General features: G+C 44.6%; 4 protein-coding genes across 5 annotated transcripts in view; 3 read left to right on the forward strand and 1 right to left on the reverse strand.

Annotated features, from left to right (window-relative positions):
* Positions 1-1,158: 1,158 nt before the first annotated feature.
* LOC131730511 (twisted gastrulation protein homolog 1-like) lies at positions 1,159-1,770 on the forward strand (the record flags this gene model as incomplete). Its single annotated transcript, XM_059020561.1, is given in 1 exon segment — positions 1,159-1,770. A coding segment is annotated over 1 exon segment (214 nt), but the record flags the coding sequence as incomplete, so codon positions are not given.
* Positions 1,771-5,329: 3,559 nt separating this feature from the next.
* Positions 5,330-21,169, forward strand: LOC131730510 (homeobox and leucine zipper protein Homez-like). The gene is made up of 2 exons (XM_059020560.1): positions 5,330-5,539; positions 14,822-21,169. The coding sequence occupies exon 2, from the start codon at positions 15,254-15,256 to the stop codon at positions 17,405-17,407; it is 2,154 nt and encodes a 717-aa protein (XP_058876543.1). The 5' UTR covers positions 5,330-5,539; positions 14,822-15,253; the 3' UTR covers positions 17,408-21,169.
* An 11,330-nt stretch (positions 21,170-32,499) lies between these two features.
* LOC131730507 (large neutral amino acids transporter small subunit 2-like) lies at positions 32,500-58,186 on the forward strand. The gene is made up of 11 exons (XM_059020558.1): positions 32,500-33,708; positions 37,799-38,003; positions 39,505-39,656; positions 50,370-50,495; positions 50,988-51,141; positions 52,919-53,042; positions 53,964-54,067; positions 54,712-54,808; positions 55,249-55,398; positions 56,206-56,383; positions 57,189-58,186. Exons 1-11 carry the CDS (start codon positions 33,564-33,566, stop codon positions 57,359-57,361), a joined length of 1,608 nt encoding a protein of 535 aa, XP_058876541.1. The 5' UTR covers positions 32,500-33,563; the 3' UTR covers positions 57,362-58,186.
* An 11,046-nt stretch (positions 58,187-69,232) lies between these two features.
* The window catches only part of LOC131730508 (dehydrogenase/reductase SDR family member 1-like), an 11,808-nt gene continuing 9,216 nt past the window's right edge, over positions 69,233-71,824 (reverse strand). Inside the window, exons 7-9 of one of the 2 annotated variants that reach the window (XM_059020559.1) lie at positions 71,525-71,594; positions 71,271-71,351; positions 69,233-70,629 (exon numbers count right to left, since the gene is read on the reverse strand). In XM_059020559.1, the coding sequence (XP_058876542.1) occupies positions 70,493-70,629; positions 71,271-71,351; positions 71,525-71,594 (288 nt within the window). In that variant the 3' untranslated portion in view covers positions 69,233-70,492. Of the gene's footprint in view, positions 70,630-71,158; positions 71,352-71,524; positions 71,595-71,824 lie in introns of both variants that reach the window. The other variant, XR_009324076.1, reaches the window with a different exon arrangement.

Below are 71,824 nucleotides of genomic sequence, written 5' to 3' on the forward strand. Positions count from 1 at the left end.
TGTAAAGCACAGAGAGGTCTGGTAAAGCATAGGGAAGCATTGTAAAGCACAGAGAGGTCTGGTAAAGCATAGGGAAGCATTGTAAAGCACAGAGAGGTGTGGTAAAGCATAGGGAAGCATTGTAAAGCACAGAGAGGTCTGGTAAAGCATAGGGAAGCATTGTAAAGCACAGAGAGGTCTGGTAAAGCATAGGGAAGCATTGTAAAGCACAGAGAGGTCTGGTAAAGCATAGGGAAGCATTGTAAAGCACAGAGAGGTGTGGTAAAGCATAGGGAAGCATTGTAAAGCACAGAGAGGTCTGGTAAAGCACAGGGAAGCATTGTAAAGCACAGAGAGGTGTGGTAAAGCATAGGGAAGCATTGTAAAGCACAGAGAGGTGTGATAAAGCATAGGGAAGCATTGTAAAGCACAGAGAGGTCTGGTAAAGCATAGGGAAGCATTGTAAAGCACAGAGAGGTCTGGTAAAGCATAGGGAGGCATTGTAAAGCACAGAGAGGTCTGGTAAAGCATAGGGAAGCATTGTAAAGCACAGAGAGGTGTGGTAAAGCATAGGGAAGCATTGTAAAGCACAGAGAGGTCTGGTAAAGCATAGGGAAGCATTGTGAAGCACAGAGAGGTCTGGTAAAGCATAGGGAAGCATTGTAAAGCACAGAGAGGTCTGGGAAAGCATAGGGAAGCATTGTAAAGCACAGAGAGGTGTGGTAAAGCATAGGGAAGCATTGTAAAGCACAGAGAGGTCTGGTAAAGCATAGGGAAGCATTGTAAAGCACAGAGAGGTCTGGGAAAGCATAGGGAAGCATTGTAAAGCACAGAGAGGTCTGGTAAAGCATAGGGAGGCATTGTAAAGCACAGGGAGGTGTGGTAAAGCATATTAATAAACAAACCAGTAATAAGGGCAGCAGTGTGGAGTAGTGGTTAGGGGCTCTGGACTCTTGACCGGAGGGTCGTGGGTTCAATCCCAGGTGGGGGGGGGGCACTGCTGCTGTACCCTTGAGCAAGGTACTTTACCTAGATTGCTCCAGTAAAAACCCAACTGTACAAATGGGTAATTGTATGTAAAAAATAACGTGATATCTTGTAACAATTGTAAGTCGCCCTGGATAAGGGCGTCTGCTAAGAAATTAATAATAATAACTGCTTCTTTCTCTTTGTCTCTCCAGATCCTGTGGCCCTGGCTCCCACTAACGCGAGCGCAGAGTGCTCCGTGCTGTTTTTCCACGACTGTCTGTCGCTGCGTGGCTGCCTGCGTGGCTGCGAGTCCGTGGGAGCCCCACGGTCCCGGTGGTTTCACAGCGGCTGCTGCCAGTGTATCGGACCAGACTGCCTGGCATACGGAGTGCCCCATCCAGCCTGCAAGAGCTGCCAGGACTGAACTGACGGGGATGGGAATCAGACTCCCGTTCCACAGCAGTGTGATCCGTTCCTGGTTTCACTAGGAGTTTAATAATCAGACACACCTGAGCTTGTTAGCTAGACACACTAAACTAGTTAGGAATGATGTGTCTGTGTTTAAAACGTGACTGCGAAACTTTGACGGAATAGATATTTTTTTATGATGTATTATTCACAATTTTGATTTTGCTCCTTTTGGTACACAGCAGTTTTACATTTTCAAGTTATGTGTGATTATATATATAATTTAATCACATGCTATCCCTATGGTACTTTTAAAAAAAATTCAATAAAAATCTGCTAAAATGTGTGTTTGTTTTTACATCTGTATCTGTACTTATTATTGTCCTGTTTTATATTAAAGTTACTTTCAGTGTTTGTTGTTGTGATATTGAAGTTTTTTAAATCAGGTATTTATGTTCTAATGCACACTTCTACACACACAAAAAAAGTGTTATTTGTGTTGGCTATGGAGGGCTGTTTCTCATCCCATAGACCCCAATGTCAAAGCCAGGCTGTTTCTCATCCCATAGACCCCAATGTTAAAGCCAGGCTGTTTCTCCTCATAGACCCCAATGTTAAAGCCAGGCTGTTTCTCATCCCATAGACCCCAATGTTAAAGTCAGGCTGTTTCTCATCCCATAAACCCCAATGTTAAAGCCAGGCTGTTTCTCATCCCATAGACCCCAATGTTAAAGCCAGGCTGTTTCTCATCCCATAGACCCCAATGTCAAAGCCAGGCTGTTTCTCATCCCATAGACCCCAATGTTAAAGCCAGGCTGTTTCTCCTCATAGACCCCAATGTTAAAGCCAGGCTGTTTCTCATCCCATAGACCCCAATGTTAAAGTCAGGCTGTTTCTCATCCCATAAACCCCAATGTTAAAGCCAGGCTGTTTCTCATCCCATAGACCCCAATGTTAAAGCCAGGCTGTTTCTCATCCCATAGACCCCAATGTCAAAGCCAGGCTGTTTCTCATCCCATAGACCCCAATGTTAAAGCCAGGCTGTTTCTCCTCATAGACCCCAATGTTAAAGCCAGGCTGTTTCTCATCCCATAGACCCCAATGTTAAAGCCAGGCTGTTTCTCCTCATAGACCCCAATGTTAAAGCCAGGCTGTTTCTCATCCCATAGACCCCAATGTTAAAGCCAGGCTGTTTCTCATCCCATAGACCCCGATGTTAAAGCCAGGCTGTTTCTCATCCCATAGACCCCAATGTTAAAGCCAGGCTGTTTCTCATCCCATAGACCCCAATGTTAAAGCCAGGCTGTTTCTCATCCCATAGACCCCAATGTTAAAGCCAGGCTGTTTCTCATCCCATAGACCCCAATGTTAAAGCCAGGCTGTTTCTCATCCCATAGACCCCAATGTTAAAGCCAGGCTGTTTCTCATCCCATAGACCCCAATGTTAAAGCCAGGCTGTTTCTCATCCCATAGACCCCAATGTTAAAGCCAGGCTGTTTCTCATCCCATAGACCCCAATGTTAAAGCCAGGCTGTTTCTCATCCCATAGACCCCAATGTTAAAGCCAGGCTGTTTCTCATCCCATAGACCCCAATGTTAAAGCCAGGCTGTTTCTCTCCATAGACCCCAATGTTAAAGCCTGGCTGTTTCTCATCCCATAGACCCCAATGTTAAAGCCAGACTGTTTCTCATCCCATAGACCCCAATGTTAAAGCCAGGCTGTTTCTCTCCATAGACCCCAATGTTAAAGCCAGGCTGTTTCTCATCCCATAGACCCCAATGTTAAAGCCAGGCTGTTTCTCATCCCATAGACCCCAATGTTAAAGCCAGGCTGTTTCTCATCCCATAGACCCCAATGTTAAAACCAGGCTGTTTCTCATCCCATAGACCCCAATGTTAAAGCCAGGCTGTTTCTCATCCCATAGACCCCAATGTTAAAGCCAGGCTGTTTCTCATCCCATAGACCCCAATGTTAAAGCCAGGCTGTTTCTCATCCCATAGACCCCAATGTTAAAGCCAGGCTGTTTCTCATCCCATAGACCCCAATGTTAAAGCCAGGCTGTTTCTCATCCCATAGACCCCAATGTTAAAGCCAGGCTGTTTCTCATCCCATAGACCCCAATGTTAAAGCCAGGCTGTTTCTCATCCCATAGACCCCAATGTTAAAACCAGGCTGTTTCTCATCCCATAGACCCCAATGTTAAAGCCAGGCTGTTTCTCATCTCATAGACCCCAATGTTAAAGCCAGGCTGTTTCTCATCTCATAGACCCCAATGTTAAAGCCAGGCTGTTTCTCATCCCATAGACCCCAATGTTAAAGCCAGGCTGTTTCTCATCCCATAGACCCCAATGTTAAAGCCAGGCTGTTTCTCATCCCATAGACCCCAATGTTAAAGCCAGGCTGTTTCTCATCCCATAGACCCCAATGTTAAAGCCAGGCTGTTTCTCATCTCATAGACCCCAATGTTACAGGAATGCTATGAAGGGCATATTGTCAGCTATCAAAAAAGTTGAGTGCTAAAAAATCTATTATTGGCAATCAATAAGTATTTTGCATTATCAGTTTTTGTATCAATAAAAACAAAAACTCTTGACTCTATAGAGAATGGTGCTCCCATCATGCCTGAAAGGTACTGTTGGTACCGGGGCATGCTGGGAACTGTAGTTTTAATTCTGTTACCAGTGTAAACTGCAATTAAACATGTCTGTGCAGGAGCAACAGGAATGGTCATTGTATAAAGAACTACACCTCCCATGATCCCTCGCTGTGACGTGCAGAGGCATGCGGGGAGTTGTAGTTTTTATTCTGACTGAAAAGTTTCACTTATGCCTATAGTCTTAAGAACATAAGAAAGTTTCCAAACGAGAGGAGGCCCCATTCGGCCCATCTTGCTCGTTTGGTTGTTAGTAGCTTATTGATCCCAGAATCTCATCAAGCAGCTTCTTGAAGGATCCCAGGGTGTCAGCTTCAACAACATTACTGGGGAGTTGGTTCCAGACCCTCACAATTCTCTGTGTAAAAAAGTGCCTCCTATTTTCTGTTCTGAATGCCCCTTTATCTAATCTCCATTTGTGACCCCTGGTCCTTGTTTCTTTTTTCAGGTCCCAGCTGGGTCGACATTGTCAATACCTTTTAGGATTTTGAATGCTTGAATCAGATCACCGCGTAGTCTTCTTTGTTCAAGACTGAACAGATTCAATTCTTTTAGCCTGTCTGCATACGACATGCCTTTTAAACCCGGGATAATTCTGGTTGCTCTTCTTTGCACTCTTTCTAGAGCAGCAATATCCTTTTTGTAACGAGGTGACCAGAACTGAACACAATATTCTAGGTGAGGTCTTACTAATGCATTGTAAAGTTTTAACATTACTTCCCTTGATTTAAATTCAACACTTCTCACAATATATCCGAGCATCTTGTTGGCTTTTTTTTATAGCTTCCCCACATTGTCATTTCTGAGTCAACATAAATTCCTAAGTCTTTTTCATAGATTCCTTCTTCAATTTCAGTATCTCCCGTATGATATTTATAAAGTATATTGTTGTATATAGTATAATCCTCTACAATAAGCCCTTCTCAAAATGGCCAGGAGAGACACCTTTTGCTAGTCTCCCTGCTATAAATCAATGTTTTGCACTGCTCAAGATGGCGGCGAACGCGTCACCAGTCAAAGCTCCAATTCAAAAACGAAAATCGCAGAGAATTTCCCTCAACATGCCGCACGCAAGATGGCTCCAACATTATCCCTGTGAAATCCCTGTGAAATCAGGGATACTGTTGTCCACGCCCCTGGCCCCTTTCATTTTAACCGTTCAGTAATTAAACCCCGCCCTTTGCAATGAAACTCAACGAGCACGCAAACCACGCCCCTTCTCTTTTATCGACGCCGAAACCCCGCCCATCCGAGGAGGAGAACACGCCCCTTCTCTTTTATCAACGCCGAAACTCCGCCCCTTTTGAGTGGGAGAACACGCCCCCTCCTCGCCAGGGCCCGTTTCCTTCTCCGCGCTCCTTAGATCCCAAAAGCCGAATCACTTCCAAACGCTAGGAAAATTTCACACACACGCAGACAAGGAACAACAAAGACTATCCCACCCCCCCTATCCTCCGTCCCAAAATAAAACTAAACACCGACCGATTAACTTCGAGGAGAGAGAGAGAGCCGCTGCCGCTTTTAAACAGGTGAGATACATCTAATTACGAGAAGAAAATATATGTATTTTTATTTTTAAATAACAATTGCTGTAGAAAAGTGCGTCGTTTGTTAGGGAGTTGTGAGGAGGAGAGGAGAGAGACGGAGAAACGAGGGGGTGCTTGTTAAATTGAACTATCTGTTCTTACATTTCTCGTATATAAATAAAGTTATTATTATTATTATTATTATTATTATTATTATTAAAGTAATATCCAAACAACGTCACGTCGTTTCGTACATCTTCCACCGTTATTAATAACGTTTAAAGCAGTTTTTTTTAAAAATTAAGTCGTGTCTGGTCGTATACCAGTTTACGCGAGTGTCGTGTTCATATTATTATTATTATTATTATTAATAATAGTACTGATAACTCATTATACATAATCCAGTCGTAGTTATGGTTCTTTAAACATGGCTGCTGTACACAGACTTAACTTCTCAAATGTATTCAAGTGCGTTTGTTGTGTACGGCGCTGGATTAGTGCGTGTGCGTGTGTCGTGTTATTTTTTCAGTCGTTATAAAATCAATGTCGCCCGATGCCGAGCTGACTCGTATACGTATATTTTTCCACTGTGGGGGGGATATTAATGGCGATCCTGGAGAGCCCAGGCTACGCATTTTGACTCGTTGTTTCGTGTTGATGTCGGGAATTGCAAGCCAAAAGGCGTGGGGGGGTCAGCCGCTGTTGAAAGGGGGGGGGGGGGGGGTTCTCTCCGTTTTGTTTGATATATCTTGTGATATTATAGGTAATTGCTCCAGAACTTAAAAAAAACCAGAAGCAGCAGACCAGCGTTTCTGCTAATGCCTTCATCAGTGTAATATGTGTGTGTGAGAGAGAGAGATATTGGGAGAGTCTGTTTCTTTTCCTGTGGGTTTGTTCAGTGGATTTTCCTTTTAGTATTAGTAATAGAAACAATGTTTTGGTTGTCAGTTTTATGGCATTAGCGTTAGCCAGAACCCTGATCAGTTTGATACAATATAATCCCTTCTTCTTGGGGTCTGTGTTAGTTTACTACATTCTGAAAAGAGTTTAGTTTCATTAAAGCTGCAGACAGACAGACAGAGCCCCACAATCCTGTTCAGTTCGACACTACAATATCGTGCTAGACCTCCCTGATGGTCCAGTTGTTTACATAATCCCCCTCAAAGTAGTTTTTTAGCTGCAGACACACAAGCCCCCCCCCCCCCCCCCCCCCCAAAAAAAAAAAAAACTGCTTTAAAAGTACACGGGTGTCATTTGTTCCACACAGAATTTATACCAGTTGATTCTTTTGAAAGAACAGTCAGAGCTTAAGAAAAGTCGCATTTTCCAGGAAAAATGTTACGTCAATTCCCCCCCCCCCCCCCCCAAAGAGTGATGATTAAGCATGAGTCGCTGCTTAATAACATTATTTAACAAATTAAGTAAATTTAACTGGTGAAGTGCCGTTTCTCCTCAGTTGGTGACAGACTAACCTGTAATTTTTGGAGAGAATTTACCTGGCCTCTATCTGTCTGCCTGTTATTTCAATCATTTTATTAAACCGTACTGTGATCGTGGCTTGCTGTGATTTTTTTTTTGTATAAGTTTAACGTATCAAATTACTGAAATACATATTTTTTTTGTTTTTCAAAGAAATCGATTTGATATTTTAAGGGGTTAAACTGGATACAGTCATATAAATACGTACACTTTCATTTTTTTAAAAAAAAAAGGTTACATGAGTGTTTTTTAGTTGCGTGAATGACTTTTTTTTATTTATTAATTAAGATTTTATGTTGGGCAGATGTTAGTTGTAAACAAGAACGGGGTAAATTTGATTTATTTTAATTCAGATTCCTTTTTAAAATCTAGTCACTCGATCAATCAGCTACTAACAACCAAAAGAACAACCTCCTCTCGTTTGGAAACTCTCATGAACTGGAATCGCTGTTTTTAGAGACGTGATAATAATCGCTGCCCGGCGTGGTTTTGATGTCAGTGGTGTGTTTGGGTTGATGAAAAGGGAACGGGAATTGATTTAAGAAATGGAAATGCGGTAATTTATAATGATAATAGCTACGGATACGCTTCTTGTTGACTTTAATCCACCCCTTTTCACCCACAGACGGGCAAATTTCGCATTTTCATTCAGTATTAAAACGGACTAACGTGCATGCTTTATAATGTAGCAAACAGAAAGTTAAAATCAACACTCTCGTGTTTTAATTTATATATATATATATATATAATTTAAAATTATATTCAATATAAACAAAAGTGTAGTAAACCTAAAGTTTATATCAACTATTTTGTTTTGAATTGTGCGTATTTAATGATTTTATTTATTTTTGTACACGGTTTGTCGTCGTGACCCCCCCCCCCCCCCGGCTCGTTTTACATGTTAACCTGGAGTGCAATAATGGCTCCCCAGGTCTGATTCGGAGAGCCCCGGCATAAAGGTTATTATAAATTAATCGGTGGTGTTTGGGGAGTCTCTATCTGTATAATATTTAATCTCCTCTCCTCTCTCTCTGTACCTCAGTATTATATAAATTAATCTGTGGTGTCTCAGAAGTCTCTTGCTGTATAATGTCATCTCTTCTCTCTCTCCTCTCCGTCATCTCTTCTCTCCTCTCCCCTCTCTTCTCTCCTCCCTCTCTTCTGTCTCTCCTCTCCCCCTTTCTCTCTCCTCTCCCTCTTTCTCTCTCCTCTCTCTCTGTACCTCAGTATTATATAAATTAATCTGTGGTGTCTCAGAAGTCTCTTGCTGTATAATGTCATCTCTTCTCTCTCCTCTCCCCTCTCTTCTCTCCTCCCTCTCTTCTGTCTCTCCTCTCCCTCTTTCTCTCTCCTCTCTCTCTGTACCTCAGTATTATATAAATTAATCTGGTGTCTCAGAAGTCTCTTGCTGTATAATGTCCTCTCTCCTCTCTTCTCTCCCCTCTTCTCCCTCCTCCCCCCTCTCTTCTCTCTCCTCTCCCCCTCTTTTCTCTCTCCTCTCTGTACCTCAGTATTGTATAAATTAATCTGTTTTGTCTCAGAAGTCTCTTGCTGTATAATGTCATCTCTTCTCTCTCTCCTCTTCGTCATCTCTTCTCTCCTCTCCCCCTCCTCTCCTCTCTCTACCCCCTCCTCTCCTCTCCCCTTCTCTCTCTCCTCTCCCTCTCTCTCTCTGTACCTCAGTATTGTATAAATTCTTCTCATGCTGTTTGTGCGAGAGGACTGCTAAGTGACACATTTTACGAAAGATATCAGGTTTTTTTTTAATTTTTGAGACACGTTGGAATTAGGTGTGGTGTGTTGTGCGTCTCTATGCAAGATAAGCGATTCACTGGAATTTTGGCAAATACTGCCCTGTGATTGGTTGATTTCTGATATGTGATTTTGTAATCGGGCCAGAACTCGTGTAACAGGCAAGCGGAGTCACATGACTCTCGTCTCCCGCACAGCTGTCCGAGTCAGTCAGTCAGTTCAAAGCAGAGCAGGAGGAAGCTGTTCTGTTACGAATCTTAAACAAGGTTAAATGCTGACGAAGACCACGGCAACAGACCTGGACTACCACTGTGAACAAACAAAGCCACTGAGACACACCAGAGACACACACACACACACACACCCACCCAGCCAGCCACTGACACACACACCACACACACACACACACACACCACACACACACACCCACCCAGCCACTGACACACACACCACACACCACACCCAGCCACTGACACACACACACACACACACCCAGCCACTGAGAGACACACACACCCACCCAGCCACTGACACACACACCACACACCCACCCAGCCACTGAGACACACACACACTGACACACACACCCAGCCACTGACACACACACCACACACACACACACACACACACACCCAGCCACTGACACAGACACACACACACCCAGCCACTGAGACACACACACACAGACACACACACTGTGGACAGACACACACACACACCCAGCCACTGAGACACACACACACACACACACCACTCACCACACACATAGAGACACACACACACAGGCACTGAGACACACCACACACACACTACACACACCCAGCCACTGACACACACACACCACTCACCACACACACACAGCCACTGAGACGCACACACACACCTAGCACCCCCCCCCACACACACACACACTGACACACACACCACACACAGACTACCCCTAACACACACACCCCACACCACAAACACCACTCACCACACACGCACACACACTGAGACAGACACACACACACTGACACACACCACAAACAGCCACTGACACACACACACACAGCCAGACACACACACCACTTACAGACACAAACACAGCCCCTGACACAAACATACACTGATGCAGGAAGACACTGACACACACAAATACAGATAGACAGACAGACACACACACACACACAAATACAGACAGACAGACAGACACACACACACACACAAATACAGATAGACAGACAGACACACGCACACACACACACACAAATACAGACAGACATTCTGTCAAGAGGGCACAGAAAGACACTGTGTGAGAAATGCATAGCCTGTTCTAGATGTTACTAGAACTTTGGTATATGGATTAAATGGGAATTTGTATAAATTCTTATATGATGTCTCCCTGTACCCCCAGATTGTGACACACTTACTAACTTAGGAAAGTCCTTACCAAGTGTCATCCAGTGGATAAGCGAGACTCTGTGCACACACACACTGCCCTGACTCCTATGGGAATCAGACTCCCGCTGCACAGCAGTGTGATCCAGTCCTGGTTTCACTAGGAGTTTAATAATCAGACACACCTGAGCTTGTTAGCTAGACACACTGGGGGCTGATCAAGCTGGTAGTAAAACCTGGAATGGATCACACTCTGTGGACCAGGAGTCGGTGTGGTTTGAACCCTGATGTTCTGTGCTGTGTTCACCTGTTCTTATGGAAAGAGGGGACTTCATTTGAAGTCTATAAAACCTTAAACTGATACAGTGAACCCAAGAATATGACTTCAAGTTTAGCACAGAGAGAACAAGAGGGACTAAGTGGAAGCGGTCGAGTTTAGAACAGAAGGGAGGAAGCATTTTTTTTTCACAGTTATAAATGCATGGACTAGCCGACCTGGTGAAGCGGTAGGATCTGAAACACTAGGAACATTTACAAAAACATTCCACCCCCCACCCCCGTTAGGGGGGAATGGTGCGTGAACGAGGGACGCGCCTTGATGGGTAGACTGGCCTTTTCAAAGGGCTGCTGAAATCTGGTTTTGCGAATGCCTTCATCAGTGTGTGTGTGTGTGTGTGAGAGAGCTATTGGAATTGACTCTCTTCTCCTGTGTGTTTGTTCAGTGGATCTGGTGACTGGGTGTCTCCCTCTGTCTGTATGCGGGTGTGGGGGGGGTGGGGTGTTCCAGTTGGAATGTCCAGAAGGTTGTCATGGCAGCAGCTGGAGGTTCTGTCACGCTCTGGGAATGAAACTGGGTCATGTGACCAGCAGCAGAGCAGACTGTCCCATGAGTCATTGCTGCTAGCCTCTCTCGCTCTCTCTTGCTCTCTCTCTCTGCTCTCCTCTCTCTCTCCCTCTGTTCTCTTTCTCTCTCCCTCTCTCTGCTCTTTCTCTCTCCCTCTGCTCTCTCTCCCTCTCTCTGCTCTCTTTCTCTCCCTCTCTGCTCTCCTCCTCTCTCTCCTCTCTCACTCTCTCGCTCTCAGGTTGAGATACAAAGCTGCAGACGTCTGTTTATTTAAACAAAACAAAAACAAAATAATCAGGATTTACACCGACAGCGTCTTACGAGAAACACCAATGCCATCGGCACAGATCTTGTGTTCTGACGAGATTTGAATGGATACGCCCTGAAGCAGCAGCTCTCAAACTGGGGGGAGTGGGGAGCATGGTTTGAGGGGACACACACAGTAACGTTTTGTCCCAAACGACTGACAAGCGAAGGACTTTATTTTGACGAGGGATGGGGGGGGCATCTGCGTTTTCAAAGGCTCTGCCAACGACCTTGACATCAGCCCCGTTTACAGTCTCCCTTGGCATTGTCGTGCTAATCGAGAGGGCTTAACAGGACAAAAGAGAGGGTGTGGGGGCACGTTTCACAGCAGCACTGAGGTGCTGAGCCCCGGGGCGTTACTGTGACAAAATAAAAATGAGTGTCACACAGCTGATAATGTCTGTGAGTGTTTGTGCCCGAGATTTTAAAAGTACTTGGAACACTATTGTATTCATAAGAACATGAGAAAGTTTCCAAACGAGAGGAGGCCCCATTCGGCCCATCTTGCTCGTTTGGTTGTTTAGTAGCTTATTGATCCCAGAATCTCATCAAGCAGCTTCTTGAAGGATCCCAGGGTGTCAGCTTCAACATTAGTGGGGATATATTATTGAGGCCATCGTTTTTGCCATCGCGTGACGGGGAGATTTCAGGGTCAGGGTTCCCTCTTTTAAAATCAATTGCAAATCCAGCTCCTTCAAAGAAGGGAGGTGGACTCAGTTAAAAGGGAGTTGATTTTAAACAGGACCGGACCCAGACTCTGGTGCGATATGGTCGTTGGGCTGTCACTTTTGTGTTGAACTGTTCTGTGCTATCCAAATTGAAGCCTTTATTTATTAAAGGCGGCGCTTTATCGGGACTCCTCGGGAGAAGGAAAAATCTCCTGAATAAGCGTCTTGTCCCAATTGAACGAGAGGCGGCTGAGACGCCCCGGCTCGCACTTTTTTGATTCTTAATGAAAAGAAAAAGGGTGAAATAACATTATGATTAAATGTTAAATAAATAATTTAAAATCCGATTTCTTTTTTTTTCGTTCATAATTTGAAAACACTGCCTCCCAAAATATTTGTATTAATACTTGTACTGTGATTCTTGAAATGTGTTTTTTGTTTACGACTGTAAGTCGCCCTGGATAAGGACGTCTGCTAAGAAATTAATAATAATAATAATAATAATAATAATAATAATAAATAATAATACTAATAATTAAACAACACAGCTAGCGTTGGGAAGAACCGTCTCCCGGAGTTGAATCCCATTGAAGCAGAAATCTGGATTATCAGTATCCTGATTTTTTTTTTTTTTTTTTTTTTAAGGGTCGCTGGTGTAGATTGGTGCTGATTCAGAGTGAATTCAGAAACAGCTGCTTGGGGTTTGTGATGATCGCTCGCTCGCTTTTCTTCAGACTCTGCGGAGAACAGCGACCCACTAATTCACTCGACCCACAGCGACCCACTAATTCACTCTGACCGGTGAATCAGCCCCGAACCACACCAGCGACCCTCGCATCCGTTTTCAGTTTCAGTTTCTTTAGCATCCTTTTATGCTTAGAGAGGAGATGTTTCAGGGATATTAAAATCTTTTACTAAGTGAGTGAGATGAAAGGAGCAACGAATGTGTCTGACAAAGCAAGTTCCCTCTCCTTGTGTTTCACTTGTTTAACTGTAACCAAGTGCCTGAACGGTCTGAGTCAGCAATTTAATACCTCTCTATCTCCCACCCTCTCTCTTTCTCTCTCCCCCACCCCCTCTCTCTATCTCGCCTCTCTTCCCCCTCTTGCTCTCCCCCCTCGTGCTCCCTCTCCCCCACCCCTCTCTCTCCCTCTCTTCTCTTCCCCCTCGCGCTCTCTTCCACCCCGTCTCTCGCTCTCTCCCCCACACTGTCTCCCTCTCTCCCCCACCTTCTCTCTCTCCCCTTCCCCCTCTCGCTGTCTCCTCCTCTCGCTCTCTGCCCCACCCGTCTCCCTCTTCATCCTCTCCCTCTCTCCTGTTCCCTCTCTCCCCCTCTCCTCTTCCCCCTCTCGCTCTCTCCCCCTCGCGCTCTCCTCTTCCCCCTCTCGCTCTCTCCCCACCCCTTTCTCTCCTCTTCCCCTCTTGTGCTCTCCCCCACCCCGTCTCGCTCTCTCCCCCTCGCGTTCTCTCTCCCACCCCGTCTCCCTCTCTTCCCCCTCTCCCTCTCTCCTGTTCCCTCTCTCCCCCTTTCGCTCTCTCCCCCACCCCCTTTCTCTCCTCTTCCCCTCTTGTGCTCTCCCCCACCCCGTCTCGCTCTCTCCCCCACCTTCTCTCTCTCCTCTTCCCCCTCTCACACTCTCCACCACCCCGTCTCCTTCTCTCCTCTTCCCCCTCTCCCTCTCTCCTCTTCCCTCTCTCGCTCTCCCCCTCGCACTCTTTCCCCCACCCCCTCTCTCTCCTCTTCCCCCTCTCGCTGTCTCCCCCTCTCGCTCTCTCCCCCACCCCGTCTCCCTCTCTTCCCCCTCTCCCTCTCTCCTCTTCCCTCTCCCCACCTCCTCTTCCCCCTCTCGCTCTCTCCCTCTCGCGCTCTCCTCTTCCCCCTCTCGCTCTCTCCCTCTCGCGCTCTCCTCTTCCCCCTCTCGCTCTCTCCCCACCCCCTTTCTCTCCCCTTCCCCTCTCGCTCTCTTCCCCACCCCGTCTCCCTCTCTCCTCTTCCCCCTCTCGCTCTCTTCCCCATCCCATCTCCCTCTCTCCTCTTCCCCCTCTCACTCTCTCCCCCACCCTGTCTCTCGCTCTCTCCCCACCCCCTTTCTCTCCCCTTCCCCTCTCGCTCTCTTCCCCACCCCGTCTCCCTCTCTCCTCTTCCCCCTCTCGCTCTCTTCCCCACCCCGTCTCCCTCTCTCCTCTTCCCCCTCTCGCTCTCTTCCCCACCCCGTCTCCCTCTCTCCTCTTCCCCCTCTCGCTCTCTTCCCCACCCCGTCTCCCTCTCTCCTCTTCCCCCTCTCGCTCTCTTCCCCACCCCGTCTCCCTCTCTCCTCTTCCCCCTCTCGCTCTCTTCCCCACCCCATCTCCCTCTCCTCTTCCCCCTCTCACTCTCTCCCCCACCCTGTCTCTCGCTCTCTCCCCACCCCCTTTCTCTCCCCTTCCCCTCTCGCTCTCTTCCCCACCCCGTCTCCCTCTCTCCCCTTCCCCTCTCGCTCTCTTCCCCACCCCGTCTCCCTCTCTCCTCTTCCCCCTCTCGCTCTCTCCCCCACCCTGTCTCTCACTCTCTCCCCACCCCCTCTCCTCTTCCCCTTCTTGCTCTCTCCCCCCCTTGCGCTCCCCCTCTCCCCCCCCCAATTTATTAGCATGAGTAAAGCAATTACAAAATAAACATCAAACCACATGATTACAGCCAATAAATTCATCTATATAAAAGATACACACATTTCAATAAAACACACATAAAGACACCTTTGTACCTGCATGTCTGAGTCTGATGTAAATATTTTGTGTAATGGGAGCAGAAAGCGCCTAGTGGAATCTGTTTTAAACAGTGGTCTTACACTCTTTCTTTCTCTCTCCCTCTCTTTGCAGAGTGGTTGCTGACTCCACAGTCCCAGTGCAGAGAGAACAGGACTCTGCAGCGTCCCCTATTGCTGGGAGGTTGAATGTGCAGCTCGGAGCCCGGCTTGCCGGAGCCCAACTTGACAAACTCGCAAAAACTACAAAACTGCGCAAAAAAACTACAAATACCAGCATCCCCCCCCACACACACCACCACTCCCCTTCCCCCTCTTCAGCAAAGGGTTAAACTACAAATACCAGCACCCTCCTGCGTCTGCAGTTTCACAAGAAAATAAAACCGGATTACAAAAAAAAAATAATCTCCAAACGCTATCATTCTCCTGTACCCCTTATTTTTTAGTTTTCCCCCGGGTGTCGGGGTGCGTGGGGGGGGGGGGAGCGTTGGGGGGAACTACAGGAAAGCTGACGTTGGACTGCCAAGACAGAAAATCAACAAACAAAATGTCCACTGAAAGCAAATCGCTTCTCTTCCTGCAGTCGGAGCCTTACCCCCTCGCCGCGGGAGAGAGAGAGACCCGCGAGAACGAGAGACCGGTGGCTTCGGACTCGGACTCCGAAGGTTCGTTGGCCCGCGGCTACCGCTGCCAGCTCTGCGGCTACGAGACCAGAGAGCTGTCCAGCTTCAGCGAGCACCTCCGAGAGACGCACCCCATCTCCAACCTCAAAAGACCGTCCGCCGGGGACCCCGAAACGGCGCCGCGCAACGGCGAAACCCTTCCCCCCGGTCCCGGGAGGAAAACCGAAGGGGGCGGTAAAGACGTCGCCGCCCCGGGGAAACGCAAACGGAAATTGTTGACCGCGCCCAAGGAGGACTCCCGGGGAAAGATGAAGACCCCGAAACTGTCTCAGAGAAACTCGGCCGCCAATTTCAGCACCAACCACAACTCGGTGGTCTGCCTCCCGCTGGTCTCCGAGGGTCTCAAGCTGGTGTGGACCCAGTCTGACCAGACCAGCGCTCTGGATTCGGACGACGGGCTGGTGGAGGCGTTCAACCGCTTCCCTTACCCTTCGGCAGTGGAGATCAGGCAGTTGTGCCAGGCCTCGGGGCTGCCCCTGGACAAGGTGAAGGTCTGGTTCATGGTGCAGAGGATCAAGTACGGGATCAGCTGGTCTTCTGAAGAGATCGAGGAGACGAGGCTGAAACTGGGGCAGGGCAGGGTCAAAAGGGAGGAGGGGGAAGAAGAGGGGGAGATCGATTTAGGAGAAGTAAACGACCTCGAACGAAACCGGGTGGTGAAAACGGAGGAGAACGGGAACGCCCACCTCTCGTTAACCAACGGTTTGAAACCCAAGCTCCAGGGACGGAACGCCTTCCCCGTCGCCGTGACGACCGGCGCCTCCCACACCAACGGAACGGCGACTGGAAGTGTTAAGAAGAGCGGTCGGGAAGCTTCCTCGTCTTCCTCCTCCTCCTCGTCTCCTCTGTCGGTGAGCAGTGTGCCGCTTGCTCCCGTTTCTTCCCCTTCCCCGGCCAGCGGCCGCTACAAGAAGTCGAAGGCCCAGCTGGCGGCCCTGAGGTTCAGCTTTGGCGGGCAGCACTTCCCCAGCGAGGCGGAGCTGCGGCGGCTGCAGGACGAGACGGGCCTGACGCGCAACGAGATCCGCAAGTGGTTCAGCGACAGCCGCTACCAGCTCAAGAACAACCGGGCGTCTGGAGGGAACCCCAGCCCCAGCAGCGTCCCCGTTCCCAGCCCCAGCAGTGTCCCCAACCCCAGCTCCTTCTTTGAGTCCTTCCTGAACCGCAGCCTGGAGGCAGTGCGCGGGTTGGGGAATGCCGATGAGGAAGGGCCGGCAGAGGCGGGAGAGGGAGGAGGAGGGGGAGAGGAGGAGAGGCTTCCTGTCGAAGAGAAATCGGGACCAGGGTCGACGCTGCAGACTCCGCTGCACGGCAACAGCAGATCAAGGACTTACGCCAGGAAAGGCAAATCTGCTCCCGTCTCTTTGCCGGGCCCCTCCCCCTCTGAGCCGCCAGGCCCCTCCCCCTCTGAGCCGCCAGGCCCCTCCCCCTCTGGCCCCTCCCCCCTGACCCCCAGTGGCCGTCGTCGCAAGACCAAAGAGCAGCTGGCTATCCTCAAGGCGTTCTTCCTGCGGTGCCAGTGGCCTCAGAGTTCAGATTACTCTCAGCTGGTGCTGGAGAGCGGGCTGCCGCGACCGGACGTCATCCAGTGGTTCGGAGACACGAGATACGCGGTCAAGAACGGCCAGCTGCGGTGGGTCAGGGGGGCGGGGGGTGCCTCGGACATCGCTTCCGATATCTTACACCAGCAGCAGCAGCAGCAGCAGCAGAGTCACAGCGCTCCCCACATCACCGCTGCCCCCAGCAACAGCAGGGCTAAACGGAGAAGGGAGGCTGGGAGCAGCGCGGGGGTCAGGCACGGAGCCCGGGCCGAGGCTTCGGCCCCGGGTTCGAACCCCAGCGTTGACATGCGCCCCCTGGAGAGGTATTTGGGCTCCACGGGGTTCCTGCAGGAGAGGGACTTGGACCTTTTGTGCAAGAAGTCGAGGATGACTTACCAGCAAGTGAGGGACTGGTTTCTGTGCCAGCAACTGGGCATGGCGGAGGTAGAGGTAGACATCAGTGACGGGGAGGAGTGAGGGACTTTTTATACAGCTGCTTTTTACAGAGTTTCCATTCCCCCCACATCCCTAACTTTTACAGCATCTTCCATTTTAATTTTTTTTTATTAATACTGGGAAGGGAATCAGACTTCTGTTCCACAGCAGTGTGATCCATTCCAGGTTTTACTACCAGCTTGATCAGCCCCCCAGTGTGTCAAGTTAACAAGCTCAGGTGTGTCTGATTATTGGTGAAACCAGGAATGGATCAAACTGCTGTGCAACGGGAGTCTTGGTCCCATTCCTGAGTTTTTTTGTTTAAGGGCTCCTCACTGAAGTCCCATTGTATTATTTTTTTTTTCGTATGTGCAAGTCAGGTGGAATAATAGAGGAATCGCTGTAAAAGAAATAATTCATGTGTCCTGCTTAATTGTAGTCTCTTCTAGTTTTATCTTGAGCACAAATGTTAAACTACCTACCGTTACCCAATGGGAGGTAGTGCAAGACTATGGCTTGCTGTGGGTCTGTGAAACCAGATAGTTCTTGGATTAGTGGGAGGGAGCTCTCTGGGCGTCGCTGGTGTGGATCAGGGGGGGCTGATTCACCGTTCTGAGTTTGTGATGATCAATCGCTCGCTTTTCTTCAGACTCTGCGGAGAACAGCGACCCACACAAACCCAAGCTGCTGTTTCTGAATTCACTCTGAACGGTGACTCAACCCCGATCCACACACGATTTCTGCGGAGAGCTCCCTCCCAGTAATTAATTCCTGCAGCTCTAACTAGTTAGAACGTTTCAGAATACTTTGCTGTGTTTTTATTATTACAAAAAAAACAAAAACTTTGCTTTTGCTGGATTCTGTGTCGGATGAATCGCTGCAAGAGATCTTTTCAAATATCAAATGTTATATCGGCTCAAGAATTCAGAAAGGAAGAAAGAATAACTGAACAGAAAAATCTATACGGACAACACAGGACACAGCAAAGAGTTTTAAAAGTTATAGAGCGTTTTCTGTGGACTGCGGATTGTTCTGTAAGACTTTTTTAATAGTATTGTTAGAAAAAGTATTGCTGTTGTCTTTTTTTTTATTATTTAAATTGTACCCCCCCCACCCCCAAGATGTGATATTTACATAATTAAAGAAGGGTTTTTTAAAATGTTATTTTAATTGGACACGGGGGATCGTTTTTGGGAGACTGGAGAGAGAGCGAGAGAGAAGTTGCTGTTTTTTGTAATAAGTCTATTCAGTTTTAACAGACAATTATTCCAGCCCCATAACTATATATATATATATATATATATATATATATATATATATATATATATATATTTTTAGTATTAGGGCTGCGCTGAGACTCCTAATCGCCTTTAAGAATTATTTATTTATTTATCGGCAGGTGTTCAATAAATCCACTCATCACCGCGTTGATTACAAAACAAGAAAACCTGTCCTTCCCTCACCTTTACAATGCGTGCTGATCTTGAATTTTTCTCTCGGTCGGGGCGCTGAGATTTTTAACTGTTAGCCGACCAATGAAAATTCAGAGCGAGTTTCTGTACGTGCCTATGCAATAAATTTAAGATGCAGAGCAATTCTACGTTTTAAAAGGACAGTGTCTTAAGAGAAAACGTTAACCAAACTGATTGCAAAATATTAACCCCTTGATGTACGCAAGGAATTGATCGCTGCTCATTCGAGCGGTTTCTTCTTAAAATACATTTTGAGAGCGACCTCGAGTATCGCGAGAAGGAAACTGACCGTCTTGGATGATCTGATCGGTCAGCACGTTTTTTTAAACCCTGCTGTTCCGAGCTCCACCTCGTTGCAAAAATAAAGTTAGCATAATCTGTCCCTGTACCTTACACTTACAAAACCGTACCTGCGCACTGTAAATCCTTTTGTATTGCCGTTAATTGAACCCAATTTACTTTGTGTCCTGTGAAATGGATTCACGTTGGAAAATATACTGTGTACTGCACAGAACAGCTTTTAAATGTCTGTATCAGATTCAACAAATTCCGTTTTTTTTTTTTTTTTTTTTTTTTTTAATTTGAGGTTTTGAAAATCTCTTAGTACGACGCAGTTAACCTGAATTCATAATCTACTGCATTCGGGGTGTTTTATTAAAAAGGTGACTTGCAGTGGCACCTCAAAGTCATATGTCTTTGCTACCAATGAAGTACTGAAAGAAACTTCAAATTCAACGGCAAACGTTTCCGTTAGAAGTCTCTGTGACTTCAGTGTCAATTCAATGGCAAACGTTTCCACTAGAAGTCTTTCTCAGGGTCTTCAGTGTTAATTCAATGGCAAACGTTTCCACTAGAAATCTCAGTGTCTTCAGTGTCAATTCAACGGCAAACGTTTCCACTAGAAGTCTTTCTCAGTGTCAATTCAATGGCAAACGTTTCCACTAGAAGTCTTTCTCAGTGTCAATTCAATGGCAAACGTTTCCACTAGAAGTCTTTCTCAGCGTCTTCAGTGTAAATTCAATGGCAAACGTTTCCACTAGAAGTCTTTCTCAGCGTCTTCAGTGTAAATTCAATGGCAAACGTTTCCACTAGAAGTCTTTCTCAGTGTCTTCAGTGTAAATTCAACGGCAAATGTTTCCACTAGAAGTCTTTCTCAGCGTCTTCAGTGTTAATTCAATGGCAAACGTTTCCACTAGAAGTCTTTCTCCGTGTGAATTCAATGGCAAACGTTTCCACTAGAAGTCTTTTAAATCGTCTGAATTTATGACGTTTCTTTTAGTATTTCTAAATCCAGCGCTCGTGTGTGTGTGTTAGGTATGGGTGATCGTACCAATGAAAGCAGAGGATACTGAGGGCTGATGACAATTACTCATTTGTTACCCCAGATTGTGTGTGTGTCGTTGTTTTTTATATGTATGTATGAATGTGTTTTTGTTTTGTTTAGATGGGAGAATTCAGAAATGATTGATTTGTTATTGTAAAAAAGCTTGAAGGCCGGGGGTGTAGGTGTACTCGCAGAGGTTTTAAAATAGCTACCCTTTTTTTAAAAATCTGCGCAAGCAACATTATCACAGCGCCCCCTGTTGGAGGGTTTATCCATCCGACTTGCGGTCATCTACAATTACAGCAGCATTGTTGGCTGAAGTCACAATTCAGATTTCCATGAGATTTTTTTCAATTCTGCTGCAGTTTACCGTTATGATCACAATTATGCTAAGGAGTAACCCAAGCAACGACACACACACACATATATTAACAAGTTCACTGTGCTTTATTCTAAGTAACCCAGCAATAATCATCACAGACGCCAAGCCTGCAAGACCTCAGCACTCTCTCTTCTTTGGGTGAACGTAGGAAGACAGAGATTGATGCCTTTTCAGGTCTTGCATGCTTGTGATTTAATTTGTGTGTGTTTTTTTTAGTGTAACAAAAGATATCGCCTCTCCTTCTCTCTGTTATATCATCTCTGGACTGATGCGGCTCCCGTTTCGCCTGTCAGTAGTTGTAATGGACGGCAGGTCTGAATTGTACATTCAGATATCTATTTTTTGTTTATTTTTCTTTTATTTCTTCTTCCTGGTGTTTTATCATTTCCCGGACTTGATTTTGTCGCCAGCGAAACTGAGCTAGGCAGCGATTTCATACCAGGAAGCAGCGGCTTTAAATTCTGCGGCTGTGTTTTTGTCAATATCTTTCAGTCCTGGTTACCCTGCCTATTTTTTTTTTAAATGAAATTGCTTTGAGATTTGATACGAGATGTGTTCACTTGCTTCGCTTGAGTGATCAATGACGGTTCACTTTATTTTATTTTTTGTATTGTATTGTATTTTTTTTTTTTGTAATTACACACAGGAGTTTGGGGTCAGTGTTGGGTTGGGGAGGGTTCGAGGGTGGAAGAGATGGAGGGCACAAGACTGTTTTCAATAAAGCTTGTGTTTAAAGATACTGTGTTGGTGCTTTTATTTCAGTTGCAGTGATTTCTGCACGCGGTTTTAACTGGTTAGAAATCAAAATGGTTTTGTTTTTTCAGAACAGCCGCGTTAAACCAACCGCCACCTGAGGGACAAAGTAGCTTCAATGAAAGGCTTTTCAGAATGTAGTAAACTAACACAGACCCCAAGAAGAAGGGATTATATTGTAGCGTCAAGCTGAACAGGATTGTGGGGCTCTGTCTGTCTGTCTGTCTGTCTGCAGCTTTAATGAAACTAAACTCTTTTCAGAATGTAGTAAACTAACACAGACCCCAAGAAGAAGGGATTATATTGTAGCGTCAAGCTGAACAGGATTGTGAGGCTCTGTCTGTCTGTCTGTCTGTCTGTCTGTCTGCAGCTTTAATGAAACTAAACTCTTTTCAGAATGTAGTAAACTAACACAGACCCCAAGAAGAAGGGATTATATTGTAGCGTCAAACTGAACAGGATTGTGGGGCTCTGTCTGTCTGTCTGCAGTAAACTAACACAGACCCCAAGAAGAAGGGATTATATTGTAGCGTCAAGCTGAACAGGATTGTGGGGCTCTGTCTGTCTGTCTGTCTGTCTGTCTGCAGCTTTAATGAAACTAAACTCTTTTCAGAATGTAGTAAACTAACACAGACCCCAAGAAGAAGGGATTATATTGTAATGTCAAACTGAACAGGATTGTGAGGCTCTGTCTGTCTGTCTGTCTGTCTGTCTGTCTGTCTGTCTGTCTGTCTGCAGCTTTAATGAAACTAAACTCTTTTCAGAATGTAGTAAATTAACACAGACCCCAAGAAGAAGGGATTATATTGTAGCGTCAAACTGAACAGGATTGTGGGGCTCTGTCTGTCTGTCTGTCTGTCTGCAGCTTTAATGAAACTAAACTCTTTTCAGAATGTAGTAAACTAACACAGACCCCAAGAAGAAGGGATTATATTGTAGCGTCGAACTGAACAGGATTGTGGGGCTCTATCTGTCTGTCTGCAGTAAACTAACACAGACCCCAAGAAGAAGGGATTGTGTTAAGTCTGTTCATATATTGCCCCTTTTTGTTTTTTGTGTGTGTCAGTGCCCCTGTTCTGATTCAGAGACAAATGGGTGTAAGATTAGTGGAGGCAGAGATTAAAAGAAATAAATATTCACTTCAAATTGCTGTTCACATTGGAATAGAGGGATGGGAATAAGACTCCCGTTGCACAGCAGTTTGATCCAATCCTGGCTTTGCTATGAGTTTTATAAAATAGATAAGCATTTTAAATTCATGTTAAATTAATATTTAACAGATACGCAATTGATATTAAATTTACGTTCAATTATTCCTTGTTACTTTCTATTAACATTTAAGTCAGATTAACTGTATTTTCAATTAAAAACATGTAAACAATGGGCTATTATTACATATTTTCAAGAGTAACAAAACGTAATATAAATGGATGTAATATGCAATTACATTTTCAATCGACATTTGGTTAACATGGAGCAAGAAACCAGCTATTGCATATTTATTAAATATTAATTTAACATTAATATTAATTAATTTATACCATGCAATATAAAGCGTTACCAAAGTTACAATACAAATAAATATGAATTTCAATTTGTTTTCAATGTATTTTATAGCGCCTTTCACACCACAGAAATCTAAAACCAAGCAGTATAAAGAAATACCAACAACAAAAATAATCAAATAAATAATAATTATTATTTATTTCTCAGCAGACGCCCTTATCCAGGGCGACTTACAATTGTTACAAGATATCACATTATTTTTACATACAATTCCCCATTGATACAGTTGGGTTTTTACTGGAGCAATCTAGGTAAAGTACCTTGCTCAAAGGTACAGCAGCATTGTCCCCCCACCTGGGATTGAACCCACGACCCTCCGGTCAAGAGTCCAGAGCCCTAACCACTATACCACACTACAATATAGACCTATTAATTAATTTCACACATCATTTATTTAAAAACCTGTCCCAGATTAAGGCGTGTGTATCTTGCTCGTTTGGCTGTTAGTTGCTTATTGATCCCAGAATCTCATCAAGCAGCTTCTTGAAGGATCCCAGGGTGTCAGCTTCAACAACATTACTGGGGAGTTGGTTCCAGACCCTCACAATTCTCTGTGTAAAAAAGTGCCTCCTATTTTCTGTTCTGAATGCCCCTTTATCTAATCTCCATTTGTGACCCCTGGTCCTTGTTTCTTTTTTCAGGTCCCCTGGGTCGACATTGTCTATACCTTTTAGGATTTTGAATGCTTGAATCAGATCACCGCGTAGTCTTCTTTGTTCAAGACTGAACAGATTCAATTCTTTTAGCCTGTCTGCATCCGACATGCCTTTTAAACCCGGGATAATTCTGGTTGCTCTTCTTTGCACTCTTTCTAGAGCAGTAATATCCTTTTTGTAACGAGGTGACCAGAACTGAACACAATATTCTAGGTGAGGTCTTACTAATGCATTGTAAAGTTTTAACATTACTTCCCTTGATTTAAATTCAACACTTCTCACAATATATCCGAGCATCTTGTTAGCCTTTTTTATAGCTTCCCCACATTGTCTAGATGAAGACATTTCTGAGTCAACATAAACTCCTAGGTCTTTTTCATAGTTCCCTTCTTCAATTTCACTATCTCCCATATGATATTTATAATGCACATTTTTATTGCCTGCATGCAATACTTTACACTTTTCTCTATTAAATGTCATTTGCCATGTGTCTGCCCAGTTCTGAATGCTGTCTAGATCATTTGTTTTACTTCGCTACAAATACAGTATTATTTAGTCACAAAAAGGATATTAAAGGGCATTTTCTACCAATAAGACTGAAAACAAAAACCAGATACACAGCAAAACTGCCTCCCAGATGTATTAAAATATATCCATTATATTTTACAGGCCCAATACGAAATTTATAAGTTTCGTTGACGCTTTGGTTCAGTCTAGTTACTTAGGCCTGAGGCTTTGTATTGAAAAATAACAAATGTCTAATTTACATTCAAATACATTAACAAAGAAAAGCAGATACAATTTAAAATATTATATTTGACTGACAAATACAGGGAAATAAGACGTGAAACAAAAACATATCTGACCAAATGACGTAAAAAATAACTTAAATGTTTTCAACAATGCTTACTAATAATAATTCAGACATTATATATATATATATATATATATATATATATATATATATATATATATATATATATATATATATATGTAATTATAATATCGTTTTTTCTCTCTTAAAAAGCCGACAGACACTCACCTTCTCACTTCCCGCCAAAAGCTGACACCGCTCGCGGGGACGAGCACAGGGGCAAATTTGAAATTTAACGGTTTGCAAATGTTTTTTGTTTATACAGGTTCTGTATTAAAATACAACAGGTAATACAGCCATTGAAAATAAAACATAAAAAGGGAAACTGACTCGACTTTTATTTTCAACTACTGTGTAAGAAATGGCAAATTCGTATATTTTTTTAATCAAATTTAATTAGAGTAGATAACACAAATTATATTCCCGTTTGGCTACCAATCTGTTTGGTTGAAAATCACATTATTATTATTATTATTATTATTATTATTATTATAATACTACGTTCAACAAAAATCCAGACTTCCCTCTGCCATCCAGAAAATGAAGCTGCAGTTACAGTCGATAGCCACAAGGTGGGGCCGGAATGACACAAATCCGACAAAGCAACTATTCCGTTGACTATTTAACAAAATACATGCATTTGTTAAGCCAAAGTTGTCAAATTCTTCCGTATAACAAAAACCCAATTTGGGGGGGGGGGGGATCCTACTTTTAAATTGTAGTTTTCAAGGAGGGGGGGGGGGGGGGGGGGGGGGAAACTTGTGTGTCTCTGCAGCTGGAAACAAACAAACAACAAACCTAACTTCCTTTGAGGGTGAATAACAAATGATTTTGTAATTCCGAAATCTATTTGCAGTTACACCTTTTAAAATTGCCGATACACTCTCATACAAAACGTATACAGTCTCTCTGTTTTGATATATAGTTTATTTTTACAAGCCTGGACCACTAATTACATTTAAAAGTCTTATTAAAATGTTAAGCTTAAGTAAACGTCCCCCCGCAGGTGAGTTTTGCTATACTGCAGAGCGCCAGAAGTTACTCATTAAAAACTTTATTGCTTCAAAATATATATGCTAGTCAATCAAAGTTTACTTTATCCCTACCCAGGACGATATACAAGAGATAAGATAAAAGCGACGTGTAATCTCTAGCGCTGTTTTTTTTTAGTCCCATCGCAAAAATAATAATACAGCGTACTAACAGCTATTTGTTTTAATCTTTTTGTATTGATTGTATTTTAGAACAAATGTTCAGAAGGTGTCCGTGTTTATTCAACAAACTAGCCCTCGTTTTATAAAAACGAGCGCTTGGTCTAACTCATTTGAGGACGGGCTTGCCTTGTAATTTTGTGGAGCATTTGTAACTTCAATCGACCTGTTAATTTACATTTTCTCTTTGACTATATTGTGATGATATCTTACTCTTAATTGTGTTAACCTCTCCAGTCTCGACGCAACTGATAATTATGCAAATAAAATACCTTCAGACGCTTCTCTGAACCTCGATTTAAATCACAAACCGCAGCCTAGAATTGAGGCATTACTTGTGTGTTTTTTTTTCTTCGTCCCCCACAGCTTTGATAAAATAAATCAATTTTCTATGTGTTTTGAGTTTCATAACCGGTGTGAAATTTCACTTATAAAGTTTATACGCATCTGAACTGGACTGTCCTCAAAACAGGACGCTGGCGGTTTGCAGCCAAAACGTTTTTGTTTGTTTGTTTGGTTAAGAAATATTGATTTAGAATGTATCAAATGACATAAATACAACTTAAGTTTATGAAAAAAAAAAGTATTTTGTCCTTAACGGGTTTATGTGATAGGCCCTACTCCCGACAAACAAGCACTCAAATCGATTTATTATCTACACAGATGTATATATCTCATGTAAAGTCCTCTTTTTTTTTCTTTAACTCAAATATGTGTGTAGTAGGACGAATTTTAGGTAAAAAACAAACAAAACCAAAACACCAAAAACTAAACAAAATGGCCTGTAGCTCAAAACCCATGAATCATTTGGTGAAAAAAAAAAATCCAATTTTTATTTATTTATTTATTTTATTTATTTATTTAGTATGTAAGTTATAAATGACTTAAATACACAACAACGTTTGTATTTCTGCAAGGAAATCGAAACTAAAGCCGGTGACATTTTCTAAAAATATATTTGAGAGCGGGGCCTATATGGTAACTAGGCAACGTACTGGAGATGACTCTACGGATACGTTCAGTGGCCAAATTTCAATATCAATACCCGAATTCGTGTGTCTGTATGGCGTTTGTAAACTCCTTTTGCTTCATAGAGTCCAATGAAAGCTGCTGAATAATGTTCCCTTGTTAACATATTGAATTGCACCCCCTCTATATAGAATGAACTCCCTCAGCTTCATAGAGTCCAATGAAAGCTGCTGAATAATGTTCCCTTGTTAACATATTGAATTGCACCCCCTCTATATAGAATGAACTCCCTCAGCTTCATAGAGTCCAATGAAAGCTGCTGAATAATGTTCCCTTGTTAACATATTGAATTGCACACCCTCTATACAGAATGAACTCCCTCAGCTTCATAGAGCCCAATGAAAGCTGCTGAATAATGTTCCCTTGTTAACATATTGAATTGCACACCCTCTATATAGAATGAACTCCCTCAGCTTCATAGAGTCCAATGAAAGCTGCTGAATAATGTTCCCTTGTTAACATATTGAATTGCACACCGCTTTGTAGATTTTCATAACATTCTAGGTGATGCAAAACAGGCCACAGCTGTGCACAGAACACGCATTTGATTAACTAACCTGATTGTATCGCCGCTATTGAAGCATCAGTGAAATGCAGGCTGTGATATTTTGCGCTCGGAAGGTAAACTGACTTATCAGTTCCATCAAGACTGTGTTTCGGTGTCTTGTTTTTGCCAGGTTATTGCTGAACTGATAAAATCCAGCTCGCATTATTGCCAGCGTTTCTGGACAGAGCTTTTCCAATGATATTCACAGATTTTCACTGTCTACGTTGTCTTCATTTCCTTTACAATGCTTGCCTATGCTTTACCAGACCTCTCTGTGCTTTACAATGCTTCCCTATGCTTTACCACACCTCTCTGTGCTTTACAATGCTTCCCTATGCTTTACCAGACCTCTCTGTGCTTTACCAGACCTCTCTGTGCTTTACAATGCTTCCCTATGCTTTACCAGACCTCTCTGTGCTTTACAATGCTTCCCTATGCTTTACCAGACCTCTCTGTGCTTTACAATGCTTCCCTATGCTTTACCACACCTCTCTGTGCTTTACAATGCTTCCCTATGCTTTACCAGACCTCTCTGTGCTTTACAATGCTTCCCTATGCTTTACCAGACCTCTCTGTGCTTTACAATGCTTCCCTATGCTTTACCAGACCTCTCTGTGCTTTACAATGCTTCCCTATGCTTTACCAGACCTCTCTGTGCTTTACAATGCTTCCCTATGCTTTACCAGACCTCTCTGTGCTTTACAATGCTTCCCTATGCTTTACCAGACCTCTCTGTGCTTTACAATGCTTCCCTATGCTTTACCAGACCTCTCTGTGCTTTACAATGCTTCCCTATGCTTTACCAGACCTCTCTGTGCTTTACAATGCTTCCCTATGCTTTACCAGACCTCTCTGTGCTTTACAATGCTTCCCTATGCTTTACCAGACCTCTCTGTGCTTTACAATGCTTCCCTATGCTTTACCAGACCTCTCTGTGCTTTACAATGCTTCTCTATGCTTTACCAGACCTCTCTGTGCTTTACAATGCTTCCCTATGCTTTACCAGACCTCTCTGTGCTTTACAATGCTTCCCTATGCTTTACCAGACCTCTCTGTGCTTTACAATGCTTCCCTATGCTTTACCAGACCTCTCTGTGCTTTACAATGCTTCCCTATGCTTTACCAGACCTCTCTGTGCTTTACAATGCTTCTCTATGCTTTACCAGACCTCTCTGTGCTTTACAATGCTTCCCTATGCTTTACCAGACCTCTCTGTGCTTTACAATGCTTCCCTATGCTTTACCAGACCTCTCTGTGCTTTACAATGCTTCCCCATGCTTTGCTCAGTATTTTGAATGGCGTGTTTCTGTAACTCTGTGAACATGACAGAGTTATTTTGTTTGTGGATTTTTTGTTCCCCAGCTGCCCCCCCCCCCAGGGCCCAGGGCTGTTCCTGGTAAGGTTCAGCTTGGTAAACAAGGGGATTAGATGACGGGCTGTTTCACAATCTCTTGTGTGATTCTGTAAGCAGTTCACAGCTAGCTAAGTTTTCTGGGAGATCACCATGTACAGCCAACTTTTTTTTTGCAAGAACTACAATCTTAGGATTAAAACATAATAATTATAAAATAATAATAATAATAATAATAATAATAATAATAATAATAATAATAATAATAATAATATATGAACTTCGTTGAGATCTCTTATTAGAAGTCTAGTATTTCAGGTTAGATTTTGTTTTTACAATGTTGAATTTTTTTTTTTTTTTTTTTAAGTTTTTAAGTTTTCCAGTCAATTGAATTACAAACCGGTATGTAATTCAATATGTTAACAAGGGAACATTATTATGAGTTCATTCTCTCCTCCCCCCTCTCTCTCCCTCCCCTTCCCCTCTCTCTCTCCCTCTCCCTCTCCCCTCCCACTCCTCCCCCCTCTCTCTCCCTCCCCTCCCCTCTCTCTTCCTCTTCTCCCCTCCTCCCCCCTCTCTCTCCCCTCCCCTCCCCTCTCTCTCCCTCTTCTCCCCTCCCCTCTCTCTCTCTCTCCCTCTCCTCCCTCCCCTCCCCTCTCTCTCCCTCTTCTCCCCTCCCCCCTCCCCTCTCTCTCTCTCCCTCTCCCCCCCTCCCCTCTCTCTCTCTCCCTCTCCTCCCTCCCCTCTCTCTCTCTCCCTCTCCTCCCTCCCCTCCCCTCTCTCTCCCTCTCCTCCCTACCCTCCCCTCTCTCTCCCTCCCCTCCCCCCTCCCCTCCCCCTCTCCTCTCTCTCTCTCCCTCTTCTCCCCTCCCCCTCCCCCCTCTCTCTCTCTCCCTCCCCTCCCCCCTCCCCTCCCCTCTCCCTCTTCTCTTCTCTCCTCCCCTCTCTCTCCCTCTTCTCCCCTCCCCCTCCCCCTCTCTCTCTCTCCTCCCTCCCCTCCCCTCTCTCTCCCTCTTCTCCCCTCCTCCCTCCCCTCTCTCTCTCCCTCTCCCCCCTCCCCTCCCCTCTCCCTCTCCCCTCCCCCTCCCCCCTCTCTCTCTCCCTCTCCTCCCTCTCCTCCCTCTCTCTCTCCCTCTTCTCTCCTCCCCCCTCCCCCCTCTCTCTCCCTGTTTATTTCAGACAGTATTCTGCCTCAATCCAGTTCTAACCTCCTCCCCTTCATCTTAAATTCAGTCTGTCAGCAAAGCTGAACATTACCACAGAGGCACATTTAAAGCTGCAGGAGCTGATAATTGTTCAGACTCGTCTCTTCTCGTTACACTAACAGAGACAGGGAAAGGCGGGCCGACTGGACACCACTGTTAGTTCAGAACGCGGTCTCGTACCATCAGAGACATTGACATGTCTCCCCTAGTTATACATTAACTTATATAAGTGCTATACATCTGTGCCGCGGTTGCCAGAGGCCCTATAGAGGCCAATCCCTCCAGCAAATTAAATGTCTCTTTAGAGCTTCCTTAACCTGTCTGCTTGTTACCAAAGCAAAATTCCTGATGCTGGGAAAAAAACTGTGGAATCTCAACTTTGACTGCCAACGAAAAAGCAACCCAGTGACCCCAGGATAAGTACAGTCGGCAATAGATTCACTGCACAACATCTGTTAGTTTAGCGAGGAGACAGGCAGCAGGCTTGCAGACAGACAGTGGCACTGCAATGACAATAATGGTTCTGTATTACACTGAGGGGCGATGGTAGCACAAGTATAGGGCAGCTGCAATGGGGTGAGGCTGGTAGAATGGGACCACAGTGTGCTGACTATACCCTACATGATCTTCAATGGCAATGCAGACAGACAGTGGCACTGCAGTGACAATAATGGCTCTGTATTACACTGAGGGGCGATGGTAGCACAAGTATAGGGCAGCTGCAATGGGGTGAGGCTGGTAGAATGGGACCACAGTGTGCTGACTATACCCTACATGATCTTCAATGGCAATGCAGACAGACAGTGGCACTGCAATGGCAATAATGGTTCTGTATTACACTGAGGGGCGATGGTAGCACAAGTATAGGGCAGCTGCAATGGGGTGAGGCTGGTAGAATGGGACCACAGTGTGCTGACTATACCCTACATGATCTTCAATGGCAATGCAGACAGACAGTGGCACTGCAATGGCAATAATGGTTCTGTATTACACTGAGGGGCGATGGTAGCACAAGTATAGGGCAGCTGCAATGGGATGAGGCTGGTAGAATGGGACCACAGTGTGCTGACTATACCCTACATGATCTTCAATGGCAATGCAGACAGACTGACAGACAGTGGTCCCACCCCCACAAAAGAATTATATTGTAGCGTCAAACTGAACAGGATTGTGGGGCTCTGTCTGTCTGTCTGCAGTAAACTAACACAGACCCCAAGAAGAAGGGATTATATTGTAGCGTCAAACTGAACAGGATTGTGGGGCTCTGTCTGTCTGTCTGCAGTAAACTAACACAGACCCCAAGAAGAAAGGATTATATTGTAGCGTCAAACTGAACAGGATTGTGGGGCTCTGTCTGTCTGTCTGTCTGCAGCTTTAATGAAGCTAAACTCTTTTCAGAATGTAGTAAACTAACACAGACCCCAAGAAGAAGGGATTATATTGTATCAGACTGAACAGGATTGTGGGGCTCTGTCTGTCTGTCTGTCTGTCTGTCTGTCTGTCTGCAGCTTTAATGAAACTAAACTCTTTTCAGAATGTAGTAAACTAACACAGACCCCAAGAAGAAGGGATTATATTGTATCAGACTGAACAGGATTGTGGGGCTCTGTCTGTCTGTCTGTCTGTCTGTCTGTCTGTCTGTCTGTCTGTCTGCAGCTTTAATGAAACTAAACTCTTTTCAGAATGTAGTAAACTAACACAGACCCCAAGAAGAAGGGATTATATTGTAGCGTCAAACTGAACAGGATTGTGGGGCTCTGTCTGTCTGTCTGTCTGTCTGTCTGTCTGCAGCTTTAATGAAACTAAACTCTTTTCAGAATGTAGTAAACTAACACAGACCCCAAGAAGAAGGGATTATATTGTAGCATCAAACTGAACAGGATTGTGGGGCTCTGTCTGTCTGTCTGTCTGTCTGTCTGTCTGTCTGCAGCTTTAATGAAACTAAACTCTTTTCAGAGTGTAGTAAACTAACACAGACCCCAAGAAGAAGGGATTATATTGTAGCATCAAACTGAACAGGATTGTGGGGCTCTGTCTGTCTGTCTGCATCTTTAATGAAACTAAACTCTTTTCAGAATGTAGTAAACTAACACAGACCCCAAGAAGAAGGGATTATATTGTAGCGTCAAACTGAACAGGATTGTGGGGCTCTGTCTGTCTGTCTGCATCTTTAATGAAACTAAACTCTTTTCAGAATGTAGTAAACTAACACAGACCCCAAGAAGAAGGGATTATATTGTAGCATCAAACTGAACAGGATTGTGGGGCTCTGTCTGTCTGTCTGTCTGTCTGTCTGTCTGTCTGCAGCTTTAATGAAACTAAACTCTTTTCAGAGTGTAGTAAACTAACACAGACCCCAAGAAGAAGGGATTATATTGTAGCGTCAAACTGAACAGGATTGTGGGGCTCTGTCTCTGTCTGTCTGTCTGCAGCTTTAATGAAACTAAACTCTTTTCAGAATGTAGTAAACTAACACAGACACCAAGAAGAAGGGATTATATTGTAGCGTCAAACTGAACAGGATTGTGGGGCTCTGTCTGTCTGTCTGTCTGCAGCTTTAATGAAACTAAACTCTTTTCAGAATGTAGTAAACTAACACAGACCCCAAGAAGAAGGGATTGTTGTAGTCGTCTGACTGGGAAGTGTATCTGTGAGCTGCAGCTCATTTGATTGCAAAGCGTTTCTGATTTTAAAGCACCGCCAAGCGGCGGCTAAGTCACAACCATAATGTTACGTATCTAACCGTATCTCGACATATGGCGGAGGGGGGAGCCGCCGTGACGCTGTCGGTCGCTGTCGTATAAAAACGACCGCCGGACTCCAAGGTTGTTTAGAGAAAGCGCCGCTTCTTTACAGCTCAGTTTAGGGGCAAGCTTGGCCCGGTTCAGCTGGATTCGGACCTGGTCGGGCAGATTTTTGTTTTTTTTAGTGTTGTTATTTGCAGTGAAGGGAGTATTGTCGTTTCGTAGGCACGAATTAAAGACGTCTCTCTTGTATTGGCTTGGAAGATCGTGTGAATAGGCAGATACAGACACAGTACAGCAGCAGGCAAAGACAAAAAACAGCTTTCTAGTTTTGAACGCTTTTGTTTTCTTCGGGGTGCTGAGTGCTGGGGCAGACACGATATAGAAAATAAAGCGGATATGAATTTAGTTCTGTGTCCTGTGGAGTACAAGATATAGGCTCGTGTACAAACATAATGAAGCTTTGAAATCCTGACATTCATTGATTATTCGGATTAGCAATTGTTGTTTTTTTTTAGTCTTTAATACTATTATGATTTGCAATAATTTGAATTCGTATCCGTTTAGCAGCGCACCGGTGCAGTGTGATAGATTCAGAAAAATACGTTGTTTACCAAAGACTACCAACCTGCATACATTATAACATCCATATATATATATATATATATATTTTTCTTTTACACAACCTATCTCATCTCATCTAAACAGATATTTCTTTGCCACAAACCACAGAATTGCACTTTACAGTTGACTCGTATGCAAAGGTCTTAATTGCTAAAGTTGAACGATCGATTACTGTAAAGACTGAATCATGATTATTGTTATAATTTGAATATATATATATATATATTTATTGAGATTCTTTCTACACGTGCCTTTTACGTTTATTTTATTTTTTTATCGTTGTTAGAATTTGTGGTGCAGACACAAATAACGATATACAGTATTAGTGTAGCTATATATATATAAAAACTCAACCACCACATTTCATAGTCATATTATAAGTATAAATATATAGATAGGTATATAGCACTCCTTTGTGTTTTTGGTTACAAGTAAAAAAAAAATACCCCAAATCGCCAAAATGACAGACGGACCTCGTCAGCGGGGGAACGCAGCGGCGGCGGCCGGCGATGGCGCCCCTGAATCCGGCAAGGAGAGCTCAGGAGGGGCCAGTGTGGCTCTGAAAAAGGAAATCGGACTCCTCAGCGCTTGCGGAATAATTGTCGGTAAGATTGGTTCAATTAATGCATAAAACATGTCCTATTGTAAGTGGCTCTGCAGCAGCAGCAGCAGTTGTTGATGATGATGCATAGTTCACCACCATAAGTCGCTCTGGATAAAAGCGTCTTTATGAACGAACAACGACTGTATTGTATTAAGTTCGTTATCATGCAGAACTTGTTATAGTTGAATCAATTGGCCAGTTCGTTTTATTTTCAGTGAAACGAGCTGTTAATTAAACATTGACATTTGGGACCACAATGGTTGTTCTTTGTAGCGATGTTAAATTGACTGGCGGTGATCTGTTTTGAAGACACGCCGTCAAAACTAGAAAGAGGTCACTTATCTCGACTTCAGTCCGCGTTATTTAAGGACTGTGTGTGGGCGAACAAACTAAGCAAAATGTAGACGACTGGTCGCCCTCGCTTTCAGAGAGACGTCTGACTCCAAATAATATTTCTCCTAAAAAAAAAAAAACAAAACAAAAAAAAACGTTTTTTAAATTCAACTTTTTGTTTTTGAGACGTAACTCGGGAAAACCGTTAAAAACGCGAACCAGCACGCGCAGAACAAACGCTCAGAATTCTCAAATTCAAATTTTTGAAACGATGGAGTGAAAATTCCACTCCGCGCGTGCGTGTGTTTGTCTCGAGGTACATGATATCGACATAATCATAAAATATGCCTCAAATTAATTTGTATTTGAATTCGCTCTGATTAATTAAACGCTTTACGAGGAAAATGTTTAATATTTAGTGGACTTTACCCGGATGAAAAAAGCGATACTATATTATTATTATTATTATTATTATTATTATTATTATTATTATTATTATTATTCAAATGTTAGAGTGAATTTAAGGTAGTTGGTTTGGTTTTTAAACTATAAAAACTACACATTTAAAACGGTTACGACAGGAATGCAGTGTTATATTTTTCATATTATTAATCAGTCTTATTTATGCTGGCGGTTTTAGTTCATCGACGTAATCATGTATTTAGAGTGTGATTTTAGTACGTTTTTTTGTTTCAAATTCTCGTGACATTTCATCGAGCATGATGTTAGTTTTAAAAAACGTGTGTTTCTGAAGGGTTTTGGGGTTATAATATCGCAATAAAGCATAGTGACTATCGGCCTTTTCGACAAGGAATGGATTTCAAAATTTGGTTCACACGATCGTCAGGTTGTAGCTCTGGTGTTGTGCCAAATAGTGTCCCGGCCAAACGTTGTCGCTGAGCAGCATTTGGCACGCTAGGTGCCAAATACTGTCTCCAGCACAACTGCAATAACGCGCAAATACAGCTAAGAAGGGCATGCATTTTCAAATGTGTGCCAGTAATTTGTAACCCTGATAAAACTCCTGGCTCCTGATCATTTCAATATTAATAATAATAATACTAGACTTCATTGAGGGGAGCTCTGAACCCCAGGACTGGGTGCAGCAGCAGCAGCAGCAGCAGGGCTAGCATGAGTTTGTAACCCTGCTCAAACTCCTGGCTCCTGATCATTTCAATATTAATAATAATAACACTAGACTTCATTGAGGGGAGCTCTGAACCCCAGGACTGGGTGCAGCAGCAGCAGCAGGGCTAGTGTGAGTTTGTAACCCTGCTCAAACTCCTGGCCCCTGATCATTTCAATATTAATAATACTAGACTTCATTGAGGGGAGCTCTGAACCCCAGGACTGGGTGCAGCAGCAGCAGCAGGGCTAGTGTGAGTTTGTAACCCTGCTCAAACTCCTGGCCCCTGATCATTTCAATATTAATAATACTAGACTTCATTGAGGGGAGCTCTGAACCCCAGGACTGGGTGCAGCAGCAGCAGCAGCAGGGCTAGTGTGAGTTTGTAACCCTGCTCAAACTCCTGGCCCCTGATCATTTCAATATTAATAATACTAGACTTCATTGAGGGGAGCTCTGAACCCCAGGACTGGGTGCAGCAGCAGCAGCAGCAGCAGCAGGGCTAGTGTGAGTTTCTAACTTGTTTGAAGCTGGTCATAGTTTTGCCTGTGCAGTTACTTTGTCATGTGAAAGTATTCTCATGGGAGGGCGGCTGTGTTTATTTGAAGCGATGCAGCCATCCTCAGTGGCAGGATTTTTGCTGACAGTGTTGTCTGTAATTGGCTTAGACCAAATGCAAGTAAAGACGACTGTCTGATCATCTGAGCACGACTCCCTCCCTCCCTCCCTCCCTCTCTCCACTCTTTCATGTTCCCCTGACCTGTTGAATTCCTTCACAGCCTGTCAGCTATGATCAAAATAATCCACAACCACGAAACACTCAACAGGGAATCAGACTCCCGCTGCACAGCACTGTGATCCAGTCCTGGTTTCACTAGGAGTTTAATAATCAGACACACCTGAGCTTGTTAGCTAGACACACTGGGGGCTGATCAAGCTGGTTGTAAAACCTGGAATGGATCACACTGCTGTGGAACAGGAGTCTGATTGGAATGGGTGAACACGGAGTGTTGGAAATTAAACCGATTTTAATTTAAAAAAATTAAACTGAAAGGATACTGTAAGGATTAGTTTACCATGGTCTGTTTATTAATATGCTTTACCAGACCTCTCTGTGCTTTACAATGCTTCCCTATGCTTTACCAGACCTCTCTGTGCTTTACAATGCTTCCCTATGCTTTACCAGACCCCTCTGTGCTTTACAATGCTTCCCTATGCTTTACCAGACCTCTCTGTGCTTTACAATGCTTCCCTATGCTTTACCAGACCTCTCTGTGCTTTACAATGCTTCCCTATGCTTTACCAGACCTCTCTGTGCTTTACAATGCTTCCCTATGCTTTACCAGACCTCTCTGTGCTTTACAGTGCTTCCCTATGCTTTACCAGACCTCTCTGTGCTTTACAATGCTTCCCTATGCTTTACCAGACCTCTCTGTGCTTTACAATGCTTCCCTATGCTTTACCAGACCTCTCTGTGCTTTACAATGCTTCCCTATGCTTTACCAGACCTCTCTGTGCTTTACAATGCTTCCCTGCGCTTTACCACACCTCTCTGTGCTTTACAATGCTTCCCTATGCTTTACCAGACCTCTCTGTGCTTTACAATGCTTCCCTATGCTTTACCAGACCTCCCTGTGCTTTACAATGCTTCCCTATGTTTTACCAGACCTCTCTGTGCTTTACAATGCTTCCCTATGCTTTACCACACCTCTCTGTGCTTTACAATGCTTCCCTATGCTTTACCAGACCTCTCTGTGCTTTACAATGCTTCCCTATGCTTTACCAGACCTCTCTGTGCTTTACAATGCTTCCCTATGCTTTACCAGACCTCTCTGTGCTTTACAATGCTTCCCTATGCTTTACCACACCTCTCTGTGCTTTACAATGATTCCCTATGCTTTACCAGACCTCTCTGTGCTTTACAATGCTTCCCTATGCTTTACCAGACCTCTCTGTGCTTTACAATGCTTCCCTATGCTTTACCACACCTCTCTGTGCTTTACAATGCTTCCCTATGCTTTACCAGGCCTCTCTGTGCTTTACAATGCTTCCCTGCGCTTTACCAGACCTCTCTGTGCTTTACAATGCTTCCCTATGCTTTACCATGCCTCTCTGTGCTTTACAATGCCTCCCTATGCTTTACCAGACCTCTCTGTGCTTTACAATGCTTCCCCATGCTTTACCAGACCTCTCTGTGCTGTATTACACTGTGCTATGGTTTTACTGTGAGGAAACCTTTTTTTTTTCTTAAGGGATAGTCCGCAGTCTCTCATTGGTTTACCTCAGCAAAGCTCAGAGGAGCTTTCAAACGTGGTCAGTCCTGTGATCTCTCTCTCTCTCTCTACCTCTCCCCCTCTCTCTACCCCTCTCTCTCTCCCCCTCCTCATCCCTTCTCCCTCCTCTCTCTCTCTCTCCCCTCTCTCTCCCCCTCTCACCCCTCTCTCTCCCCCCTCCCCCTCTCTCCTTCTCTCTCTCTCTCCCCCTCTCTCTCTCCTGCTCTCCCTTCCTCTCTCCACCCCTCCCCCTCTCTCTCTCCTTCCTCTCCCACCCTCTGTATCTCTCCCCCTCTCTCTCTCCTTCCTCTCCCCCGCTCTCTCAATCTCTCCCTCTCTCCCCCCCCCCTCTTCCTCAGGTAACATCATCGGCTCTGGGATCTTCGTGTCACCGAAGGGGGTGTTGGAGAACGCTGGCTCTGTGGGGATGGCGCTGGTGGTGTGGATCGTCACAGGACTCATCACGGCTGTGGGGGCGCTGTGCTACGCAGAGCTGGGGGTCACCATCCCCAAATCAGGGGGAGACTACTCCTACGTCAAAGACATCTTCGGGGGACTGGCTGGGTGAGAGGGGGAGGGTGATGAGGGTAACGGGGGAAGGGGAGAGGGCGGAGAGAGAAGTCAACATCCCCATTTTCTCACGCTGTTAATAATTTATGTTTCTATTTGTTCTGTGCTTGAACTGGTGTTTTTTTTTTTTTTTTATATAAAAGCTACATTTCGGAAAGGCTAAAAGAAGCTTAATCATTTCAACGGCAAACGCTTCTTTTTGATATTTCGAAATCATGTTTTATGAGTTTTGGATCGATCACAGCCCTAACTATTTCCTCACATCTGCGGATTTTATAATAGTGTGTCTGCAGCGTTTTATTAAAATCATATGAAACCATATATATATATATATATCATTTTTTGTCTGTTTGTTTTAGTGCCTCGCTTTCTCAATCAGTTTCACATGATTTGAGTCTCAATTTATTTATTTTTGTTTAATTTAGTGACCTGGTTGAACTTTAGTAAGTTTTCTCTTAATAAGTCATCTAGTCCTGTCCTTTTAAATCGCTGATCGACGGCTGTAACTGTAGGAATTTCACTCGGCTGAGAAAAATCAGAGCTGCTTCTGGTCTGAAAACCCGCGCAGCTTCAGCCCCTGCGATTTCAGGTCATTCAGGTCGATTTCGGAGTCTGAACTGTGAACTCTGACCTGCGGATCGTACCTGCCCTGCCCTGTCCTTTGCCTCGCTGTTCAGGGTCACAGGGGGTGCGGTTTTGAAAGAAACGCGTGTTTCAGCATGGGGGGGGAACATCGCGGAGTCACATGACTCTCGTCTCCCGCACAGCTGTCTGAGTCAGTCAGTTGAAAGCAGAGCAGGAGGAAGTTGTTCTGTTACGAATCTTAACACACACACACCGAGACAGACACACCCACACACACACACACACTGAGACACACACAAACACACTGAGACAGAGACAGAGACACACACACACACACCCAGAGACAGACACACACACACACACACACACACTGAGACAGAGACACACACACACACACACTGAGACAGGCACGCACACACACACACACACTGACAAACAGACACACACAGGCACAAACACAGCCACTGAGTCACACACATACACACACACATACATTGATCTGTCTATCTGTCCATATACCTGTGTCTGTCTGTCTGTTTATCATTGTCAGTCTGTTTTATATCTATCAAGCTGAACAGGATTGTGGGGCTCTGTCTGTCTGTCTGTCTGTCTGCAGCTTTAATGAAACTAAACTCTTTTCAGAATGTAGTAAACTAACACAGACACCAAGAAGAAGGGATTATATTGTAGCATCAAACTGAACAGGATTGTGGGGCTCTGTGTCCGATAGAGAGGGGGAGGGAAAGGGCGCCCCCTCTCTCTGTACAGGCACAGCAGGGGAACTGCAGCTTATTATAATAATAATAATAATAATAATAATAATAATAATAATAACAATAATAATAATAATTCCAATATCTGGAGGGAGTGACTGTGTTTCTCTCTCTCTCTCTCTCTCTCTCTCTCTCAGTTTTCTACGGTTGTGGATCGCTGTGCTGGTTATATACCCCACGAACCAGGCTGTCATTGCCCTGACCTTTTCGAACTACGTGCTCCAACCCCTCTTCCCTACCTGCTTCGCACCCGAGTTAGGGCTGCGGCTGCTGGCGGCAGTCTGCCTGTGTGAGTAACTCTGTCACCTGTCCTTCCCTCACCTTTACAATCATGTCCCGATCGATGGTGATTCACCACGGAAAATTGTTATATATATAAAATATTATTCTTGTTGGCTATATGGCCCAAAAGTGTAGCATCACCACCCTCTATATAGAATGAACTCCCTCAGCTTCATAGAGTCCAATGAAAGCTGCTGAATAATGTTCCCTTGTTAACACATTGAATTGCACCCCCTCTATATAGAATGAACTCACTCAGCTTCATAGAGCCCAATGAAAGCTGCTGAATAATGTTCCCTTGTTAACATATTGAATTGCACCCCCTCTATAGAATGAACTCCCTCAGCTTCATAGAGTCCAATGAAAGCTGCTGAATAATGTTCCCTTGTTAACATATTGAATTGCACCCCCTCTATATAGAATGAACTCCCTCAGCTTCATAGAGTCCAATGAAAGCTGCTGAATAATGTTCCCTTGTTAACATATTGAATTGCACACCCTCTATATAGAATGAACTCCCTCAGCTTCATAGAGTCCAATGAAAGCTGCTGAATAATGTTCCCTTGTTAACATATTGAATTCCACCCCCTCTATATAGAATGAACTCCCTCAGCTTCATAGAGTCCAATGAAAGCTGCTGAATAATGTTCTCTTGTTAACATATTGAATTGCACCCCCTCTATATAGAATGAACTCCCTCAGCTTCATAGAGTCCAATGAAAGCTGCTGAATAATGTTCCCTTGTTAACATATTGAATTCCACACCCTCTATATAGAATGAACTCCCTCAGCTTCATAGAGTCCAATGAAAGCTGCTGAATAATGTTCCCTTGTTAACATATTGAATTCCACCCCCTCTATATAGAATGAACTCCCTCAGCTTCATAGAGTCCAATGAAAGCTGCTGAATAATGTTCCCTTGTTAACATATTGAATTCCACCCCCTCTATATAGAATGAACTCCCTCAGCTTCATAGAGTCCAATGAAAGCTGCTGAATAATGTTCCCTTGTTAACATATTGAATTGCACACCCTCTATATAGAATGAACTCCCTCAGCTTCATAGAGTCCAATGAAAGCTGCTGAATAATGTTCCCTTGTTAACATATTGAATTGCACCCCCTCTATATAGAATGAACTCCCTCAGCTTCATAGAGTCCAGTGAAAGCTGCTGAATAATGTTCCCTTGTTAACATATTGAATTGCACACCCTCTATATAGAATGAACTCCCTCAGCTTCATAGAGTCCAATGAAAGCTGCTGAATAATGTTCCCTTGTTAACATATTGAATTGCACCCCCTCTATATAGAATGAACTCCCTCAGCTTCATAGAGTCCAATGAAAGCTGCTGAATAATGTTCCCTTGTTAACATATTGAATTGCACACCCTCTATATAGAATGAACTCCCTCAGCTTCATAGAGTCCAATGAAAGCTGCTGAATAATGTTCCCTTGTTAATATATTGAATTGCACACCCTCTATATAGAATGAACTCCCTCAGCTTCATAGAGTCCAATGAAAGCTGCTGAATAATGTTCCCTTGTTAACATATTGAATTGCACCTCCTCTATATAGAATGAACTCCCTCAGCTTCATAGAGTCCAATGAAAGCTGCTGAATAATGTTCCCTTGTTAACATATTGAATTGCACACCCTCTATATAGAATGAACTCCCTCAGCTTCATAGAGTCCAATGAAAGCTGCTGAATAATGTTCCCTTGTTAACATATTGAATTGCACACCCAGCGCTTTGTAGTTTTCCAGATATTTAACATGATAAAAACTGACTGGAAAAATGTGACATTTCTGAAATCTAACATGAAATACTACTGGGTTTAGTGGGGGTTGGGGGTTGGGGGTTGGGCGTTGGTTGGGGGTTGGGGGTGGGGGGGTTGGGGGTTGAGTGGGGGTTGGTTTGGGGTTGGGGGTTGGTTGAGGGTTGGGGGTTGGGGGGTTGAGTGTGGGGGGGATGGGGGTTGGGGGTTGAGTGTGGGGGGGATGGGGGTTGGGGGTTGGGGGTTGAGGTTGGGGGTTGAGTGTGGGTTGGTTGGGGGTTGGTTGAGGGTTGGGGGTTGGGCGTGGGTTGGGGGTGGGGGGGATGGGGGTGGGGGTTGGTTGAGTGTGGGGGGGTTGGGGGTGGGTTGGGAGTTGGGGGGGTCTGTCTGTACATCTCTGGAGAACACAATGTGCTGTTCTACGTTCTCTTTCTTGTGCTTCAGAATATGTAATTGTGTGTTGAATTGACGTCAGTAGCTCTGGTAGGGTTTGCAAGACGCTGTGTACTTTTCCTATGCTCAGATAGCAGTTATCTTGAACCGGTCCATGTTTGATTTAATTGAATCCGGCGTCAACAAGCACTTTTGATTGGCTGTGCCTGACCCGGCTAAGATCTCGTTCAGATAAACACTTTCGTTTTTTCACACTGTCGTTTAAGATTAACCACAATACATTTAGAGCACAAAGTATTACTGTGGATATTTAAAAAGCTAATAAGAGGTGAGAGAATGGATTTTAAAGATGGTCAGCGCTCCTTTAAAGGGAGGGGCCGCTGATCGTGTTAATAAAGCTAATAAGAGGTGAGAGAATGATTTTAAAGATGGTCAGCACTCCTTTATAAAGATTTTAAAGAAGTGTTTTTTTAAACCAATCAGAGCGCTTCTCTCTGCTGCAGCGACTCAAACACTGTGTTTTATATTTTATTCCTCAGTCTGTGTTGCTTTGACTGTGAGTTCAGGAGCTGCTCTTCAGTTCTAGCTGCGCTGCCATAGTTATTGTATTGTGAATCGGTACAGCCCTGGCTAGGACTACAGCTCCCAGCATGCCTCTGCACCCGCGGCAATGGTGAGGGATGCTGGGAGCTGTAGTTCTTTAACTGCAATGCGCTGGGCTGGGCTGTATTACATTGTTTTGCTCAGTCTGTGTTGCTTTGACTGTGAGTTCAGGAGCTTCAGTTCTAGCTGCGCTGCCATAGAAACACGAAACACATATCAGAGCCATCTCTTTCTCCCCCCCCCCTCCCCTCTCTCCTTCTGTTGCTCAGTGTGAATGTTTCAGTAGGTGCTAAAAATAGCTGTCCACTGTGTGCTCACTTCCCCTCTCTCTCTCTCTCTCTCTCTCTCTCTCTCTCTCTCTCTCTCTCTCTCTCTCTCTCTCTCTCTCTCTCTCTCTCTCAATAACAAACAGGAAATGAAATTCTTTTTCCGTTATCTCAAAAACAACAGTGTTGTTCTAGGGGCTCAAATCAGTGACACAGACACACTGAGACGAGGAGACACACTGAGAGAGAGACAGACATACTGAGACAAGCAGAGAGAGAGAGACACACTGAGACAAGCAGAGAGACAAGGAGACACACCGAGAGACAGACACACTGAGACAAGCAGAGAGACAAGGAGACACACTGAGAGAGAGACAGACATACTGAGAGAGAGTCAGGTAGGAACAGGGGCAGAGAGACAAGGAGACACACTGAGAGAGAGACAAACACACTGAGACAAGCAGAGAGACAAGGAGACACACATAGAGAGACAGACACACTGAGACAAGCAGAGAGACAAGGAGACACTAAGATAGAGACAGACACACTGAGACAAGCAGAGACAAGGAGACACACCGAGAGAGAGAGACAGACACACTGAGACAAGCAGAGAGACAAGGAGACACACCGAGAGAGAGACAGACACACTGAGACAAGCAGAGAGACAAGGAGACACACTGAGAGAGACAGACACACTGACAAAGAGAGAGAGAGACACAGAGACAAGGAGACACAGACACAGAGAGAGATACAGATAGGCACAGGAGCAGAGAGACAAGGAGACACACCGGGGGTGTGTGGAGGCTGTCTGCCTTTTCATTGTTTTGCGTTTTAATAAAAATGATTTGCAATCGATGTTTTAGAAGATACGACGCGAGTGAGACGGTGTGTAATGAAGGAGTCGGTGTCGCTCAAACGGTTCCTTCATCTCCTGTTATCAGAGCTTCTTATCACTGCAGCCATCTCCTTCATTAGAGAGGAGAGAGGAGAGGAGAGGGGGGGAGGAGAAGACGCGAGGGGGAGAGAGGGAGGGGGTATGTGAGGAGGGGGAGAGAGGAGAGGAGAGTAGAGGAGTGGAGGGAGGGAGGGAGAGAGGGGGTATGTGAGGAGGAGGGGGAGAGAGGGGTAGAGAGGATAGGGGGAGAGGGGGAGAGAGGGAGGGGGTATGTGAGGAGGAGGAGGGGGAGAGAGGAGTGGAGGGAGAGAGGGGGTATGTGAGGAGGAGGGGGAGAGGGAGGGAGAGAGGGGTAGAGAGGATAGGGGGAGAGAGGGAGGGGGTATGTGAGGATGAGGAGGAGGAGGAGGAGGAGGGGGAGAGAGGAGTGGAGGGAGAGAGGAGTGGAGGGAGAGAGGATAGGGGGAGAAAGGGGGTATGGGAGGGAGAGAGAGGAGGGGGAGAGAGGGTGAGAACTGTAGTTTTCTTTATCATTAGAATTCAGAGAGAGAGAGAGAGAGAGAGAGAGAGAGAGAGAGAGAAAAAAAGAGAAAGGTTATCTTTATCATTGGAGGGGAAGGAGAGGAAGAAAACTTAATACTGTTTCTGTGAGAGGAAGGGGGTGGATAGTGCTGAGAATAAGACAGAAGGAGGCTGTGTGTGCGTGTGCGTGCGTGTGTGTGTGTGTGTGCGAGACAGAGGGGGAGGAGAGGGAAGCAGGGCCGGCAGGAACATTCAGTCCCGTCTCGGTGTAATGTGATCAGTTGTACACAAAGACTGTACTGCACTTTCAGAAATCAGAGAGACGCTGAATCTGAGACGCACGCACGCGCACACATACACACACACACACACACTGTGACCACACACACACTGCGACACACACACTCTGAGACACACACACTAAGACACACAAAGTCACACACACACTGAGACACACACACACTGTGACCACACACACACACTGAGACACACTGAGACACACACACCCTGACACACACACACACAACCTGAGACACACACACACACACTGACACACACACACACACCCTGACACACACACACACCCTGAGACACACACACACACACACCCTGAGACACCCTGACACACACACACACACACCCTGACACACACACACCCTGAGACACACACACACACACACTGAGACACCCTGACACACACACACACACCCTGACACACACACACACACCCTGACACACACACACACACCCTGAGACACCCTGACACACACACACACCCTGACACACACACACACCCTGAGACACAGACACACACACACACACACACACACCCTGACACACACACACACACTGAGACACCCTGACACACACACACACCCTGAGACACACACACACACACACTGAGACACCCTGACACACACACACCCTGACACACACACACACACCCTGAGACACACACACACACCCTGCGACACACACACACTGAGACACACACACTGAGACACACACACCCTGAGACTTGTAAAGTGCTTTGAGATTCTGTTGTGTGAAAGGCGCTATTTAAATAAATTAAAAATACCTCCAGAGAGAGACGCACACTGAGAATCTGTTTACAACTGGATTCAGGGAGAATTGACAGACCGAGGGAGGGAGGGAGGGAGGGAGGGAGGGAGAGGATTTCCTCACCCTGTTTACAACTCTAGTTGCAAGTCGAAGCCAGTGTAATCTGAATGAACTTTCACCTGGTTGTGTGAGAGAGGATTGAATCTGCACTCCACACAGTACCAATTCAATTCAATACAATATGAATTCAATTCAATTTAAAACCAGTCCGGGAAACAACAGCATTGTCGTTTGGCAGATTACAGACTGAGATCTGGCCTGTGATTGGCTGGTGGGCCTGGTGGTGTTTTTTTTTTTTTTTTTTTTCATTTTTCTTCTTGTTACCGGGCGGATTTGAAAGCAGCTGGAAGTTGTTTGTTCAAGGTGGGGTAACAAGAGGTCAGACTGAAGAAGACCTGATTCAGCAGATTCACGCCAGAGTTTCAAAAAACAAACTTTGAGTCTTAAAGGGACAGCTCCCTTTAAAAGGAGCACTGACCATCTTTAAAATCCATTCTCACACCTCTTATTAGCTTTATTAACACAATCACTGACCCCTCCCTTTAAAGGAGCGCTGACCATCTTTAAAATCCATTCTCTCACATCTTATTAGCTTTATTAACACGATCACACCGGCCCCTCCCTTTAAAGGAGCGCTGACCATCTTTAAAATCCATTCTCTCACCTCTTATTAGCTTTATTAACATGATCACCGGCCCCTCCCTTTAAAGGAGCGCTGACCATCTTTAAAATTCATTCTTCCCTAGCAACGCAGACTGATGAATGAAATATAAAACACAGTGTTTGAGTCGCTGCAGCAGAGAGAAGCGCTCTGATTGGTTGCAGACCTCACAGAAAGGTAAAGGGGGCAGTAAAAATAAACAAAATAATGCAATCGACAGCTCTTAATTATTTTACACTGACTGGGCGATTCTGTAGATGTTCATGAGTCGTTTGAATGGTGTTGGTGTCTGCTGTAGGTTCTGGTCACCTCGTTACAAAAAGGATATTGCTGCTCTAGAAAGAGCGCAAAGAAGAGCAACCAGAATTATCCCGGGTTTAAAAGGCATGTCGTATGCAGACAGGCTAAAAGAATTGAATCTATTCAGTCTTGAACAAAGAAGACTACGCGGCGATCTGATTCAAGCATTCAAAATCCTAAAAGGTATAGACAATGTCGACCCAGGGGACCCTGAAAAAAGAAACAAGGACCAGGGGTCACAAATTAGATAAAGGGGCATTCAGAACAGAAAATAGGAGGCACTTTTTTTACACAGAGAATTGTGAGGGTCTGGAACCAACTCCCCAGTAATGTTGTTGAAGCTGACACCCTGGGATCCTTCAAGAAGCTGCTTGATGAGATTCTGGGATCAATAAGCTACTAACAACCAAACGAGCAAGATGGGCTGAATGGGGCCTCCTCTCGTTTGGAAACTTTCTTATGTTCTTTAGGGGGAAGCAACAGGGGGTTGGGGTTGGGGTTGGGGTTGGGGTTGGGGTTGGGGTTGGGGGTTGGGGGGGAGGGGTTCTGTGTCAGAACCCATTTTAAAGCTGACAGAGCAATATTTCTTTCGTCAGCGACTGTCTCTTTCAAGAAAGTGCCTAATGAAGCATCTTTGAAATCCATTCTCTTCCCTCTGGTGAGCTTTATTTAAAAATATGTATTCCCTCTACACGGAACGAACCCACAGGAGAAGAAGGAGACTCTCTCTCTCTCTCACGCACGCACACACACACACACATTACACTGATGAAGTCATTCACAGAAACGCTGGGCTGCTGCAGTTTTTTCCAGTTTTTCATCTGTGCAGTTCAAAAGTTGCACAAAAACAGCCATAAACTCATCTATTTTGGACTTTAATCTCCTTGATGTAGCAAAATTCAGGACTCTGTCCTTTTTTTAAAGCCTCAGCAAAACACCATAAGAGATGACAGTCTGATAACAAGTCCGCAAAACTGAAGACAGCAGTCTGGGAGAATATAAATGTGTAGATAAAACAGCCAGAGATAATAAAGAGATAAGAGATTTTAAACATGGTCAGCACTCCTTTAAAGGGAGGGGCCGGTGATCATGTTAATAAAGCTAATAAGAGGTGAGAGAATGGATTTTAAAGATGGTCAGCGCTCCTTTAAAGGGAGGGGCCGGTGATCGTGTTAATAAAGCTAATAAGAGGTGAGAGAATGGATTTTAAAGATGGTCAGCACTCCTTTAAAGGGAGGGGCCGCTGATCGTGTTAATAAAGCTAATAAGAGGTGAAAGAATGGATTTTAAAGATGGTCAGCGCTCCTTTAAAGGGAGGGGCCGGTGATCATGTTAATAAAGCTAATAAGAGGTGAGAGAATGGATTTTAAAGATGGTCAGCGCTCCTTTTAAACGGAGGGTCCAGTGATCGTGTTAATAAAGTTAATAAGAGGTGAGAGAATGGATTTTAAAGATGGTCAGCGCTCCTTTAAAGGGAGGAGTCGGTGATATTGTGAGAGAAAGAAATGAGACCTGAGAATCTCCACTTGAATGTCAGCAGATCTTTCAAAGCTAGTGTGAATTTCAGTTTGGTTTGGTGGAGATCAGTGGCTAGCAGGCAGATGCCAGCTGTCACCCTGATCTGCGGAGCAGAAGGATGCCTTGTGGAGCCAGCTGGCTGGTATTTGCCTGCGATCTCTACAGTGCAAACACACCCTCGCTCGGGTCAGTGAAGCTGTGACTTTTCATGGGCACCCCAGCCTTTGGGAAAAAACAGATGGACAGCCAAGGGTTTCTTTCTGTTTGTCTTTATAAAGCGTTTTGCAATCCCAGTTCTGTTGGCCTTTTGAACTTTTGAACATTTATTAGAGACAATTTTATATATGTGTCATTGCAATCTAGTTGTAATCTATAGTTGTTATCTGTTATGCATAGTTGCAATGCCAGCGCACTAGATTACAACTTCATATAGACCCCACTGTGCTGGGTAGCTGCTGTAGTTCTGTGCAGGGTTTTATATCAGTGTTATACAGTGTGGTCGCGCCAGCATTGCCCTGTGTACAGCACAGCACAGCGAGGCTCTGCCCAGCACACAGCGGGCAATGCCAGCGCACTAGATTACAACTTCATATAGACCCCACTGTGCTGGGTAGCTGCTGTAGTTCTGTGCAGGGTTTTATATCAGTGTTATACAGTGTGGTCACGCCAGCATTGCCCTGTGTACAGCACAGCACAGCGAGGCTCTGCCCAGCACACAGCGGGCAATGCCAGCGCACTAGATTACAACTTCATGTAGACACCACTGCTGGGTAGCTGCTGTAGTTGTGTCTCTGTGTTTCACAGTGTGTGTCTGGGTTGTGTTTCACAGTGTGTGTCTGGGTTGTGTTTCACAGTGCGTGTCTGGGTTGTGTTTCACAGTGTGTGTCTGGGTTGTGTTTCACAGTGTGTGTCTGGGTTGTGTTTCACAGTGTGTGTCTGGGTTGTGTCTCTGTGTTTCACAGTGTGTGTCTGGGTTGTGTTTCACAGTGTGTGTCTGGGTTGTGTTTCACAGTGTGTGTCTGGGTTGTGTCTCTGTGTTTCACAGTGTGTGTCTGGGTTGTGTCTCTGTGTTTCACAGTGTGTGTCTGGGTTGTGTCTCTGTGTTTCACAGTGTGTGTCTGGGTTGTGTTTCACAGTGTGTGTCTGGGTTGTGTTTCACAGTGTGTGTCTGGGTTGTGTCTCTGTGTTTCACAGTGTGTGTCTGGGTTGTGTCTCTCTGTTTCACAGTGTGTGTCTGGGTTGTGTCTCTGTGTTTCACAGTGCGTGTCTGGGTTGTGTCTCTGTGTTTCACAGTGTGTGTCTGGGTTGTGTTTCACAGTGTGTGTCTGGGTTGTGTTTCACAGTGTGTGTCTGGGTTGTGTTTCACAGTGTGTGTCTGGGTTGTGTTTCACAGTGCGTGTCTGGGTTGTGTTTCACAGTGTGTGTCTGGGTTGTGTCTCTGTGTTTCACAGTGTGTGTCTGGGTTGTGTTTCACAGTGCGTGTCTGGGTTGTGTTTCACAGTGTGTGTCTGGGTTGTGTCTCTGTGTTTCACAGTGTGTGTCTGGGTTGTGTTTCACAGTGCGTGTCTGGGTTGTGTTTCACAGTGCGTGTCTGGGTTGTGTTTCACAGTGTGTGTCTGGGTTGTGTTTCACAGTGTGTGTCTGGGTTGTGTCTCTGTGTTTCACAGTGTGTGTCTGGGTTGTGTTTCACAGTGTGTGTCTGGGTTGTGTCTCTGTGTTTCACAGTGTGTGTCTGGGTTGTGTTTCACAGTGTGTGTCTGGGTTGTGTCTCTGTTTCACAGTGTGTGTCTGGGTTGTGTCTCTGTGTTTCACAGTGTGTGTCTGGGTTGTGTCTCTGTGTTTCACAGTGTGTGTCTGGGTTGTGTCTCTGTGTTTCACAGTGTGTGTCTGGGTTGTGTTTCACAGTGTGTGTCTGGGTTGTGTCTCTGTGTTTCACAGTGTGTGTCTGGGTTGTGTTTCACAGTGTGTGTCTGAGTTGTGTCTCTGTGTTTCACAGTGTGTGTCTGGGTTGTGTTTCACAGTGTGTGTCTGGGTTGTGTTTCACAGTGTGTGTCTGGGTTGTGTCTCTGTGTTTCACAGTGTGTGTCTGGGTTGTGTTTCACAGTGTGTGTCTGGGTTGTGTTTCACAGTGTGTGTCTGGGTTGTGTCTCTGTGTTTCACAGTGTGTGTCTGGGTTGTGTTTCACAGTGTGTGTCTGGGTTGTGTCTCTGTGTTTCACAGTGTGTGTCTGGGTTGTGTCTCTGTGTTTCACAGTGTGTGTCTGGGTTGTGTTTCACAGTGTGTGTCTGGGTTGTGTTTCACAGTGTGTGTCTGGGTTGTGTCTCTGTGTTTCACAGTGTGTGTCTGGGTTGTGTCTCTGTGTTTCACAGTGTGTGTCTGGGTTGTGTTTCACAGTGTGTGTCTGGGTTGTGTCTCTGTGTTTCACAGTGTGTGTCTGGGTTGTGTTTCACAGTGTGTGTCTGGGTTGTGTTTTACAGCACGTGTCTGGGTTGTGTTTCACAGTGTGTGTCTGGGTTGTGTTTCACAGTGTGTGTCTGGGTTGTGTTTCACAGTGCGTGTCTGGGTTGTGTTTCACAGTGTGTGTCTGGGTTGTGTTTCACAGTGTGTGTCTGGGTTGTGTCTCTGTGTTTCACATTGCGTGTCTGGGTTGTGTCTCTCCACAGTGCTCTTGACCTGGGTGAACTGTGCCAGTGTGCGCTGGGCCACGCGAGTGCAGGATATATTCACTGCCGGGAAACTGCTCGCCCTCGGACTCATCATCATCATGGGCTTCGTGCAGATCTGCAAAGGTGAGGAGAGGGGGAGGGGGAGACGGGGAGAGGGGGGGGGGAGAGGGAGGGAGAGGGGAGTGAGTCAGAATACTGGGGCTGGGCACAGAACTATTGTATGGTTGACTTAGTTTTCACTTTATAAAGACATTTTAAAAGCTTGAGGAGAGAGAGATAGTGTGGAGAATAAGAGTGGGGAGGGGAGGGAGTGGGGAGGTAGGTAGGGAGGGGCGAGGGAGGGCTGGTTGATCCTGTTCTCTGTGTAGCGCGTGATTCTCTTGTGGATGCTGTGTGACTGGGATTAATCTCTCACTGTGGATTAACTGTGCTGAAGAGACCTCTGTCTCACCCTGTGTGTGTGTGTGTCTGTCTGTCTGTCTGTCTGTCTCACCCTGTGTGTGTCTGTCTGACTGTGTGTGTGTTTGTGTGTGTCTGTAATTACCTTACTCTCTCCCTCTCCCTCTCCCTCTCCTTCTCTCTCTCTCTCTCTCTCTCTCTCTCTCTCTCTCTCAGGTCAGTACTACTGGCTGGAGCCAAAGAATGCGTTTGAGAATTTCCAGGAGCCGGATATTGGTCTGATTGCCTTGGCGTTTCTGCAAGGCTCTTTCGCTTACGGGGGCTGGAACTTCCTGAACTACGTGACCGAAGAGCTGGTCAACCCCTACCAGTGAGCCCCCGCCCCCCCCCCCCCATTCTACCATATAAACCAGTGCCATTGCAGATCATGTAGGGTATAGTCAGCACACTGTGGTCCCATTCTACCAGCCTCACCCCATTGCAGCTGCCCTATACTTGTGCTACCATCGCCCCTCAGTGTAATACAGAACCATTATTGCCATTGCAGTGCCACTGTCTGTCTGCATTGCCATTGAAGATCATGTAGGGTATAGTCAGCACACTGTGGTCCAATTCTACCAGCCTCATCCCATTGTCATAGGCCAGCAGTGTGGAGTAGTGGTTAGGGCTCTGGACTCTTGACCAGAGGGTTGTGGGTTCAATCCCAGGTGGGGGGACACTGCTGCTGAATCGTGTTTAGTGTTGCTGTATAATATAGAAAACTATGCAGATTGAAGCTCAGGGGGACTGTCTGAATCGTGTTTAGTGTTGCTGTATAATATAGAAAACTATGCAGATTGAAACTCAGGGGGACTGTCTGAATCGTGTTTAGTGTTGCTATATAATATAGAAAACTATGCAGATTGAAACTCAGGAGGACTGTCTGAATCGTGTTTAGTGTTGCTGTATAATATAGAAAACTATGCAGATTGAAACTCAGGGGGACTGTCTGAATCGTGTTTAGTGTTGCTGTATAATATAGAAAACTATGCAGATTGAAACTCAGGGGGACTGTCTGAATCATGTTTAGTGTTGCTGTATAATATAGAAAACTATGCAGATTGAAACTCAGGGGGACTGTCTGAATCGTGTTTAGTGTTGCTGTATAATATAGAAAACTATGCAGATTGAAACTCAGGAGGACTGTCTGAATCGTGTTTAGTGTTGCTGTATAATATAGAAAACTATGCAGATTGAAACTCAGGGGGACTGTCTGAATCGTGTTTAGTGTTGCTGTATAATATAGAAAACTATGCAGATTGAAACTCAGGGGGACTGTCTGAATCGTGTTTAGTGTTGCTGTATAATATAGAAAACTATGCAGATTGAAACTCAGGGGGACTGTCTGAATCGTGTTTAGTGTTGCTGTATAATATAGAAAACTATGCAGATTGAAACTCAGGAGGACTGTCTGAATCGTGTTTAGTGTTGCTGTATAATATAGAAAACTATGCAGATTGAAACTCAGGGGGACTGTCTGAATCGTGTTTAGTGTTGCTGTATAATATAGAAAACTATGCAGATTGAAACTCAGGAGGACTGTCTGAATCGTGTTTAGTGTTGCTGTATAATATAGAAAACTATGCAGATTGAAACTCAGGGGGACTGTCTGAATCGTGTTTAGTGTTGCTGTATAATATATAAAACTATGCAGATTGAAACTCAGGGGGACTGTCTGAATCATGTTTAGTGTTGCTGTATAATATAGAAAACTATGCAGATTGAAACTCAGGGGGACTGTCTGAATCATGTTTAGTGTTGCTGTATAATATAGAAAACTATGCAGATTGAAACTCAGGGGGACTGTCTGAATCGTGTTTAGTGTTGCTGTATAATATAGAAAACTATGCAGATTGAAACTCAGGGGGACTGTCTGAATCGTGTTTAGTGTTGCTGTATAATATAGAAAACTATGCAGATTGAAACTCAGGGAGACTGTCTGAATCATGTTTAGTGTTGCTGTATAATATAGAAAACTATGCAGATTGAAACTCGGGGGGACTGTCTGAATCGTGTTTAGTGTTGCTGTATAATATAGAAAACTATGCAGATTGAAACTCAGGGTTGCATTCAGACTGACGCCTGTCTGCGTGTCCGTCTCTCCTCAGGAACCTCCCTCGTGCGATCTTCATCTCCATCCCTCTGGTCACCTTCGTTTACGTCTTTGCCAACATCGCGTATGTGACGGCGATGTCACCCCAGGAGCTCCTCGCCTCCAACGCAGTGGCAGTGGTGAGAGAAGAGAGTCTGCACAGCACAGTCTCCTTAACACAGTGTAACTCTGTACAGCACAGTCTCAGCTAACACAGTGTGACTCTGCACAGCACAGTCTCCTTAACACAGTGTAACTCTTTACAGCACAGTCTCACACAGTGTAACTCTGTACAGCACAGTCTCCTTAACACAGTGAAACTCTGTACAGCACAGTCTCACACAGTGTAACTCTGTACAGCACAGTCTCCTTAACACAGTGAAACTCTGTACAGCACAGTCTCACACAGTGTAACTCTGTACAGCACAGTCTCATCTAACACAGTCTAACTCTGTACAGCACAGTCTCCTTAACACAGTGTAACTCTGTACAGCACAGTCTCAGCTAACACAGTGTAACTCTGTACAGCACAGTCTCCTTAACACAGTCTAACTCTGTACAGCACAGTCTCAGCTAACACAGTGTGACTCTGCACAGCACAGTCTCCTTAACACAGTGTAACTCTTTACAGCACAGTCTCACACAGTGTAACTCTGTACAGCACAGTCTCCTTAACACAGTGAAACTCTGTACAGCACAGTCTCACACAGTGTAACTCTGTACAGCACAGTCTCATCTAACACAGTCTAACTCTGTACAGCACAGTCTCCTTAACACAGTGTAACTCTGTACAGCACAGTCTCAGCTAACACAGTGTAACTCTGTACAGCACAGTCTCCTTAACACAGTGTAACTCTGTACAGCACAGTCTCAGCTAACACAGTGTAACTCTGTACAGCACAGTCTCCTTAACACAGTGTAACTGTACAGCACAGTCTCCTTAACACAGTGTAACTCACACACACACGCACGCACGCATGCACACGCACACGTTACACTGATGAAGGCACTAGCAGAAACGCTGGTCTGCTGGTCTCCACTCTCTCGGTTTCTCTCTTTAGACGTTTGGTGAGAAGCTGTTAGGAGTCATGTCGTGGATCATGCCCATCTCCGTGGCTCTGTCCACCTTCGGAGGAGTCAACGGTTCACTCTTCACCTCCTCCAGGTCTGTGGCACGTTCCCTCCTTCACCCCCCCCCTCTCTCTCTCTCTCTGTCTCTCTCGCTATAGCAATGCCAGTGCATCAGAATCAATTGGAAGGGTGTACAGACACTAAATTGAAACTTCGGTCTCTTCCTCAACCTCTCTCTCTCTCTCTCTCTCTCTCTCGCTCTCTCTCTCTCCTTCCCTCTCTGCCCTTTCCCCAACCCTCTCCCCTCTTTTTTCCCCTTTTTCTCTAATTTCTGCCTTCCCAATTCAATATTATAATTATGGTCTCCAGCTGTGGCCAAAAGTGTAGCATCACCACCCTCTATATAGAATGAACTCCCTCAGCTTCATAGAGTCCAATGAAAGCTGCTGAATAATGTTCCCTTGTTAACATATTGAATTGCACACCCTCTATATAGAATGAACTCCCTCAGCTTCATAGAGTCCAATGAAAGCTGCTGAATAATGTTCCCTTGTTAACATATTGAATTGCACACCCTCTATATAGAATGAACTCCCTCAGCTTCATAGAGTCCAATGAAAGCTGCTGAATAATGTTCCCTTGTTAACATATTGAATTGCACACCCTCTATATAAAATGAACTCCCTCAGCTTCTCTCTCTCTCTCTGAGTTTCTTTCTAAGTAATATTTATTTCCCAGGTTGTTCTTTGCTGGGGCGAGAGAGGGGCACCTCCCCAGTCTGCTAGCCATGATTCACATCAAACGCTGCACCCCCATCCCAGCGCTGCTGTTTACTGTGAGTATCACTGTGTCCTCCCTCCCCCTCTCCCTCCCCCTCTCTCTCTCCCTCTCTTTTCTTCCCCCTCTCTCTCCTTCTCTCGTTGTGAGTATGACACCCCCCTCCTCTCTCCCTCTCTCTCTCTCTTCCTCCCCCTCTCTCTCCTTCCCTCGTTGTGAGTGACACCCCCTCTCTCTCCCTCTCTCTCTCTTCCTCCCCCTCTCTCTCCTTCCCTCGTTGTGAGTATGACACCCCCCTCCTCTCTCCCTCTCTCTCTTCCTCCCCCTCTCTCTCCTTCCCTCGTTGTGAGTATGACACCCCCCTCTCTCTCTCCCTCTCTCTCTCTCCCTCTCTCTCTCTCCTTCTCTCGTTGTGAGTGACACCTCTCACACTCTCTCTCTCACACTCTCTCTCTCTCTCTCTCTCTCACACTCCCTCTCTCTCTCTCTCTCTCTCAGTGTGTCTCCACCCTGCTCATGCTTGTCACCAGTGACATGTACACCCTCATCAACTACGTCGGCTTCATCAATTACCTCTTCTACGGAGTCACTGTCGCCGGGCAGATTGTGCTGAGATACAAACAGCCTGACTTGCATCGGCCAATCAAGGTGAGCCTGCTGGGAAGCCTGACTTCTCATTGGTTGCAGCTGGACAATATAGAACACTGTGGAGATTGAAATTCAGGGGCACTGTCTTGGCAATGTTTTGGTGCTACTGCTGTATAATATATAAGACTATTCTACCAGCCTCACCCCATTGAAGATCATGTAGGGTATAGTCAGCACACTGTGGTCCCATTCTACCAGCCTCACCCCATTGCAGCTGCCCTATACTTGTGCTACCATCGCCCCTCAGTGTAATACAGAACCATTATTGCCATTGCAGTGCCACTGTCTGTCTGCATTGCCATTGAAGATCATGTAGGGTATAGTCAGCACACTGTGGTCCCATTCTACCAGCCTCACCCCATTGCAGCTGCCCTATACTTGTGCTACCATCGCCCCTCAGTGTAATACAGAACCATTATTGCCATTGCAGTGCCACTGTCTGTCTGCATTGCCATTGAAGATCATGTAGGGTATAGTCAGCACACTGTGGTCCCATTCTACCAGCCTCACCCCATTGCAGCTGCCCTATACTTGTGCTACCATCGCCCCTCAGTGTAATACAGAACCATTATTGCCATTGCAGTGCCACTGTCTGTCTGCATTGCCATTGAAGATCATGTAGGGTATAGTCAGCACACTGTGGTCCCATTCTACCAGCCTCACCCCATTGCAGCTGCCCTATACTTGTACTACCATCGCCCCTCAGTGTAATACAGAACCATTATTGCCATTGCAGTGCCACTGTCTGTCTGCACTGCCATTGAAGATGACTTACTGGTTAAACTGGTATTGTGTTTCTTTCTGCAGGTCAATCTGATATTCCCAGTGATATATCTGCTGTTCTGGGCATTCTTACTGGTTTTCAGTCTATGGTCGGAGCCCATAGTGTGCGGAATTGGACTGGCCATCATGCTAACTGGGGTCCCAGTTTACTTCCTGGGAGTGTACTGGAAAAATAAACCCCAGTGCTTTAACAACTTCGTAGGTAAGATCAAGCCAACAAAATCCATTCTCTCACCTCTTATTAGCTTTATTAACACGATCACCGGCCCCTCCCTTTAAAGGAGCGCTGACCATCTTTAAAATCCATTCTCTTACCTCTTATTAGCTTTATTAACATGATCAGCGGCCCCTCCCTTTAAAGGAGCGCTGACCATCTTTAAAATCCATTCTCTTACCTCTTATTAGCTTTATTAACATGATCACTGGCCCCTCCCTTTAAAGGAGCGCTGACCATTTTTTATATTAGTCAGCGCCATCTAGTGCACAGTTAGTGTATTGCCAGCAAAACACACTTCATCCACAGCCAGCATGGCCACAGATGGCGCTGCTGGCTGTTCTATAGAGACACTGGCTGATCTAGCCTGTGTTGCACGTGTCTATGGCAGTGCAGCTAGAACTGAAGAGCAGCTCCTGAACTCACAGTCAAAGCAACACAGACTGAGCAAAACAATGTAATACAGCCCAGCCCAGCGCATTGCAGTTAAAGAACTACAGCTCCCAGCATCCCTCGCCATTGCCGCGGGTGCAGAGGCATGCTGGGAGCTGTAGTCCTAGCAGGGCTGTACCGATTCACAATACAATAACTATGGCAGCGCAGCTAGAACTGAAGAGCAGCTCCTGAACTCGGAGCCAGAGCAACACAGACTGAGGAATACAATATAAAACACAGTGTTTGAGTCGCTGCAGTACACTCTGGATGATTGTAAAAATGCGCTCAAGAAAATGCTGATGTGAATCTGCCCTTTTAAAGTGTCTGTCTGTCTGTCTGTCTGTCCGTCTCCCTTCAGACTCAATGACCTACTTCGGACAGAAGTTCTGTGTGGTGGTCTACCCCGCGGAGAATGAAAAGAACGAGTCGGAGGAGAAGAGCGAGCAGCGGACCCCCATCTACACACCCCCGGGAGGGGGGGAGGGGGAGGGGGAGGGGGAGAAGGGGGGAGAGAAGGCGGACAACTGCTAAGCGGACACACTGTTAGTCACACACACACACACACACACACACACACAGACACACACAGACAGAGTCACATATGCACAGACAGACTCAGACACTCACTCACTCACTCACTCACTCACTCACACACACACAGACAGAGTCACATATGCACAGACAGACTCAGACACTCACTCACTCACTCACTCACTCACTCACTCACACACACACAGACAGAGTCACATATGCACAGACTGACTGACACACACACACACACACACGCAGAGTCACATATGCACAGACAGACAGACTGACACACACACACACGCAGAGTCACATATGCACAGACAGACTCAGACACTCACTCACTCACACACACACACACACAGACAGAGTCACATATGCACAGACTGACTGACACACGCACACACACACACGCAGAGTCACATATGCACAGACAGACAGACTGACACACACACACACACAGAGTCACATATGCACAGACTGACTGACACACACACACACACGCAGAGTCACATATGCACAGACAGACTCACACACTCACTCACTCACTCACTCACACACACACACACACAGACAGAGTCACATATGCACAGACAGACTCACACGCACACACGCAGAGTCACATATGCACAGACAGACTCACACACACACACGCACACACGCAGAGTCACATATGCACAGACAGACTCACACACAAACGCACACACACACGCAGAGTCACATATGTACAGACTGACTGACACACACACACACACACACACACACACACGCAGAGTCACATATGCACAGACAGACTCACACGCACACACGCACACACGCAGAGTCACATATGCACAGACAGAATGACTGACCATGACAGACGGACGCACACACACACAGAGTGACAGACACACAGGGCCAGTCACAGATGCAGAGACAGACGGACGCACAGTCCCACAGACGGAGTGTCGCAGACAGCCGGTCACTCTCTTGCATGCATTGTGTTTTTCCACTCATCCTCCACGTTGAACGGCCAAAAGCAAACTTGTTTTTTTTTCTGTGTGGTGTTTTATGGTTCTTGTTTTTGCTAAACCAGTTTAAAGCAGAACTTTTTTCCAAACTGAATTTGAAGTTGTGGATTTTTTTTTTTTTCCTCGTTAAAAATTGTTAGTGTTTTTCCACAGGCTGCATTGAGTTGCAAAAATTATCAAAACGGGAAATAATAAAATAAATAATAACTTGTTTTTTTTTAGGCGGGGGGGGGGGGGCGGGGGGGGCGATATTAATAATTGATGATTTTATTTTTCCGTAAAATCAACGCTTTGAAGAATGATTAATCATAACTGTACGTGTAGTATTGTTATTAATATTACTGTAGTATTGTTAATATTATTGTACTAATTAACTTTGTTAGCTGTTTTGAAATCAAAAGGCAATTCTTAAACAACCTGTGAAAGTTATTTTCTTTTTTTTAATGGAAATATATATATTAAAAAAAAAAAAAAAAAGTTCAAAATGTTGACGGTTTCTATTGCATTATTTTGTTTATTTTTACTGCCCCCTTTACCTTTCTGTGAGGTCTGCAACCAATCACAGCGTGCAATTATTAAGTCTCTAAAAAAACAGCAATTCCATTTTATAACCCCGGCAGAGAGACACATGTCCTAATAAAGTGGCCAGGAAGTTTATATTCTATGCGACACGTGCACACTGTTGTCATGATGTAATTTGGTAACACATTGATGAGATTTGTGTGGGTGTGGGTGGGTCTATTTGTCGTCTGAGGTGGCGGGATACAGCGTGTGGGGGGATTGGATGTGCTGTTAGGCTAGCTGCTGGCGGATGAATACCTGCTGCGGAAACAAAAAAGTAGTTCCGGCAAGTTTTTCTGTATTATCTGTTCGAGGTGTCTTGTACCTTTTCAAATCTTGACAATTTATGCAAAGATGTATATTTTGATCAGTTTAAAAATAAGAATCCACAAATACTGTGCTCTAGTCTAGCTGCTAGAGTTACAAATACTAACTAGAGCACAGTGTTTGATTGACTATAGCAGCTAGACTAGAGCACAGTGTTTGACTATAGCAGCTAGACTAGAGCACAGGTTTGATTGACTATAGCAGCTAGACTAGAGCACAGTGTTTGATTGACTATAGCAGCTAGACTAGAGCACAGTGTTTGATTGACTATAGCAGCTAGACTAGAGCACAGTGTTTGATTGCTGACTATAGCAGCTAGACTAGAGCACAGTGTTTGATTGACTATAGCAGCTAGACTAGAGCACAGTGTTTGATTGCTGACTATAGCAGCTAGACTAGAGCACAGTGTTTGATTGACTATAGCAGCTAGACTAGAGCACAGTGTTTGATTGACTATAGCAGCTAGACTAGAGCACAGTGTTTGATTGACTATAGCAGCTAGACTAGAGCACAGTGTTTGATTGCTGACTATAGCAGCTAGACTAGAGCACAGTGTTTGATTGCTGACTATAGCAGCTAGACTAGAGCACAGTGTTTGATTGACTATAGCAGCTAGACTAGAGCACAGTGTTTGATTGACTATAGCAGCTAGACTAGAGCAGTGTTTGATTGCTGACTATAGCAGCTAGACTAGAGCACAGTGTTTGATTGACTATAGCAGCTAGACTAGAGCACAGTGTTTGATTGACTATAGCAGCTAGACTAGAGCACAGTGTTTGATTGACTATAGCAGCTAGACTAGAGCACAGTGTTTGATTGCTGGCTATAGCAGCTAGACTAGAGCACAGTGTTTGATTGACTATAGCAGCTAGACTAGAGTACAGTGTTTGATTGCTGACTATAGCAGCTAGACTAGAGCACAGTTTGATTGCTGACTATAGCAGCTAGACTAGAGCACAGTGTTTGATTGACTATAGCAGCTAGACTAGAGCACAGTGTTTGATTGCTGACTATAGCAGCTAGACTAGAGCACAGTGTTTGATTGCTGACTATAGCAGCTAGACTAGAGCACAGTGTTTGATTGACTATAGCAGCTAGACTAGAGCACAGTGTTTGATTGCTGACTATAGCAGCTAGACTAGAGCACAGTGTTTGATTGACTATAGCAGCTAGACTAGAGCAGTGTTTGATTGACTATAGCAGCTAGACTAGAGCACAGTGTTTGATTGACTATAGCAGCTAGACTAGAGCACAGTGTTTGATTGACTATAGCAGCTAGTCTAGAGCACAGTGTTTGATTGACTATAGCAGCTAGACTAGAGCACAGTGTTTGATTGCTGACTATAGCAGCTAGACTAGAGCACAGTGTTTGATTAACTATAGCAGCTAGACTAGAGCACAGTGTTTGATTGACTATAGCAGCTAGACTAGAGCACAGTGTTTGATTGACTATAGCAGCTAGACTAGAGCACAGTGTTTGATTGACTATAGCAGCTAGACTAGAGCACAGTGTTTGATTGACTATAGCAGCTAGACTAGAGCACAGTGTTTGATTGACTATAGCAGCTAGACTAGAGCACAGTGTTTGATTGACTATAGCAGCTAGACTAGAGCACAGTGTTTGATTGACTATAGCAGCTAGACTAGAGCACAGTGTTTGATTGCTGACTATAGCAGCTAGACTAGAGCACAGTGTTTGATTGACTATAGCAGCTAGACTAGAGCAGTGTTTGATTGACTATAGCAGCTAGACTAGAGCACAGTGTTTGATTGACTATAGCAGCTAGACTAGAGCACAGTGTTTGATTGCTGACTATAGCAGCTAGACTAGAGCACAGTGTTTGATTGACTATAGCAGCTAGACTAGAGCACAGTGTTTGATTGCTGACTATAGCAGCTAGACTAGAGCACAGTGTTTGATTGACTATAGCAGCTAGACTAGAGCACAGTGTTTGATTGACTATAGCAGCTAGACTAGAGCACAGTGTTTGATTGACTATAGCAGCTAGACTAGAGCACAGTGTTTGACTATAGCAGCTAGACTAGAGCACAGTGTCTGATTGACTATAGCAGCTAGACTAGAGCACAGTGTTTGATTGACTATAGCAGCTAGACTAGAGCACAGTGTTTGATTGCAGACTATAGCAGCTAGACTAGAGCACAGTGTTTGATTGACTATAGCAGCTAGACTAGAGCACAGTGATTGATTGACTATAGCAGCTAGACTAGAGCACAGTGTTTGATTGCTGACTATAGCAGCTAGACTAGAGCACAGTGTTTGATTGACTATAGCAGCTAGACTAGAGCACAGTGTTTGATTGACTATAGCAGCTAGACTAGAGCACAGTGTTTGATTGACTATAGCAGCTAGACTAGAGCACAGTGTTTGATTGACTATAGCAGCTAGACTAGAGCACAGTGTTTGACTATAGCAGCTAGACTAGAGCACAGTGTCTGATTGACTATAGCAGCTAGACTAGAGCACAGTGTTTGATTGACTATAGCAGCTAGACTAGAGCACAGTGTTTGATTGCAGACTATAGCAGCTAGACTAGAGCACAGTGTTTGATTGACTATAGCAGCTAGACTAGAGCACAGTGTTTGATTGACTATAGCAGCTAGACTAGAGCACAGTGTTTGATTGCTGACTATAGCAGCTAGACTAGAGCACAGTGTTTGATTGACTATAGCAGCTAGACTAGAGCACAGTGTTTGATTGACTATAGCAGCTAGACTAGAGCACAGTGTTTGATTGACTATAGCAGCTAGACTAGAGCACAGTGTTTGACTATAGCAGCTAGACTAGAGCACAGTGTCTGATTGACTATAGCAGCTAGACTAGAGCACAGTGTTTGATTGACTATAGCAGCTAGACTAGAGCACAGTGTTTGATTGACTATAGCAGCTAGACTAGAGCACAGTGTTTGATTGCAGACTATAGCAGCTAGACTAGAGCACAGTGTTTGATTGACTATAGCAGCTAGACTAGAGCACAGTGATTGATTGACTATAGCAGCTAGACTAGAGCACAGTGTTTGATTGCAGACTATAGCAGCTAGACTAGAGCACAGTGTTTGATTGCTGACTATAGCAGCTAGACTAGAGCACAGTGTTTGATTGACTATAGCAGCTAGACTAGAGCACAGTGTTTGATTGACTATAGCAGCTAGACTAGAGCACAGTGTTTGATTGACTATAGCAGCTAGACTAGAGCACAGTGTTTGATTGCTGGCTATAGCAGCTAGACTAGAGCACAGTGTTTGATTGACTATAGCAGCTAGACTAGAGTACAGTGTTTGATTGCTGACTATAGCAGCTAGACTAGAGCACAGTTTGATTGCTGACTATAGCAGCTAGACTAGAGCACAGTGTTTGATTGACTATAGCAGCTAGACTAGAGCACAGTGTTTGATTGCTGACTATAGCAGCTAGACTAGAGCACAGTGTTTGATTGCTGACTATAGCAGCTAGACTAGAGCACAGTGTTTGATTGACTATAGCAGCTAGACTAGAGCACAGTGTTTGATTGCTGACTATAGCAGCTAGACTAGAGCACAGTGTTTGATTGACTATAGCAGCTAGACTAGAGCAGTGTTTGATTGACTATAGCAGCTAGACTAGAGCACAGTGTTTGATTGACTATAGCAGCTAGACTAGAGCACAGTGTTTGATTGACTATAGCAGCTAGTCTAGAGCACAGTGTTTGATTGACTATAGCAGCTAGACTAGAGCACAGTGTTTGATTGCTGACTATAGCAGCTAGACTAGAGCACAGTGTTTGATTAACTATAGCAGCTAGACTAGAGCACAGTGTTTGATTGACTATAGCAGCTAGACTAGAGCACAGTGTTTGATTGACTATAGCAGCTAGACTAGAGCACAGTGTTTGATTGACTATAGCAGCTAGACTAGAGCACAGTGTTTGATTGACTATAGCAGCTAGACTAGAGCACAGTGTTTGATTGACTATAGCAGCTAGACTAGAGCACAGTGTTTGATTGACTATAGCAGCTAGACTAGAGCACAGTGTTTGATTGACTATAGCAGCTAGACTAGAGCACAGTGTTTGATTGCTGACTATAGCAGCTAGACTAGAGCACAGTGTTTGATTGACTATAGCAGCTAGACTAGAGCAGTGTTTGATTGACTATAGCAGCTAGACTAGAGCACAGTGTTTGATTGACTATAGCAGCTAGACTAGAGCACAGTGTTTGATTGCTGACTATAGCAGCTAGACTAGAGCACAGTGTTTGATTGACTATAGCAGCTAGACTAGAGCACAGTGTTTGATTGCTGACTATAGCAGCTAGACTAGAGCACAGTGTTTGATTGACTATAGCAGCTAGACTAGAGCACAGTGTTTGATTGACTATAGCAGCTAGACTAGAGCACAGTGTTTGACTATAGCAGCTAGACTAGAGCACAGTGTCTGATTGACTATAGCAGCTAGACTAGAGCACAGTGTTTGATTGACTATAGCAGCTAGACTAGAGCACAGTGTTTGATTGACTATAGCAGCTAGACTAGAGCACAGTGTTTGATTGACTATAGCAGCTAGACTAGAGCACAGTGTTTGATTGCTGACTATAGCAGCTAGACTAGAGCACAGTGTTTGATTAACTATAGCAGCTAGACTAGAGCACAGTGTTTGATTGACTATAGCAGCTAGACTAGAGCACAGTGTTTGATTGACTATAGCAGCTAGACTAGAGCACAGTGTTTGATTGACTATAGCAGCTAGACTAGAGCACAGTGTTTGATTGACTATAGCAGCTAGACTAGAGCACAGTGTTTGATTGACTATAGCAGCTAGACTAGAGCACAGTGTTTGATTGACTATAGCAGCTAGACTAGAGCACAGTGTTTGATTGACTATAGCAGCTAGACTAGAGCACAGTGTTTGATTGCTGACTATAGCAGCTAGACTAGAGCACAGTGTTTGATTGACTATAGCAGCTAGACTAGAGCAGTGTTTGATTGACTATAGCAGCTAGACTAGAGCACAGTGTTTGATTGACTATAGCAGCTAGACTAGAGCACAGGTTTGATTGACTATAGCAGCTAGACTAGAGCACAGTGTTTGATTGACTATAGCAGCTAGACTAGAGCACAGTGTTTGATTGCTGACTATAGCAGCTAGACTAGAGCACAGTGTTTGATTGACTATAGCAGCTAGACTAGAGCACAGTGTTTGATTGACTATAGCAGCTAGACTAGAGCACAGTGTTTGATTGACTATAGCAGCTAGACTAGAGCACAGTGTTTGACTATAGCAGCTAGACTAGAGCACAGTGTCTGATTGACTATAGCAGCTAGACTAGAGCACAGTGTTTGATTGACTATAGCAGCTAGACTAGAGCACAGTGTTTGATTGCAGACTATAGCAGCTAGACTAGAGCACAGTGTTTGATTGACTATAGCAGCTAGACTAGAGCACAGTGATTGATTGACTATAGCAGCTAGACTAGAGCACAGTGTTTGATTGCTGACTATAGCAGCTAGACTAGAGCACAGTGTTTGATTGACTATAGCAGCTAGACTAGAGCACAGTGTTTGATTGACTATAGCAGCTAGACTAGAGCACAGTGTTTGATTGACTATAGCAGCTAGACTAGAGCACAGTGTTTGATTGACTATAGCAGCTAGACTAGAGCACAGTGTTTGACTATAGCAGCTAGACTAGAGCACAGTGTCTGATTGACTATAGCAGCTAGACTAGAGCACAGTGTTTGATTGACTATAGCAGCTAGACTAGAGCACAGTGTTTGATTGCAGACTATAGCAGCTAGACTAGAGCACAGTGTTTGATTGACTATAGCAGCTAGACTAGAGCACAGTGTTTGATTGCTGACTATAGCAGCTAGACTAGAGCACAGTGTTTGATTGACTATAGCAGCTAGACTAGAGCACAGTGTTTGATTGACTATAGCAGCTAGACTAGAGCACAGTGTTTGATTGACTATAGCAGCTAGACTAGAGCACAGTGTTTGATTGACTATAGCAGCTAGACTAGAGCACAGTGTCTGATTGACTATAGCAGCTAGACTAGAGCACAGTGTTTGATTGACTATAGCAGCTAGACTAGAGCACAGTGTTTGATTGCAGACTATAGCAGCTAGACTAGAGCACAGTGATTGATTGACTATAGCAGCTAGACTAGAGCACAGTGTTTGATTGCAGACTATAGCAGCTAGACTAGAGCACAGTGTTTGATTGCTGACTATAGCAGCTAGACTAGAGCACAGTGTTTGATTGACTATAGCAGCTAGACTAGAGCACAGTGTTTGATTGACTATAGCAGCTAGACTAGAGCACAGTGTTTGATTGACTATAGCAGCTAGACTAGAGCAGTGTTTGATTGACTATAGCAGCTAGACTAGAGCACAGTGTTTGATTGCTGGCTATAGCAGCTAGACTAGAGCACAGTGTTTGATTGACTATAGCAGCTAGACTAGAGCACAGTGTTTGATTGCAGGCTATAGCAGCTAGACTAGAGCACAGTGTTTGATTGACTATAGCAGCTAGACTAGAGCACAGTGTTTGATTGCTGGCTATAGCAGCTAGACTAGAGCACAGTGACTGTTCAAAATACTACATATGAAAATCAGAATATATATTGTATATTAATTTAGAGGGGGAAAAAAAGATAATACGTAAATATTTTATATATTTATATTATTATTTTTCATTTAAAAGTGCAGGGTTTAACCAAAACAATACATAATAATAATAATAATAATAATAATAATAATAATAATAATAATAATAATAGATTTAAATTTCTGTCGAGATTCAGTTAATTGATCCGTTTTTAAAGGCAAGCCTCTGGACACACGTTGGATTTTATTGATTTTATTGGAATGTTATTGACAGTTTTCTCCTTTTTATTTAGAAATAATTCTGATTGGTTAGATTTCTTTTTTTGGTTTCTTTCAAAGCCTGTAGCTGTTCGATCTCTTAAGGAATGGTCGATTATTCTGAAAGTCGGCGTCGCAATGTTAACTTTATTATAATTAATAATAATAATAATAATAATAATAATAATAATAATAATAATAATAATAATAATAATTGGAGGAGGCACTACTGAAGCCGGGTTATTAAAATTAACTGTCACTGCGCGTTTAAATAAAGCTGTCTGTGTTTAAACAGGGATTACTCACGAGGCACCCCTGGGGCCCTGCCGCCATGGCAACCCCGCCTGTGACATCACCGCCCCGATTCAATGTCTCCATAGCAACGGCGCTGCGGGTCATTGTGTGCGTGCGTGGATCGGTATTGCGTGATCTCTGCAGCTGGGACCGAAGGGTCGCATCACCGAGAATTTAATTATTGAGACAATTAAAAAAAAAACACAACAAAAAAACTGTATGCACATAATTTAGATCTTTTATTTAACATCGTTGTAATCAAAGAGAGAACCTACAATCGCAAAAATAAAATTAAAAATATAGTCTACCGGAAGCCATATTAGGAGTTCAGTAGGATTTAATGTTACATTATTATTATTATTATTATTATTATTATTATTATTATTATTATTATTATTATTATTATTATTATTATTATTATTATCTTAATTTAGTAGTCGCCAGTTGTTTTTTTTTTATCATTTTCTCCCAATTTGATGTATTTAGACTCAGCTCACTGCTACCACCACTGCGCTGTCAAAATTAATTCATTTGGGCAGCAGTGTGGCGTAGTGGTCAGGGCTCTGGACTCTTGACCGAGGGTCGTGGGTTCAATCCCAGGTGGGGAGGACACTGCTGCTGTACCCTTGAGCAAGGTACTTTACCTAGATTGCTCCAGTAAAAACCCAACTGTATAAATGGGGAATTGTATGTAAAAAAATAATGTGATATATTGTAACAATTGTAAGTCACCCTGGATAAGGGCGTCTGCTAAGAAATAAATAATAATAATTAGATCTATCAGTGGTATTCAACTCTGAAAAGACACAACGCGTGGTCCGCCTACAAAAATAACAACTATTTATTTATATATATCTTTCTCATGAAACAGCAACTCTAAGGTTACTTAATGGCGGAGTCTCCATCGCTCTCTGATTAACTTAGTCCCTGGTACTATGGTCTGTGCCTGGTTTAACTCGTGTAACTCAAACCTAAAATGAACTGCGCACTTCTTGCAGTAATTTTGCTTGCGAACGTTACTGAGTCACGTCGGCCGTTTTAAACAAACGAGGGCAATAAAGCAGTGAAATGAAGGTCAAGGTAATTGACATTTCTTTCCCCAGCTGCTATAAATTGCAATGACTGTACTGTATGTATTGTCTTTCCCCGTTTGTAATATAGCAGGTGACGTACTCTGAAGCTTTGATGTGCACCTAGCAATTAAAAAGTAATTTAACCGGTCATTATTGTGTTTTTTATTAAGAGTTTAAATGTGACTTTTTTTTTTGGTGTCCGTATTTGGGGGTGCGACTTGAATATATATATATATATATATATATATATATATATATATATATATATATATGTGTGTGTGTGTGTGGGGGGGGGGGGGGGGGGGTGTTTCTTAAACAAACTGATTTATAAAATACAGTAAAACAAATAAATTAGAGGACTAAGGGGAGGTTGGAAACAAATTAAATAACAAAAACAAGTTTCTCTCGCTCTCTCCTTTCTCTCTCACTTTCTCTCCTCTCTTTTGCTCTCCTCTCGCTCTCCTCTTTCTCTCCTTTCTCTGCTTTCTCTCTTGCCCTTCTCTTTCTCGTCTCTCTTTCTCTCTCCTCTTTCTCTCCTTTCTTTCTCTCCTCTCCTTTCTCTCCTCCTTTCTCTCTCCTCTCGCTCTCTCCTCCTTTCTTCTTTCTCTCCTCTCTCTCCTTTCTCTCCCTCCTCTTTCCTTTCTCTCTCCCTTCTTTCTCTCCTTTCTCTCCTCTCTCGCTCTCTCCTTTCTTCTCTCTCTCCTTTCTCTCCTCTCCTTTCTCTCCTCCTTTCTCTCTTCTCTCTCCTCTCCTTTCTCTCCTCCTTTCTTCTCTCTCCTTTCTCTCCTCTCTCCCTCCTCTTTCCTTTCTCTCTCCCTTCTCTTTCTCTCCTCTCTCTCTCTCTCTCTCTCTCTCTCTCAGGAGAATCAGAGTCCTACAGGATACTCAGCAATCACCAGAAATACTCAACGAAGAAGCAAAGTAATCGATCAACTGAGAACTCGCTGATTTTAATAACCAGCTGCGTTCAGCTTCAGCCTTCCACAGACAGCATGGCAGAAATGACCGGAGGCAGGCTGGTGTTGCTCTTTTAAGTCTGAAGGTGTGAGGTGGCTGTTCTAGAACACTGTGACACGGGCAGTTCTGAGGGGAGAGTTCCAGTCCCTCAAGCACGCGTTGCGTGTACAGACGGAACTTCAAAAGCATTCCTTCGTGAAACTCTAGGAGCCTGCTTCTTCTCAGGTGGGTTTGTTCTGTGTAATGTGTGCGTGCGAGATATTGGAAGAATGCAAAGAAAAAACACAGCCATCGACTTACAGAGACTCGGGTGTGTGAACTATGCATCAGCTGCAGAGTCACGGAGGGGGGTGATGCTGGGACGCCAGAATCACCGTCGAGCCCTCTTGAGGTGTCGTGGGCTAGTCGACGAAACACTGAGGATGGAAGGTGCCCACTTGAAGACCCCAGAGATGTACCCTACTTAGCTCAATCCAGACGGTTGTCATGCTGATGCGCTGGAGAGACCGCACTGTGGTTGATCCCTGGAGCCAGCATCGCAGCCGTTGTGTGTGCTGATGCGCCAGGGAGGCAAAATAAGCTGATCCCTGGAGCCAGCATTACACTTCAGCCATTAACACCAGACAGAAGGATATCTACATCATCATATGGAAGGAAGTGCAAATGGATGGAGACGCAGATGGATCACATTAGTTTACTGTAAAGCTACGTCTTAGTTGGTGCTTATCTTGGCGAGAGCCGAGTTCAAATCAGCATGAAGTTTTAACATCTACTCTCGTGTAATGGAAATCACAACTACGTCTCACCCGAAAGACGGAGCACAAGGAGGTTAAGTGACTTGCTCAGGGTCACACAGTGAGTCAGTGGCTGAGGTGGGATTTGAACCGGGGACCTCCTGGTTACAAGCCCTTTTCTTTAACCATTGGACCACACAGCCTCCTGAGTCGGTTCCAGGTTATATGTTCTAGGTTCTAGGTTCTATGGCTTGCGTCAGTGGGACCCGTGTCTGTGGTTTTCATTTCAACTGAGCTCTCAATTACTTAACTAAACTTAGCTTAATTAGGCAGTTTTAATTGTTTTCAGTTCTGAAACAGGTGAAGATTTCAGCTTAACTATAAAATGTTCTAAGTGCTTTGAAATCAGCAACCATTTCTGTGTTCTGTGTTCCGCGTTTCAGGTTCTGTGTGTTCTAAGTTCCATGTTCTAGGTGTAGTGTTCCGAGTTATAAACCCTGTATTCTAGGTCATCGTTTCAGGGTGTGTATTCTGTGTACTAGATAGTGTTCTAGATTTTAAGTGTGTTCTAGGCGGCTGTGATCAGAGTTCAACACTATGTGTTCTAGACTCAAGGCTATGCATGTTGTGACTTAAGGTAGTGGCCCAGTGTGTTCTAGGTTCTGCATTGTTCCAGGTTCTATGTTCTAGGTTTCGTTCTTAGTTATATGCTCCAGATTATATTCACTTTTTTTAAGAGAAGATCCAAGAATTAAAAACACCGCTGTACACAATGAACAAAAAGCCACAATTACATTCAAATTAGAACACTTCCGATTATGAAAAAACAGAAATACGACGTTTTTAACAACTGACAATACAGATGTGCCTTTCACATTGTAATAATAATAATAATAATAATAATAATAATACTATATTTGAACAATAGTAATTTCCATCCGAACCACTGTTTGTTTGTTACGATTAACTGTGTATGTCCCAAAAGCAAAACATTTGAATTAATCTCACAAATCCTGATTAATTTAACTATGGTACAAAATTCAGCTTCTCTTTTTTATATAATATTGCCGTATAATCCGAACACAACACGAAACACAAGCTAAATCAGTACAGTTAATAGATTAAAAAAAAACAAAAAAACGTTTTGCCTTCATTTTTAAATGAAGAAAACATGAATATGCCTGCTTGTGATTTGGCTTGTCCGCAGCGAATAGAGAGGCCTGAAATGTGTATCCTAGCAACGCGCTCATCTACGGTACTAGCACTAAGTGTTCTGGTTCCGGGTTCTGAGTTCCGTGTTCCGTGTTCCGCGCAGACCGGCTCAGAACTTGCTGGCTGTGAGCGTCAGGACAAATTTGGGCACCCGGAGGAACGAGGGGATGAAGGGGGAGAGCCAGGAGAGTCCTGGGACCCGAGAGAAGAGGAACCGGAGAGAGGTGGAGTCTAGCACCTCACGACCTGAGAGAGGAGAGGGGGAGGGGGAGAGAGGGGGAGAGAGAGAGAGAGGAGAGAGGAGAGGAGAGGGGAGAGAGAGGGGAGAGAGAGGGAGAGAGAGGGGGAGAGAGAGAGGAGAGGCGGAGAGAGGGGGAGGGAGAGGGGAGAGGTGAGAGAGGAAAGAGGGGAGAGGAGAGAGGAGAGGGGAGAGGGGGAGAGAGAAAGAGGAGAGAGGAGAGAGGAGGAGAGGGGAGAGGGGGAGAGAGAAAGAGGAGAGGGGGAGAGAGGGGGAGAGAGAGAAGAGGAGAGAGGAGAGGGGGAGAGAGGAGAGAGGAGAGGGGGAGAGAGAGAGAGAGAAAAGAGGACGTTAGTCCTAATAATGTTGCCGCACAGTCCACCGAAGAAAATATCAGAAAATAATATCACAGGATACGAGTATTTAACTGATATGAGAGAGAGAGAGAGAGAGAGGATCAACCAAACATATTAACTGATATAAGAGACAGAGTCAACCAGACATACTAACTGATAAGATACTTCAATAATGCAGCACCTCTATAGTAAACTATGCACAGTATTGGCTGTGAATGGATTGGGGCTCCATCTAGTGGACGCTCGTGTCACTGCACAGGGTCGGGTTCCGTCTCACATGACCTTTCTCGTACCGTCAAGGTCTCGGAGATTGTAGCGCCTGCTGAGGTCACAGGTCAACAGAACCTTCCCGCTCAGTGACATCAGCTTCTTGTCTAAAAAAAAATAAAATAAATAATAATTTCTATGATAAAGTACCAAGTTTGAAAGGAGAAGAATTACCATGACCTTCATCAGAGTCCGCACAGGAATACATTACAGACAGCCTCCACACGCACACACACACGCACACGCACACACTATCCCCCTCTCCCCTCTCCCCTCTCACCTGCCGCCAGCGCCACAATGCATTTCCCACTCAGCTCTGGAGTTTCAGCGCTCTCAAACACCTCCCAGATCTGACAAGAAAAAACAACATGAAAATTAAACGAATTCAATAAAACAAACAATCACACACAAAGCGAGACACACACACCGCGACAGTCACACACACACACAAACACACACACAGCGACAGACACACACACACCGCGACAGACACACACCCACACAAACCCACACAGCGACACACACACACACACAAACAGCAACACAGCGACAGACACACACACACAGCGACAGACACACA

This window comes from Acipenser ruthenus, unplaced genomic scaffold (genome assembly GCF_902713425.1).
Source record: "Acipenser ruthenus unplaced genomic scaffold, fAciRut3.2 maternal haplotype, whole genome shotgun sequence".
Taxonomy (NCBI): domain Eukaryota; kingdom Metazoa; phylum Chordata; class Actinopteri; order Acipenseriformes; family Acipenseridae; genus Acipenser; species Acipenser ruthenus.

What these genes read in the sequence shown, in the direction of transcription:
- LOC131730510 (XM_059020560.1), top strand. Translation starts at nt 15,254, where the DNA reads ATGTCCACTGAAAGCAAATCGCTTCTCTTCCTGCAGTCGGAGCCTTAC.
- LOC131730507 (XM_059020558.1), top strand. Translation starts at nt 33,564, where the DNA reads ATGACAGACGGACCTCGTCAGCGGGGGAACGCAGCGGCGGCGGCCGGC. An exon ending in GCTGGCGGCAGTCTGCCTGT is followed by an intron (nt 39,657 to 50,369) that starts GTGAGTAACTCT and finishes GTCTCTCCACAG; the next exon opens with TGCTCTTGACCTGGGTGAAC. An exon ending in GAGCTGGTCAACCCCTACCA is followed by an intron (nt 51,142 to 52,918) that starts GTGAGCCCCCGC and finishes GTCTCTCCTCAG; the next exon opens with GAACCTCCCTCGTGCGATCT.